Here is a 63,195-nt window from a genome sequence, read left to right on the forward strand (position 1 = left end):
GCTTGCTGCCTGCTTTACAGAAGCTGCCCCAGGAAGGTTCTCTGATGGGGTTTTCCAACTGCGCATCCTGATGCTCAGTTGGGGAGGAGGTCCTATTCAAAAAGGACTTTGCATAGTTTCCCACAATTATCTAGGTAACTATAGATTGAGAAAATAAGGACAATTGTAGCTAGCATATGCAGGTTTTGTTTCCATTTAAAATTTTCAAGAATTATTAGTTCAGAATCAAATGAAAATCCACATTTTCCCTCTAAAACTTAAAAATCTGTTTCACAAAAACTGGCACAGAAATCCCCACAAACTACTGCCACAGGAACTGTTCCCAGGAGCTGGGGGGAAGAAAGGGAGGGGGAGTAGGTACAAGCTGGCTGACAGTTTTCTTGTTACCACATGCAAGTCCAGGGATCCAGCTCCAGCTTGCTCCATGGCCACCTCAGGAACAGCCTCTCCAGAGAGCTTACTGCATGCCTTTGAGCAGTGGCACAAGAAGGCTGTCCCATCACTACCACCACGACCACCAAAAAAAAAAGAGCATCCAAAAGCCAGCAGCTGCCATCTGGTAATTTCATCTCAGCCTTAGAATGGTTCCTTACCTATTCTGGAAATATTTTGGAAAGCGAGAGAAGCAGAATAATTGCCTTCATGGCCAGCAGTGCTCTCCAGACCACCACAACACCAACCTCCTACACGAGCTAATATTTTGAAGCAGTGATAGGGAAAATGGCATCAAGGGAACACTGAGTTTGCAGGGCTAGAGAATGTTCAACACATCTAATATTCTGGAGGGGTTGGCTGAACTCTGCTGGAGAGGGGCAGTCTCAGTGCTGGATCTCAATTTTGTTAAAAAGGTACAAGCTTTTATTTGAAGTCTCTTTACCACTTGTATCATAGACTTTAAAGCAGCTGGAAAGAAGTTGGCAGGCAAAAATAAATACTCTTATGTACTTAGAATGTTAGTGGCCAGTGTACCTCAATACTTGAAAACACAAAGTTTGCCATGGATCACATATAGACTCAGCCACAATTATAATGCTGAATTGAGCAGGTCATTACTAACTCCCTTTAACAGTTCAGTGTTATTAATAGCTACAAAATATATAATGTGCTCCCTCAGCAGAAATGTGGCTATTTTATTCACGCTTTATAATACTTCCTTTTCACTAACCTGGGAAGATGGCATTAATAGGATCTGCTTAGCTCTTTTGGAAATTTGGATATTTATAGAACTATTCTATTTGACAGCATTTTTTTTTTTTTATTGCACACTTGCCTGAAAAGCAGCTTGGTAGAAAAGGCCGTGAAGGTCCTGATGGATACCCAGTTAAACATGGGCTAGCAAAGTGGCCTAGCTGCAAAGAAGGCAAGTGTTAGGCAAAGTATTTCCAGCAGGTTGAGGGATGTGATCCTTCACTGGGGAGGCTACACTTGGAGTGCTGTGTCCAGTTCTGGGCTCCCCACTGCAAGAGTGATATTGAGCTATTTGAGAGAGTCCAGCTAAGGACCACACAGATGACGAAGGGACTGGAACACCTCACACAGGAGGCAAGGCCAAGGGATCTAGAACTGTCCAGCAGGGAAAAGAGGAAGCTCAGGGGGATCTCATCAGTGTGTACAAACACCAGCAGGGAAGGTGTAAAGAGGATGGAGCCAGGCTCTTTTCAATGGTGCCCAGAGACAGATCCATTACAATAGACACAACCTGAAACACAGCTGGTTCCCTCTGGATATTAGGGCACAGATTGCCCATGGAGGCTGTGGTCTCCATCTCTGGAATATTCAAAAGCCTTCTAGACATGGTCCTGGACAACCGGCTTTAAGTAGCCCTTCCTGAGCAAGGTGAGGTTGGACCAGATGACCTCTATAGGCCCCTCCCAACCACAAGAACGCTGTGATTCCATGAATTCTGTCTGATAAACAAATGGATACATAACCATACTGTGTAGGCATATCACAAGGATATATCCAATGTAAAAAGAAGACACAGACAACAAAGGACAACATCTCACTAAGGAGTTGTGGGCAACGAGAGCATTTACCTGCAGTCACTCCACCTAAACAGGTCTACAGTAGCAGCAAGGTGCGAGGGGAAGAACATAATTAAGATGCTCTTTCCTTCAACAGCTGGCTAATTGGGTTTGATGGCTCAAATCCCTTCTGATTTCTGACATTATATGATAGTTACAACCCAGTCCCTGTTTTTATCCACTGGGTCTATTGAAGAGATTATAGGTTTTCCTTTCATACACCGTTCCAAATTTTCTCTTCCACTTCTGTGTCCCATTAGCCTTGCTTGGGTGATGGGTTCATACCATGGCAACCTCACTGTTCTGCCATGCAGAGCTGAGAGCAGCAGGGACAGGGACCCACAGCATGCAGTATGCCACACAGCTCTGGCACCAAAGACTGCAGCAGAGGGGGTATCAGAAGGTGCTCAAGTCACGGAATTATTTTTGGGAAGGTTACTTTCCTATTTTTAGTTAGTATTTACAGGTGTGAAAGTACTTACAGTTTTGGCTAATTTTTTCTTTCAGCATTTTAAATACAAAGGACAAGCAAACTTTAGATGGAAAAAGCTTCACTGCAAAAAATAGTGGCCTAAGTGACAAGAATATAGAACAAAATAAATCAAAACAGCCTAGAAAAACCCCAGAGCATGGGATGATGGACCTAAGAAATAATCATATTTCTCCTTAATTTTATACCCTGTGGGTTATCTCAGGAATTCAGAGCATAAAACTAACACCTCCTGTAATCCAGCCTTGATGGTGGCTGCATGAATATGAGCACCATAACATTAACAACTCCTCCACCTAGCTGCCTTCTTCCATAATGTCATCCTGAGCAGCTGCAGACAAGCAGAGGCTTGTTAAAGTGTTATTTTGGGGTAAATGTCAGAAATTAATTTCAACACAATTTTGAACATACTGTTCTCAGAGTGTATTAAGTGGTGTATACTTTTAGGTAGAGTGGAGCCTCAGTTCTTCTTTTGAGTAAAAAGATAGTTTAGTATGCACTAAAAATACTCCAGTGGTATTATACATGATTAAGGGATGTTCTTTTTAGTGGTGTCCTTATTAGCAAGTGTGCTATGAACAAATGTGTTTATTAGATAGCAAACAGCACTTCAGTTTGCATTGGACCATTAGCTAGCAACCTCTCAGCTGACTTCACTGCTTGATCAGCTGGGGATTACTGTCTAGGGACTGTAATAACATAGCCCAGTTTGGGTACAGTAAATCACTAATTATGCTGTCAAGATAAAGTATTTGATAACAACACAAAACTAAACAATTGTTTGGAAAAGCTGATGGTGGTGGTGTTGGCAACTGATGTAATTCATATGAGCTATATAGCAAATAATCTGAAGCCTGAAATTATTTTTTTTTTAAGTTATGGTGAAGTTTTGTTCTTATTTTAGTCACTTGGATTATTGCCTGTTATGCTTAGGACGTGACATTTTCTGAATGCATTTAAAGAAACACACACAACTCTAAAAGTAGTTAATAGAAAAAACGGCCTGAAAGTCTTCCAAGAAGCTTCCCAGCCTCTGAGAGCTGCTGCCTCAGAGCAATTCCTTTTTCCACCTGTGAGACACTGAATTACATTTCTGTTTTCTGCCTTCTGTGAAGAAGAGCCATGCAATCATCACAGGGAATCAACTTGGCTGACTCAGACTTGCTGAAAAGATGAAATTAACTATCTCAAAATCAAAACAATTAAGTAAAATCATTTTTTCTCATCACTGCCTCACCAAAGCATTACCAAAAGTGAACATGGGCTATATTGTGTCCTCTCTGGGTACTTTGTGACAAGCTTGACTGACTCATGTGGAGCAATCAAAGAGGATATTTCCATCTCTGGTTATCTGCTTTTCTAGTTTGCTCATGGTTACCACCTCACAACAGTGAGCAGAAACAATGTTTCAAACTGCCTGGCAGATTATTGTAAAGAACCATCAGTTTGTGATTTATTTGTATTGTGTGTGGTTGTTTTCTTCCAAAATGCAAACCTTTGGGAAAGGGACAGATTAGGCAGGAGGGGAAAGTAATGTCTCTTGGTATGAAAAGACAGACATTTTTCTGGAGACACTGTTCTGCATCATGTTCTTTAACTTCTCTTGCACCACAACTTGATGGCATGGTAGGTTGGATTTCAGAGACTGCTGTTCATCCTGCTACTGCCACTGCTAAACCACAAAGTTATGGATACAGATTTCCTGAACAGGAGGAGTGGCAAGTGCAGGAAACTTTGAGAAGTCTGGTGTATTCAAAATCTCAAGGAAGGGCAAAGGACACTGCAGGATTCAACATGCTGGACAACTAAGGAAGATGAAGATTTCAAAACACCTTTGAACTGTAGTAGTTAATCAACACTTTAGAGAAAGTAAATCTGTGCTAAAGATTCAACATTTTAAATTAAATATAAGGAGCTCTTCTATAGTAGAACCAGAAAAGGCCAAAGAATATTCTTAATCTCTCAAGGTTAAATAAGGAATTTCAGAAAAATCAATCTATCCATATCTGTCATGTAAAAAAATCAACTAATGAACATTTTTCATCTGTTTAAAAAATAAAATCTTTTAGATATTCGTGTGAGTACAAAAATATTGATTCACATGAAACAAGGCTATTAGATTGCAGCATTATAATGTTCTCCGGTATGGTTCAGATTGCATAAACTCTTGATAGATGTTTTCATCCCTTAAGGTAAACAAACAAACAAAAATACAGGGAAGGAACACTGTTTTCTAAGTTTGTTGATGTCCATGAGTGTTGGGACACAATAAAAAGGAGTTCCTCGGTCTATGGAGTGTAGCTGCTTGGGGCTTGGCTGCTGGCTGGGGTTAAACCATGACACCAGTTAATTTCATTCCCTCTCATCCTCCTCTCTTGCTCTAGAGCAAGTCCCAGAGCAAAACCTTTTCATCCAACGAGTTCAAGCTCATGTGTGCCTTTAATTTGAGTTTAACTTTGCTTTTATTTAGCTATCTCCTACAATTCTTCTAAGATGAAGAACAAGTACTTACACCCAACACTTTAATCAATATTTATGTCAACCTGTTGTTACACCAAGTTTGAGTAAAACCAGTAAGCCTGTTCAGGGTGGTGAAGAGAAACATTATGTAATATGGTTCAGCTTAAGTTCAATGGACTAAATTGGTTAGACAGGTCATCATCCCAAAAATTAGAACAAATAATTTGGAACAAGAAAAGAATGGTGGCTATTTTTGCTAAGGAGTGCATTGTTGGATTTTTGTTAGATATTGTTAGGTATGTACATACTAGTATTAAAAGCTCGGAGGATTTTTTGTCTTAAAACTGTGAATAAATGCGGTTGGTCACAGCACAATACTAGGATGCAAAATTCTCTTGGGAACTCTTGGAATAATTAAAGAATGGTGACAGGAAAACACCCATCCCATATCTTGCTGAGGAAACAATATCACCATATTTTATAAATTATGGCTAATTATCTCACATCCTCTTTCCTCAGAGACCTAAAAAGGAAACCTTTTTTCTTCCAGATATTCAATATTGCTGTTAATAGCATCTTTCATTTCTACAGTGGGATGTATTCCAAAGAATTCCAGTCTATCTCCATGGAGCACAGTCAAAGTATGACCAACAACCTGGCATAACAAGAGAAAAATTCCAGCCAAGACCATTACAAAATTCCTCTGATCCTATACAAAAGGGTTGCTGCTACCCACAAAGAACTGAGAAAGTCTGATATCCCAAGGTTTTGTCCAAGATCTTCAGCTTCAGAACTAGAACATACTTTATTTGAACAGGAAACTCCTAGGAAATGATGTGTGGATACTGAACGTAGAAATACTGTGAATCTGAAATGTGTGCTGCCAAATTTTATCTGAGCTAATCCCATCCATCTTTTGAAACTCAGTTTTGCCAAAGATTAGGCCAACAGGGACAATTGTATATACTTCACTAAATGGCAAATGTGGCTGGTTCTAATATATATAGTAGAACAAGTAGCAACTGACCAGTATCTTTGAATGAATTAGAAGACAAAAAAAAAAAAAAACAACCACCAAAACCAACCCAACCAACCAACCAAAAATCCAAAGGAGAGGCTTGATAACTTTGTTTCCAACATGGCGGCTAGCATTTATGACTCTTGGGTTTGTCCTGTGTAGGGCCAGGACTTGGACTTTGATGATACTTGTGGATCTCTTCCAACTCAGAATATTCTGTGATTCTGTAATTTATTAAAACAAATAGAATAAAAAAGGAAACAGAACAGTTGTCTATACTGTGACTGACTATACTCTCAAAAAAGATTTTTTTAGGTGTTAGACCATACTTCTATATTCCCTTTGGCCAAAAAGAAGTCTGAAATTCCTCACCAGTCTGCGTTAACTCATCCCACTCTACTTGTATTTCTAAACAATGAAATTTGCAAGCAAAGACATACTGCATGTAAATAAAAAAACTAGTCTCTCATCCAAGTTTTTAAAACAAGAAAAAAATTAAAAGCTGTATCACTGAAATAATGTTCTCTGTGCAGCCAAGTATTTGAGGCATCTTGACAAAGAAAACATACAATCTACTTACTTGGAGATATAGATAGATAGATGATAGATAGATAGATAGATAGATAGATAGATAGATAGATAGATAGCACAATTTCAAAATTAAAAAATCCCTAAAAAGAAATAAGAATGACAGTACCAAAGACAGAGACTTCAGAACACCACATTATTGGAACAATGAGCTAATCCACTTAGTTTATTTTCAGTTAATTGGGTTTTTTTGCCTAATATATAAACATAAGACAAAGTTGGATTTCAAATTTAAAACAATAACAAAAATTTATTGCTGGAAAGAGGGAGAGACAGCCCCAAAAAACCTCCCTGAAAAAATTATCAAGCTAAGAATTTTTAATTACTTCAAAGTTATGTAGAAGACAATGTCCAACACTAATTTTTCAAGAACAACTGCTGCCAAATCACTGTGATTTCCTTTTAGAGGAAAATATCAAGCCCCTTGGATAGGGCAGACAAAGAACTTACCATATATTTGATTTTAGTTGATCTTTCAATGTTGTTTAACCTAAAAGAAAATTAATTAAGAATGGTAAAAGCAAGTAAAAATCTGCTCCAAAGAGAAAAGGGACAATCTGCTATCAGTGCTTATGGTGGACAGGGATAAATGAATGGGCTTCTGATGCAGTAGGAAGGATCGTAGATACATAGAATCAGTACAGCTTTTCAAAAGTATAAATTTTAAACTAGAGAAATGGCCTGCTTGAGGAAGGAGACTTTGGAAGGAGAGTCCACCACCAGAGATCTTGAAGAATAGACTGAGCATCAGATACATGACTGACCCTGCATGGGGCAGAGAGGGTGAATGAGCTCTGAATAAATTCTGAGAGTCCACCTTTTTTTATGCCATTTGCATATATCTACATTCTTTAAAAGCTCAGAATCCAAGAACCCAATAGATGAATCATTTATTACTTAAATGAGCATCTGAAATTGGACAGCAAAAGTATTATATCATCAATAGTTCTTCTGTTCCCTGGGTATAGCATATTTCAGTGGTTTAACTGATGAGTACCAACAGTGTCACAGCAGGAAGAACAATCCACTATTCTAAAGTTTTTTCACCTCCTCTCTTCCAGAGACAATGTAGTACTGGCAGCTTCAAGACACCAGAAATACCATTTCAGGCTCATTACATTGAAAAAAGTAGTAATAACAATAAAGTCACTTACCTGCGCCTTCATCGCAATGTTTTGTTAATGGCAAATGGCGTGGGATGGCACAGAATACTTCCAAGTTAAGAATTTAAATTCACAGCACAAATATGCAGTTGTCTCCATCTTCCCCTCTGTGCTCTATGACAATTCTAGTTTCTGCTCTCATGGATAACCACCATTTTGTCCTCCAGATGTCCCATGCTTGACTCATCCCTACTTTCAATAAGCATCACCTCCCCTCTTTTGCTCTACCATATTGTGATCAAAATCTCTCTGTCAGTTCTGCCATTATCTCCCCCTCTCCCTCACTCTAATACCTCTCTTATTTCTAGTATCACACTCCCTGTTGCTCCCCTCTCCAAATTACCATACCCTCACTCACACTGTTCTCCCTGCATGTGTTCCAGTTTTTCTCTGGCACATCTGGCTTCTGATCATACTCAGAGCTGTGCCATGAATATGGCTTTGCTTGTGCTTCCACACCATGCTGGCATCTTGAGAGAAACATAAGTTGGTGAGAGGCTTCACTTCAGGGAAGTTTCCAGCTCTCACAGACACTGGGAGACTCTGAAAATGTGGGCAGAGTAAATCTCCCAAACAAAACACAGGGCACACACATTCAGCCTCCAAAGAACCGCTAAAAATGGTGTGTCTCCTACAGCCTGAGGTTTACTTATGGTCTTTCAGCAGAACATTCTGGATCTAGCTGCAAAATGAAGAAACAGCCCTACTTATACCTACCTAGTCCACCTGCAAAGGATTTATTGGCGTGGTGTCCACCTTGACTAAGGATAACCTCTGCCATCAGTCACTTGAAGAAGCTGAAGATTTTAGAACACATTAAGACTAAAGACATTATGTTTTTACCACTGTAAAGCATGAAAACAAAATTATCAACAAATGTCAAAAATCACAAGATTGGCTCCCAGATGTTTAGATTTTGAATTTGAGATTCTTCCTTCCAGCAAAACTGGCTGGTCCTGACAAATCATCCACTAATACAGAAATGTTAACAATTTCTGTATCCATTCCTATCAACTTTGCCCCAGCTCATACTTCTTTTCCTGCCACTTCATCTCAGTTCCTAACGATATTTCAGTTATCTCTTCAGGTCAAATCATCCTCCTGTTTTGACTTTTGAGAAAAATACTAATGGTTGCATGAATGACCAATAAATTTATGAAAGTGCCTGTATCAAAGAGTTTGCTGAGATTAGTAGAAAATCAGAGTTCATGACTCTCTTTTTCTAAACCCCTGTACAAAACCTAAGCTCCTCACTCCCCCTTTCAGCAGGCACAGAGCTCACAGAAAGAATGACATGTCAGGCTCACCTTTGCCAGATCTGACCAACTGCTCATCCTTAACAGACTGGTTCTGGGAGCAGACATCCAACTGGACAGGACTTCCTTCAGCCCTGATTGGACTGGAAACCTCTGCAGGCTGGAACTTCACGTACACATAGGAAAACTAAAGACATATTTGCCAGAACTGACAGGAGGGAAGTCACAGATGTTTGTCACACCTCTCCCCCCCATCATAAACAGTGTACAGAACACATCCATCTCAAAAGGTGAGTGCAAGAGGGCCAGAGCCACTTGACTGTTACTACATATCTTGAAGTTGTGTGAGTAGCCATAAAGGTCAGTGCTGGGATGGATGTGAGACAGAGGATCAAATGAAAGTACAGACAGCACATCAGAGGAGAGGAGTGTTTCTCTTTGCATTCCTCTCTCACACAGGTATTTCTCTTCAGCCTGCCTGGCTCTTCTGTGCAACATGATCTGTGCAGCATGAGTGGGTGACAGCAACATCTTCATGACTTGTGGCAGAAACAGTGAATTCCAACCTCTCTCTGCATCTGTGAGCTCCAAGTGACTTAGTAAACATTTTAATTAAAAGATTCAACAGTAAAAAAGAGTAGCATACAGTGGCTATGTATAGTATGCCCTCCTTGCAACAAAACCTGACCCCCTGTGATTGGCTAGGTAAACACACTGCTGATTTGCTGCTGTGGTTCTCCCTTACTAATTGCTTCAGTGTCTAGTTCTAGGGTCATTCAAGATCTCAGTGTAGTCAAAACACAGCACTTGTGTTTATAACAAAGCTTTCTTTAATGCCAATTTTCCTAACACCTTATTCCTTTATTTATATAATCCCGTTGAAGAAATTGAGGGATTTATTAACCTTAATCACTTTAAAGTCAGACTTACCTTAAATATTTAATCTCCATTCCTACATCTATGTTTTCCAAACTATGGGAGTAGTCTTACTTCTTATTACATTTCCCTGCAGCCTTCCAATGAACACAGTCTTTTCCTTCCTTCCTGTCACTCTTCTTACATTTTGATCCACTGCTTGCTCTTACTTTATTCAAGTTCTTCCGAGATGATCCTAAATTTACTCTTTCAATAATCATGACAACTAATAAGGTATCATAATTCTTGATAAACTGACGCTGACACGTTTTACTCTGTTCAGACTGCGACTTCATTCTGAACACAAGGAGACACTCAACCAAGCCTACGTATTTGGGGGAGCTGCTTCCCCTTCCTGTCGTTTGTTGCTATAGCAGGTGCGCTGCCCCGGGGGTTCAGCTGAGGGCTCTCCACGGCGCTTCCCAGCTCTCCGCTGCCTCTGAGCCTGAGCTCTGCTGTCTCTGGAGCCTCCAGCACTCGCAGAGCCTGGTGCTGCTGTGGTGCAGATGTAACGGGGCCAGCGCGCAGAAGCGGCAGCTGCACTGAACTGCTTTCCTGTCTGCCATAATCAGGACGTACGCCACCACGGCCAGCTGCTTTTAAAATACCTGTGTGCGGAACTGTACGAGGATTAGACGTCATTGTGTCAGTGCGCCCACAGGCCGCAGCCAGCACGGACCACTGCCGACCCGCGGCGCCCTGGGGCCCCGCAGGAACTGCTCCCTGCAGGGCCGGACCCACGCTGCCCCGTCACACACTCTTGTGGTCACAGGGCTTCGTCCAGTGTGCCTGACTGGATTGAAATGCTACCATTACTACTAATAATAAAATAAATTAAATAAAAAAAGATTTGGCACTCGGGGCTCCCCGCGGCGCGGAAAGATGACGTCACCAACCCGCCCCCCCCCATGCCTCGGCCGTGCTGGGCTGCCGTGCCGCCACCAGAGGGCGCCCCCGCCCGCGGCCCCGCCCCGCCTCGGCCCCGCCCCTGCCTCATTGGCGCGCGGCCGGGGCGGGGCCGCCGGGTCACGTGCCCTCCCGCTCCCGCCCTCCCCGCCAGGCGGTGCTGGAGGACCTATCCCATAATGCTCCCTGGGGGCGGCGCGGGGCGGTCTGGGGGCGTCTCTCTCTGCCGCCAGGGCTCCGCCTCTGCCGGAGCGGAGCAGCGCCCCCGCCCGGCCCCCGCCGGCGCTGCCGCCACGCTCCCCCGGCCACGCGCGGACATGTGGCGGCGCGGCGGGCGCTGAGCGCGCGGGGCCCCGCGAGCCCCGGCAGCCCCGAGGCGGCGGAGGGGGCGCCGGCACCGGGACTCGCCGCTCCCTGCGGGGCAGAGACCGCGCCAGGGAACGTCGCGGCGCCAGGTGAGCGCCGGCGGTTGGTGCCCGCCGCCTCCCTCGGGAATTTCCGCGCGGCGAGGGGAAGTGCTCGGGGCCGCGGGCCGGGGCCGGGCGCTGGCGGGCCAGCAGGGCAGGGCAGGCGGGAGGCGTTGCAGTCCCGCTTCGGCCGGGGCCTTCCCCCCGCGCGGAGCCCGCCGGGCTGGGGCGCTCCCGCCGCTCCGTCGGGCTGGGGCGGAGTTTGCTGCCGGCTCCGGCCGCGTTTTCCCCCTTTCCCTTCCCTCCCCTCCCTACCCCTCCTCGTCGCCCGCGTCGTGGCGCCGACCGGGAGCCCGGCCCGGCCCGGTGCTGACGCTCGGTCGCCGCGGCGGGACGCGCGTCCGGCCCCCGTGCCCGCCGGCCCCCCTGGGGCGAGAGGGGAAACAAAGCGGGGCGGCCGGGGCGATCCGGCGGCCCCTTCCGTGCCGAAAGCTTTTGAGAAGCCGCGCCGGGAGGAGCAGCAGCCCTGCCCGCTGACCCATGAGCTGGGCTGAACAAAGATACGGCCCGCGGAGCACCGCCGTCCCTCTGCTCCCGGTGGGGTGGGCGTACGACCGGGCGCCTGGAGCTGTGAACACCGGCGGCTTTTGCTGGCGGAGCGGCTTCTGGGACCTTAGAGTTGTGGAGGAAGTTGCACGGAGAGGCTCAGCTCAAAGCTTAGCTCTGCTTTTGTGCTGCTGTGGGATCACGACTTAGACATCAGCGAAGTTGCGCAGGGGGAGCGCTGGAGCCTGGAAGCAATTTACCGAACCAGTGAGATAATCTTCAGTTCTTGTGTTTTATAGTACATGGTGTCCTAGTTTCTTCTTTTTTTTCCCCTTTAGTGAGTATTAAAGAATATTATTAGCCTGAGCCGAAAATGTAATTCATCTCTGACAGTCCATCTCCACTCCACTTCAAAACAAAGCAGTGTTGTTAGGACTAAAATTTGTCCCCGCCCTCTCACGATGTTTTGCTCTTAGACTACTAATTAATTTTAAATTCTTAGGGAGAGCGAGGTAATAGAGAGAAAGGCTGGGTAGTTACCGTGTGTTTAGTATCAGTAACTAGGTGCTGTTGGCAAAGAGTCATTTATTTCAAATGTCAAGAGACAGTTAGGGCTGTGCCCATCTAAATAATTATTATGTGATGGATTGGAATGTTCGTGATTATTGAACAGTAATTTTAAGTTTGGAATTTTATAGCTTCGGTAACCTTAAAGGGAAATTTAGCTGAGTGTCCAGTGTTAAGTTTGTTCATCACTGATGTGTTGGGGGCTTTTGATTTTCTTTGCAGTGGATCATAGTTTTAAGTATAATCTGACTTAAATTTTACTAGGTAGGTATTCAGACTCTTACACATGGGAGAGTCATTTTGTCATGATTTAATTTGATCTTAGCAGAAATGAGTAGTAGGCTTCTTAAATTAAGTGACAGAGTGACAAAAAATGTGCTGTTATTTGGTTGATTATATGTGATAATCCACGTCTCTTCTTTTTTAACTGGAAAAGCTGTATTTAGAAACTCACACAATTAAAAGAAAATGGATAGCATCCTCTTCAGTGGCATGGAAAATGCTTGGAAATGATCCCAAGTACTTTTTCAAGTGTTTCCTTTAACATTTCTAGGAATACAGTGTTTGATTTTGTGATTTCCAGAGATAAGATATATTGGAGGTGGGGAGGCTGTTTAGGCTTTTAGTCAGAATACTACATCTTTTTAAGCTTTCTTTTCAGCAGTTTACATTTGCTGATGTGTCAACTTTCAGAGTGACAAATTACACCAAAAAAAATTTATCATTTTTTTTCATGTTTCATTGACCTTAAAGTCTGCATTGGAATGAGCAGAGCAGGCAACAGCTTTGTGTCTGTGTGAGGAAATCTCTGTCTCCCAAAGGGTCATGGAAGAGAATGTTTTTTCTGACCTTCTTGAATAGCAGTAATCCTGGGTTGACTGGTTTTTACCTCATATTTGGGTTGCATTTGGAAACAACTTTCCAAAGTTGCATGGTATATGGTGAGTGTTTTGGTCATGATTTTATGGTTCTCCGTCACATGTGAAGGTTGAGTTTGTTGCGTATGTGAAGATTGTTGAGTTTGACCCAACGGGCAGTTGTAAGTTTATCTTATTCTCTAGTTAGTCAGCTATTGCCTTGGAACCATCTAGATGATAAAGAGTTTCTCTGTGCTCTCAACTGGCTTGTTTGATGCAGTTGTTGCATGGCTTCTAGCCCCCGGTTTTATAAAACTTGCAGGCTGTTCTGCTCATTGTACATGATTGTTCTTCTCAGGTTACATACGTCTATTGCTTTTTGGTTTTATCCTGTTACAGGGTTTCTTTGCAGAATCTTCTCAGTCTTCCGCTGTCCTGAGTACTAAAAAGACCTGTGCAAAAACTTTAAATTACTTAAGTTTGCTTTATGTAGTAATTAAAGGGTAATTTGTCTTTCAAATAATGTTGTATTTAAATGTACTTTATATTAATAGGGATTAAAAAAAACTGCTGGTAAAAGTTTGAAGGGCTGACTTGCCATACCTACAGCAAAATTCTTGAAGCCTGGCTTTCTGTCAGTCCACTGTTTAGTGTTCAGATTTTCTTTGCCAACGGTGTAAGGTAAGGGACAAAAATTGTCTTTCCAGTTAATACCTATAAAAAACATGCAGAAGAATTCCTCATGATGGCTAAACTGACTATTCAGTGCTGCCAAGCATTGTTATCAGTTTTTCTGAATGAATTTTTAAATGGTTATGGTTAATCTGCTAAACCCTTTAAGGCTGAAGTAGATTTTATAAATCTTGACATTGTCCAGTTTTTCTGCCTTTTTTTAAATTACAGGTTGGTGATGCAGTGTTAAGCATCCTCTGTACTCTATCAGTGCCAGAGATCTCTAAGTGCACATGCTTTTTTGAGCGCTTCGAAACAAGGGCTTCTCATCGCTTTTCAGCAGTGTAGACACATTTTGTTTCATGTGTATGTACTAGTCCACCTTGCCCTGAAAGGCACTGAGCTTGATTGGAGACAGTCTGTGTGCAGTGATATTGTATCTTCCCTACTTGTTTAATATCTTTTCACCCAGCTGGTGAGGACATGGACACAATTTGCTAGAAAGTTGCTTAATTTTGATACCCTGAACCAATTGATTCTCTGTGTAGCAACATAGCTGTAGTCATGAAGTAGCAAAGGGAGGGCTCTGGCTGGAAGATAGAAGGTGAATGTGCCTCTACCTTTCTGTTTGCTAAAGCTGCAGCTCTGCTGTCTCAAACAGCTCTGTGTGAGAGGTTTGTCACCTCTGCATCTGGCTCCGGTGAAGCACCAAAGGCATGATGAAGGTGATGTCTTGGAAGGGCTCGCAAAGGTTGAATGTGCACAATCTGTAAGTGCCCTACACCACATCCATCAAGTAGTTTTTCTCTGTTGGGAGCTTTTAAAAAACTAACCAACCGTGTTAGTTTAGTGCAGCCTGGCTGTTAGTGGGGGCAGAGGAAGCCACAGGAGCTGCTTCTGAGAGAGAAACTCCTTGAAACTTCTACTGTGTCCACCAGAGCCAATCACTGAAGGCTCTGATGATGGACACACTGGCTGGCCCAATGAAAGAAGTTGGTAATGCTTCTGTGATGACATATTTAAGAAAAGGAAAAGCCATGCAAGGCAGCCACTGGGGCCATGCTGCCGGGGGCCATCCCAGCACCACAAGTGACCAAGCGGCCAGGACCATGCAGGTGGGGCTGTCTTGGCATGGTCTGCGGTGAACTGTGCAGAAGGGCAGGGGTGGCAGCAACAGCAGCTTCTCCTTTTTGGTGCCCTGCATGAAAAGAGGCGTTGAATGGAGCTGGTGGCCAGTGCTGCCTGTGCAATGCTGGAGGGGGACCACTGCCGACAGCAAGGGGCATGATGAGCAATTCCCTGATGCAGAGCCCAGATGGGATCAACCTTTCAGCACTACAAAACCCTATAAGAACTTTTCAATTGATAGAAGTCGAGAGCAAATGAACCTACAAATAACGGTTCTCTCCCGAATCAGAGGAAAGGAAAAGGTGAAAACACGAGGAGAGCACAATGGAGACACTAAGGTCTGTGAAAGGAGAGAGTGGGAGGAGGAGATGCTCCGGACATTGGAGCTGAGATTTTTCTACAAGCTGTGGTGAGGACTATAATACAACAAACTGTTTCCCTGTAATTCCTTAAATGCATGGAGGGATGTAGAGGTCCACTTGCAGCCCATGGGAAAAAGTGCTCATGCTGGAGCAAGTAGATACTGAAAAGCTGTAATCTAGTGGGAAACCTAAACAGAGAGAGAAGACCCTTGCTTCCAGAAATAGAGAAAGGACCCTTGCTTCCAAAGTAGAGCAGTTCATCCTCAAAAGATTACTCACCATGAACTAATGACCCACAAAAAACAGTTGTGGGAGAACTATTTGCCTGTGGGAGGAACTCACATTGCAGGAGGTCAGGCAGGACTACTACTCATGAAAATTAAAACCACACTAGAAAAGTTCACAGAGAACTGTCTCCCGTGAGGAAGACCCCATGGCACAGCAGAAAAAAACCAAACTCCTTTCCCTAATCAAACTGAAGATTTTTTTTTTTTTAATAACAAACTGACTAAAGACTCCCATGTTTTGTCTCTCTGCTGTTGGTGGGACAGAAGGAGGGGCTGGAGGGAGGAAGAAGGTGTTCTAGAGGTTTATCTTAGTTCTCATTATCCTCTTTTAATTCTGTTAATAAATTTTCTTTAAACTGTTTGAGCCCATTTTGCCCTTTAGTGTTTTCTCCTAATCCTTCTCAACCCATGAGCTCTTCAGTTTCTCTTTCCCCTTCCTCTTCTCAACTATAGCAGAAGAGAATGAATGTATAGTTTTCTATGGGTGCTTGACGTTCAGCCAGTGTCAAATCATGACACTAAAAAAAAAAAAATAGAAAAGAGAAAGCTGCCTCTTCTTGAAAGATTTAGCTTCCCTATGTCCTTTTATTGCAGTGCATCAAGTTTTCTAAAGACTTGCAGTTGGAGAAACAAATCCAATATATCTAAATGTGGAAGTTGTCACTTCTAAACGTGGGAAATTGTTAACTGACTTCACAAAGGACAATCAAAATACTGCATTTAATTTATTCAGGAAACAAATACACACACACACCTGTGTAGGCTGTAGGCATTGTACATCTATGTCTTATATTTGTGTATGTTGTGCTGAGTATTTTCACCTATTTATTTTTTATTAGCAAGTTATGCTGTCTCACAAATTTATTTTGATGAAACAGTAGTATTGTTCTTTCTTTTTTTTCCTCCATCAAAACACAGAATTGGAATTTGAACTCAAAAATACTCTGTCATAGCAAAAATGAAAAAGTAATACTTTAATTTTATGGTTCTGTGATTGGTGGTATTTCTTCTTGACTTTCAAAGATTTTCAGATTTTGCGTGTGCATATATATATATATATATAAATTTATTTATTTATATGTGTGTGTATAAAAGAATATGTAGAGAGAATTGGGAAGTAGAAATGTTTTCCAGTAGCTGTTTTCTAAAGCCTGATAGTGTGGTAAATTGCAGTATCTGATCACTTTTTCTAAAAGACACTAATAATGTCTCTTAATGCATTTTTTAGTTTAAGGATTGGTGAGCTCACATTAAAATGCAATGGTTAGGGGTGAAAGTACTGCTTAACTGATCTGCCTTTGCAGGTACTATTTATGAGTAAACCTGAGTTGATGCATTTAGTGGTATTTGAAACTTTTTCAAGCTAGTACAAAATTGCTTGTAAATATCAATTGAGTTAACCCTTGTTGTCTCTGGCTTGCTACCTGGCTTTTGTTAGACTGCTAGCAGTAATAGAGAATGTGAAATTCCATATGATCAGTGTCTGATAGAAGTGTTCATCTCTGTCCATATTTTTAGATAGCAACACAGGCCAAAACTGGAGGAATGAAAATTTGTGCTTTTCTTGCTATGTCACAGGAGAGATGGAGACACTTACATGAAAATGAGTTGAACTGATATGAAAAATCTGGATGTTAAGGTAGAATCTGAAGGTAGGCATGTGGTCTTAGTTGGCCTGCTCGCTATTCGGAGTGAATAACTTCAGCAGTTCTGGACATAGGAGGGACAATGAAATTCTCCTATGCTTTCCATACAGCTACTGAATAAGCACTTTCTAGATGCAGTTTTGCTTTTTTAAAACGTTCTTATTTTATCAGTTGTTAGGTAAGAGGTAGTGACCATTGTGGATAAATGGATGTAACAAAAAGTAATTGGATGTCTTATGAAACAGCTGGAGAAAAATCAATCTGTTAGGGCTACTTTGAACTCGTTGGAGTTTTGGTTTAGAGATGTTACAAAATAAAGATACCTATAACAATGAAAGTAAAATATATTCTTCTCTCTAAACCTATGCAATTGTGATTTTTAAGATGCAATTTCATCAGCCTAAGCAAGAAAGGTGCCTTATGCAAGTCTTGGATAAGTTAGTGGGTTCCAGTGGTTATTTTGTGTTTCTTATTCTGGCAGGAAACTTTGAATGACATTGGAGTTCCTCATTGTGGGGAGCTTCTAGTGATATGGAAAGCTTAAGTTCTTATGTTGATATGGAAAGCTCAGGTTCTTTTTGCAATGGCATAGAATAATCAATTATAACAAAGCCTATGTTGGTCACTTAAGAATTCACAGTAAAGTACTGTTGTGTTGTAGATCATTTCTTGATGCCATATCTATGGTGAAGCCAAAAAGGTGATTGGCATAACTATCTATTAGACTCACTTCACAAATTGGAAGGAAAGGTGATGGAGTTCAAGTTGTATTTTCAGACTCAGACCTGAGGTTACCATCTTGCATTAGTAGTTTGTGTTACCTTTCTTTGCATTGCTGTTCATGTTAAGAAGGACCTTTTCTCACAATTCTGTCTTCTGTTCCCGGCTGGGGTTTTCTAACTTTATTTTAGCTGTCTTGAAAGTTATTGCTGAGTAAGGGCTGTGAAAACAAGATCAACAGTAATTGAAACTGCTTACTCCCCATCTATCTACTACTTCTGAAATGACATTCAGTGCATTGGTATTCTACAGATATTGTAGGAGATTTTGTACAAAATACAATTATGCTTAAAATTATTATAGTAGTCATAAATCCTTCACAAACTCTCTTTTTCCACAAATACAGCATTTCTTTTTGTTCAGGTTTTGTAAGAGGTTAGTGTAGGTCTTTGACCTGAGCTTATGAAATTATATTATTCAAAGCAAGAAGGAGCTTGAGGACTATATTTTTGATACAGTAGCTTTCATCTAGTGTGTTTTTTTTTTAAGTGTATGCCTCAGAGAGGCAACATGTGCTTTTAAATGAGTATGTTATTTCCTCTCTTTTGTTTGTTTTTGACTCACTGTCTGTATATTTTACTTGTAATCTGAATTTTTTTTCAGAAATGCATTTTTTTTTAATCATGAACATGTCGTAAACATGACACAAGTCTAAACCCTTGATTTGATGTTTCAAATGAAAGAACAGCGTACTTTTAATAGAGTACTCAAGTTCAGGGTATTTTTATCAAGACTGTGTCTATTGTTCTATGTAATCTTCTGTAGTCCTTTATTTTCCCATGTAAGTTAAACTGTAAAGTTATAGGGAAGCCTGTGTATTACATAAATTTTGTTGAGAATGTCCTTCATTTTGCAGGGGTTCAACATGCAGAAGCTAAAAAATAGGAGTACTGTGGTTTAGGTAAAAGAAAAAATAGTATGTAGTTGGACAATTGCATTCTTTTTCTTCCTTTGCTGCATTTTTCCTTTTTGTCTACAGTTCAAGATGCTTCTCTAATCACCTACCACTCTTATTCTGTTGCCCCATTACTTTTTGCATCTTAAATATGCTTCTTGCTACTGCCCCTAAGCTTTTCATTTGAGCTCAGTCTTACTCCATCGGTTTTGCCCATCATTTTTCCTTCCCCTGTTAAAAAGTCATATTCTCTGCTTCTGTCTTTGCAAGGTCTCGTGATTCAGCTCCTGCATCCCTGATATTTGAGTCTGGCTATTTGGATATGATTAGGATGGTATTAAGAAAAATAAAGATGGTCTTTCTAGTTTATTTAGCATCAGAAAGATAACTGCCACAAGTCCTGCTGTGTTGCCATAGCAGTGGCTGAAGTATGCTCATTCATCTTGTGAGAATGTTGTATGTGCCATGTAGCAGTGGGATAGGAACTTAAAATTATTTGTGTATGCTAAGCACAGATCAAGTTTATTGGGGGGGGGGGGAATTAAATGCAATGACTAGCAAAGATTTATTGACTAAATGCAAACTTTTTTTTTCCCCCAGATCTGTGACATGGCTGTATTTGGAAGGGTTACTTGTATGGAAAGCATGTTCTTACTCTCTGTGACCCACTGCCAAATATCTTTGATGGAAAGCATGAAAATACTAGTGCTTCCAAGTGGCTAGAAAAAAGTACTTTAAAAAAACCAGCCCTGTTCTTGGAAATGGCTGAGCCATTTTTGCTGACTTTGGTATGTAATGCTATCCCTTCCAGCTGCAAAAGTATGTATGTGACTAAGGAGCCTGAGCAGCAGAAGGCAAGGTCCTGAGTTTAAGCTGATTCGATTTAGTTGCTTGAACCATGTGCACTTTGAAAATAGTACCTAATGCCTAATGAGTTCCTGTTATTTATAAATCTCAATTTCACCCAGTTTAGTCACAGACTACTTAGAAGAAACACCAAAGTGCTGAATTCTACATTTTGTGAGAGCATGTTATGTACGCTATTTTCTCTTTCATATTTTTTAGTATTATGGTAATTACTTCAGTATTTCAATGTTTTGTTGTCAGGATATGAAATGATGTGATTTAGCCAGTGGCAAACACATGTTCTTCCTACAGGGGTGGTTGTGGTGTAGTGTTTCTTCTGTTGAGAGTCTTATCATACACGTGCATGCACTGGAGAAACAGCAGCACAGTGCACGTTGCCTTCTGTTCAAAATACTGGCTTGGAAAGAAAAATAAGGTGAACTTTTAATGTATGTGAATACACATTTCATCACCTTGTATCAGTCTTTAGAATGTTTTATTCATCCTGTCTTCTGTATAAATGAAGCTGTTTTTTCCCAAGGGACTTAACTACAGCTCCAATGAATGTTTCCTCCTTATGGCTATTATAAGCCCAGCTGTGCATGTCTGTAAAGATTATGTCTGGAATTGACTTATATAATTCAGAACATATTTGGAAAGCAGTGTTATCAGTGCAGACTTACTGAGGAGCTACCCTGCAAAATTGCCTTAGTTTAGCATGTAGGGAAGCTGCACAGCTTTGCCCTCGGTGCTTTTGCATTGTCAAGAGCTGACAGAGGCTTGAGTAACATAATTTGTCCTCTAGCAGAGTAGGAAAGGGTTTTCTCACAGACTTGAGAAGTGTCACTAAAGAGCTAGCTGGGACACAAGCATAATTTTATATTACAGGTTAGATTGATCAACTGGGAGCATATACTTTGAATCAAATGAAGCTGCACTATGACAACTATGTCCCTTAAGTGCCTTTTTTTGTTTTTATTCTGTTCCTTGCTAACTGGCAAGTTTAGCTTTATCTCATTTTTTGTCTGCAAATTGAATTTACCTAAACACAGGACCATCTTGGTTGTCAGTGGTCACCCTGAAACACTGATAGTATAGAGGTGCCACTTAGCTATGATTTGACATGTAATGTCATGTGGTCTTATGAACTAACCTCACAGCTGCTGCCAGATACTGAAAATCTTGTGGGATAATTGATGTACATTGACTTGTGTACTTCAGCAAATTTCTCCACAATTTATTATCACCTTTAAAACGAGTTCAGGAGAGATCTTAAACTTCTGCTCTCCGTTCTACCTTTTTACTGTCCAGTAAACAGAAGTGTTTTGCTTGCAGAACTCTGGCGTTCAATCTGATTTGTAGCAGCGCTTCAACACCCAACATTCTGTAAAAGACATGTTCCCCACAGTTTATAGAATATTCTCAAATATGTTAGGTCTTATTAAATGGCATCTTTCTTACTACTCTTATTTTTTGCTTAAGTCTTGCAGGTACTCTTTTGTTAAACTTCAGTGAGGAACACTGCCTATTCCACTGATTTCACAAAATCTGTCCTGCAGGTTTTGAGAGAGTTTATAAGCATTATATATAGGAAGGAGATTACCTTGTGTGCATGTGTGTGTGTGTCCACTGTAAGGATCTAAGTTTTTCTTAAAACTCTTCATTTTCTGGATGGTCAGACAGGTTACTGAGGGGTGGTCGCTGCATCTGAGTCACTGCAGCAGTTCTCAAGCACATTTTGATGGGGTTGTGCCTGCCTTCCCTGTTTAGGAGGCAGTTATGGTGTTGTCCTGTCCACTGCTGACTGGACATGAGTGAGTGTTTGCAGCTGCTATTCATGTTGTTATTGTTGAGTGGGCCACAAAAATGAAAGCATTGATTCTAGCAGGGATGTAGCTGTAGCCACTGCATCTGTAATTGAACTTTACATGTCAGTATCTTGCTGCTAGATTGTGGAAAATCTGAGGATAATATCCACTGTGTTGCTTTGGGTGGGGTGGCTTATTTTGGGTTTTTTGTGTAGGGAAGGAGAAGAGCAACAGACAGCAGTGTACTGTTTGGTATGGTATAGTTCTAGCCATTGACTTTGGTAGTTTTCTTCTGTGACTTTACCTTGCATTTTCATGGGCCTGGCAGCTGATCTATCTAGGTACTGCTGTGTCCTTGAAGGGGGTGCAGTTTGACAGCAAAGTCTGAGCTTTTTTTGCACCTTTCCACTGCCAAAAGGTGTCTTTTTATGCCTTTTTATGTCTTCCCTCCCTCATTCTTTTACTTGCAATGTCTTTGGACACCTATGGCTCTTAGCGAGTCTGCTCACCATCACTAGTGGTGAGGAACACAGCTGCTTCTTTGGGTGGCAGCAAGCTGTTAGATTAGCTCAGCTCTCTTGGGTAAATGCATCCTTCAAGGGTCTGGAAAGAGTCTTAAAATCAGAAGTATCTCCTTGCCTGAATAGCAGTGATTCTTTCCAAGACACTGGATCTACATGAATAGGCTTAAATCACCTATAGAAAAAGATTTCTCTCTTTATTCCCAAGGCGTAGCACTGGTCTTTCTTTCTCCTCATCTTTGTTGGTTCTATTGGATTTGATTTGGGAATGCAGACAAGGTGCAATTTGAGCTTACAAAGAGTAAAGATCCTCTTTAAAAGCCTGCTTTTGAGTGCCACTGTTGGTTCTATTCTCACTAATGTGCTGGACCAAGAGATTTTACTGCACAAAGGAGAAAATCCAGGGTAAGTGCTTCCACATTCTCAGTGTAGCCCTCATTTATTGAAGGGCAAACATTACTCAATTGTCACTTGAAGCAAGTCTACCTTTCAGGCTCTTCTGACAAATCAGATGTTTTTCCAAATAAATAAAACAACTGTGAAGGTTTTTGATGTACTTTGACAAATACCCAGTAATGTGAGGTTTTTTCTATTTTTTATTTTTGGTGTATGTGTTGTGTTAAACATAGTGATGAAAGTAGGTAAAAAGCTTCTCAAATTTTCGACTGACATTGGAAAATATAAGTGTTTTCTCAGCCCATCTCGTAGACAGCACAAAAGTTCTGGCAAAATGTTTAAGATTTTTCATCAGCAGCTGGACATGTTCCCAGTAATGGTCCAGAGATTAGGATGAGCCCTAATGAAGTTCCTCTGAGGAACTTCAGAGGATACATGTTCTGTTATTAAATACTAAAACTACAATAACAAAAACCACCAACAACAAAAATCTGGTTTTGTGAATGTGACTAGTTGTTGAGGTCTGTTTTCTTTAAAAACATACTTGCTGAGGGAGTGGCTTAAACGTCTTTCCCAGGTTTCATAATGACCATGAAAATGCATAGGGAAAAATAGAGTCCTACCTATTGCTGCCCAAAATTTTGATGGGACTAAAGGGTGTTATTTTTGTTTGTTAAGCAAATAAATTCTGTGTACTAAATATATGTCTGACTGTTGTTTCATAATTGAAACTGATTATTTCTTGAGTTATTAAAAAATCATAACACAACTAAGAGTTCCCCAAATCCTTTTTATAATAAAATATTTTTAATAGCAACAGAACAGTCAAAGTAAATACTGCTCTGGGTATTAATGCAACATGTATCTAAGAAGCTGAAAGTTGGATTACAAATGTTTCCTGAGTTTAAACTGTTGCAGAAATGAGTAAGGTATCTTGGACATAATTTTGCACTTTCTCACTGGAGACCTTGTTGCATGTGTTCTTGATTTCCATCCCTCTTTCCAGCTGAACTGGGGTACTTCTGTGTAGATGAGTCTCTAGACTGTTAGTGTGTTAGAGGAAGAGTGTATTTAGTTGTTGCATTATATTTACAGGGTATAAAGAATGCTTTTAAAAACTTTATCTTGTAGTTAGGCAAAAAGGAGGCATGTGCTAATTAACTAGGCTTCTGTAATTTTTTAAATCCAATGCTTTTTCTATGTCTATTTAAGATTTTAATATAATAGATTCATTAAGAAATTAAGAGGCATGACGTTGAACAGACCAAGTATTTTCTTTCCACGTGCACAATGAATTAGTGTTGAAATACATCTGTATTTTTAGGTTGTGAGTTGTATGAAGTAGTTTGTGTGAATCACACTTGTACTTTTGTGATATAGAAAATAGTTTAATATGTGCATGGCACTTAATCTGCTTTATGGAGTTAAGTTCTTCATGAAGCTATCTTCCTCAGATGGACAGGGACAAACCTATTACCACAATCTACAGTCAACTCTCTTTAAGCACTTTTGTTGGCAGATGCATTCCATGAAAACAAGGACAGGAATTTCATTTCCTTAGAAGAATAGCCTGGAAGCTTAAACATTTAATTATTTTAAGAGAGCAGGGAACTGAGGTAGTGTTGTGTACCTGTGTCTCTGATCTCTGTTCTTAGTTTAATATGCTAAAATACCCTTGTCTTTATGTCAAATATGAAATAAAGTAAGATATTTCTCTTAGAAAGTAATACCATTGAGAATGTACAAGCACCAGAAAAATACCATCTTGGCTGTAATGTTATGCTGTCTTTAGGCGTTCTTAGGATGGATTATCTAGAGTTTGGAGAGGGGTGTGGTTTGTTGGTGGGTGGTTTTGTTGTTGTTTTTGTTGGTTTTTTTTTTATGGTTTTTTTTTTTTTTTTTTTTTTTTTTTTTTTTTTTTTTTTTGTCAGCACAGGATTCACAGAATCACTAGGTTGGAAGAGACATTCAAGATCATCAAGTCCAACCCAGCCCTAACACCTCAACTAAACCATGGCACCAAGTGCCACATCCAGTCTTTGTTTAAACACATTCAGGGATGGTGACTCCACCACCTCCCTGGGCAGACCATTCCAGTATTTTATCACTCTTTCCATAAAAAACTTTTTCCTGATATCCAACCTATCTTTCCCTTGGCACAGCTTCAGACTGTGTCCTCTCGTACTGTCAGTTGCTGCCTGGAGAAAGAGACCAACCCCCACCTGACTACAGCCACCTTTCAGGGAGTTGTAGAGAGTGATAAGGTCACCCCTTAATCTCCTTTTCTCCAGGCTAAACAACCCCAGCTCCCTCAGCCATTCCTCACAGGGTTTGTGTTCCCAGCCCCTCACCAGCCTCGTTGCCTCCTCTGGATGCGCTCAAGCGTCTCAACATCCTTCCTAAACTGAGGGGGCAGAACTGGACACAGCACTCAAGGTGTGGCCTCACCAGTGCCAGGTAGAGGGGAAGAATGACCTCCCTGCTCCTGCTGGCTACACTATTCCTGATGCAGGCCAGGATGCCATTGCCTTCTTGGCCACCAGGGCACACTGCTGGCTCATGTTCAGCCAGCTGGTGACCAGCATCCCCGGGTCCCTTTCTGCCTGGGCACTGTCCAGCCACACTGTCCCCAGCCTATAACGCTGCAGGGGGCTATTGTGGCCAAAATGCAGGACTCAGCACTTGGACTTATTAAACTCCATCCCACTGGACTCTGCCCATCCATCCAACCATTCCAGGTCTCTCTGCAGAGCCCTTCTCCCTTCCAATAGATTGACGCAGAATCCCAGCTTAGTGTCATCTGCAAATTTACTAATGAAAGACTCAATCCTCTCATCCATGTCATCAATAAAGATATTGAACAGAACTGGTCCCAGCACAGACCCCTGAGGGACACCACTGGCAACTGGCCCCAGCTGGATGCAGCACCGTTCACCACCACTCTCTAGGCCTGGCCACCCAGCCAGTTCTGAACCTAGCAAAGAGTGCTCCTGTCCAAGCCATGGGCTGCAGCTTTACCAGGAGTGAGCTGTGGGAGACAGTGTCAAAGGCATAAACATATGCCACGTTTGTTGCTATCTTATCACATTTTGGGAAAAATAAGTATTCTATTTTCTGTGCTGTTTGCTCTTTCTAAACCACCAGGTTCTCTTTTCCCAACTCTGCTTTTAATCATAGAAATGTAATAACAGTCCAGTGTTAACTCTTCTGCTATTCTAATGCCTGTGATGCCCCTTTAAAAGTAGTGGAGAAAACAGTCTTTTCAAAGTGAATTTGTTAAATAGTGTGTAAATTTTAATGATATCTTTTACTTTATTTATACAAATTTCAGTAGTATTAAATTCCTCTGCTGTGTTGTGCGAAATGCAGTGTTAAACTGATGAAGTTGTTCTGTGCAAAGTGATCTGTGAAATGCATTAACAGCACTCAGTATATGTTTAAATAATAGGCTTGTGAGAAGAATGGGGTAACACCACATAAATGTTTTCAGTTGCTGCATGTCTTGGATTTACTGATATTCTATAAGAATTTTAGGATCTCTGTTCTTCTAGTTATAAGTGTGTCAGAATTTTTGGGATGTCTGTGTCTAGAAAAAGTACAATGGAGTAAAAATTTTCTGGGGAAAACAAATTTGAGGAGCTTTTGTGTTCTGTTTCTGCAATCTGTTTTAGTGAACTTGCAACCTCTGTTATAGTAAGTGTGAACTCAAAAGCTACTCCTTAATTCAGTATCTAGGTTGTGTCTATTTAAATAATTTTCTGTGGATGTATGCAGAGAACAGAATTCTTGATCTTGTCTTGAAACTGACTCAGCTATAAGGTGTCCTGCGACTTGTAGGGTTGAAACATGCTTGAGTACAGCTCGTGGAATTTTTGGCTTCTGTAAAGCATTGCTGAGGTTTTAAGACGTAGGGCAGAAGGGATGTTCTTATATTTTGTGTATAAGAGCATCTATACTGCACACTACTGCATGATTTACACTTTCTGGGGCCAAAGCCACTTGTGCAAATCAGAGTGAAAGCAGCAGACCACAATCGCCTAAATTCAAATGTGGTTTTGGTGGTCTTACCTGTCCTAATTTCATGCAGATGTTGCTTGTTGAAGGCATTAAATTTTAAAGGAGCAGCTTGACTTGGGTTGTGTTTCCTTTTGCTTAGCTTGCAAAAGGTGAAGGTCTGGACAGTGGTTGTTCTGCAAACAGAACTTGCCTGTAGCTTACAGCATTGGCTGCAATTCAGTCAGTGCTAGTGCTAGTAACCAGCCTACAGTTGATGCCATGCATTAATGCTATCTTTTGAAATAATTTTAGATATAAAAATGTGATAGCAGTGTAGGAGGGAAATCCCTTAAAGCTAGGCTTTTCTTTCCTTGTCCGTTCACTTTCCCCTACCCTCAGCTGGATTGATTGCCATGTTCCCTTTGGGGAATCAAGTAATTTCTAATAGGACTATTGAAGCCATTTTGAATTCTAATTGCAGATTTCCAATTAGTTTCACAGTTTTGACCATTTCTTTTACAAACTGCCTGTATTTTAAGACTTGCAGATCTGAGTCCTGATTTCTTGGGTTGCCTAAGAAAATGAGAAGTATATGTGATGGGAATGTGCAGTGGAGTTGCTTTTCTAGTATAAAAAAATGATCATTAGAACACTTCTGTTGCCAAGATCAAGCAATAAAGACGATTAGAAGAAAAGCTTGGGGAAGGAAATTCTGTGTCTCCCTCTTCTGGATGTGTTGGTGGTAAAGTATTGCAGTTTCTGAGTGAAATTGGAGGAAGTTTAGTTGAGGAGCATGATTGTGGCAGTTTCAGCTCTTTCCCACTGCTTTGTCTAGCAAAAGTGTCAAAGTGTGAGAGTAAACCTCAGTTGGTTTGCTTCAGTTTTGAATGCTTAAATAGCAGATCTTGGTAATCTCTGATTTCTTCAATGTCTTCTGAAGTTTTAGTTTGTCTTTTTAAATACTAGTCATTTTTAAAGCTTCATATAGTTTTGAAGAAACCTGTTGTTCCCTCTGGGGCTTGGGTTGGAGCTCTAGGTATATATACTATCTCTGCTGTGACTACAGGAGTTTTGAAATGTAGGAGATTCAGTCCTTGGTATAGATATTCTTTTTTCAAGTGTGTTTCATTCTGAATGTATTAAGTAAGCTTCCAAAGAGCATATACTTGCTATTTCTTATGTAGGGTCAAATTCTTTCAACTTTTGTGATGTGGATCATGGGATGTACTTCATCCGTGCTATCTCCTTCACAGAGCAGTTAAAAAGTGCATCCCCATTCATGATACTGCACTGCACCTGGGCTTGTGACCTGTCCCTTGTTTGATACAAATTTCTCTACATGTTTTACTGAGTGCGAATAGTTTGAATTATTTCCTTCTTTCTTTTGTCATACAAATATAAGCTGCTTTCATTTTTCTGACTTGCCACTACTACGCTGACTCTAGGTTTGTAAAACAACCAACTCTTCTGGTGCTAGAGTGTTTAAAGTTTGTTGCTTCAACTATTTGCATAAGGCAGTTTGCAGGTGTTAGTTACTGCAGTGTTGCATGGGGTTGTTTGCATGGAAACTTAGCAATATGTTACATTTTTAAAAAGAAAAGCACCAGTGGTAGTCTTAAAACACTGCAAAAAATTCGCATCTGTTGAACAAAAGCAAATTTTGAAGTTGGAAACATCAGTTGCTAGACAGCAATAATGATACTTATAAATGGTAAACGATCTCTTAATTTCTAATATCATGTATTTCTACTCTACAATGGAGAATACTCATTATTTTTTTTATTTTCAAGCTGCAATCTAAATGAACTGCTTCTATGTTTTCCAGACTACATTTTGCAAGATGAAGAACAGAAAGCAATGTATTCAAGATACTGAGGATCAGATGCATGAAGGCATGGAAGGTAAAGTTTGTGTGTGTGAAAATATTGAAGCATATTATTCAGGTTCAAGCTGTGAAGGTCTGCTTTTTTTCATTTGCTCTCTCAATTAGTATGCTGCTTGTTTTGAGAGAAGTTGTGTAAATATAACCAGTCTCTCATAATATTTGGTGTTGGCCTGTGAGGTCCCCATATAATTTCCTGTCTCTTCTCTTGTTATTACTTGTTAACTTCTAGTAGCAAAACAAAAATGTTGGTAGCAATTGCTATTCAGAGAAAATGATTATTCAGTGTAAAATTCCTTGAAGAAGAGTTCATACATTTTTTGTATTCTGAAAACATTTTCTAACTCTAACAAAATCCGGAGCATTTTTTATTCAATGTACATGATTAGGTAAATATTTGAAGATATTCAGATTAAGATAATTCTAAGACAGAAATGCTAAAGTAAAAGTAGACCATATATATATATAAGATAATTAATATAGAATATGCTGGTGTAATTTAAGTCATGGAGAGAGTGCAAGCACACAAGGAGAAAGAATGTAGAAGAATTATGTCTAAATGACTACATGACCAAGAGGAAACACTGTGATTCCTGCTTTATTGAAATATCCCTGTAATTAACTTTCCTTTGTTTTGATGGCAAAGACTGGTACAGTAGTCTGTGAAATAAGTTGCTTAGCTTTCTTCATCTGAAATATAGTTTTCTGTAGTTACAAGCAAGCTGAATTCAAGTTTTCAGGTCTAATGCAGCCAAGAATTATGTAATTCAGAGGAGTACTTGAAAGAATTCTTACTTCTTTATTATTCAAATCTAGAAGGACTTTGTTTCAAAAACGGTCAAAACTTCTAAGTGTCAGTGTTAATAATACCAGGTGAAGAAAATGAGGAAAGCTGTTCCTGTTCTACGTTATTGTGTGATGGCAACACATGCCCCATCTGTCTGAACTGCCTTCTAGAACAAGAGATTGGGTTTCCTGAGAACTGCAGTCATACCTTCTGCATGAGTTGTATTCTTAAATGGGCTGAGGTAAGAGTGAGCACCAAGGTGTGTTTTTATTTTTCAGTGAAATCTATTGCATCAATACCTACAGATATATTTTTTTTAAAAGTTACAGATTTTGGCTTTGCACAGAAGTGTTCAGTGACCAATTTGTAAATAGTTCTTAATGCAATAAAGTATTTTGAGTTTTCTTTCACTAGACAATCTCACTTACTCTAGTAACTTAATGGTTGCTAGAGATTAGGGATAAGTAAACAGAGTGGTGTTGGCTGTTTGGAAGATCAGACAGTACTATGTACATGCTATAATATTGCATTGTTATTAGCTTAATCTTACTTTGTGATAACCCTTAGGCTGTTTGTCATAGTGTCAACTCAGGGCTGGGACCAATATGTATTCATGCAATTCAGCTAAAAGCTTTACTGCTGTTCTGAAAAAAAAATAATTTTAATGATGGCTGGTTTTTGTTCTATGTCAATAACTTAGTAGATAGTTCTGGAACGTTAAAAAAAATGACTTGTTGAACAAATCCTTGATGACCTTGTTCTGTTTAGTCCCTTTTCCCTCACCTATGTTATGCAATCAGTGCATTTAGTCTGGACTCTTTACCTTTCCTGTAACTTTTTCAATTATCAGTATAAAATGCTAAATTAATATTGCTTTGTACTAGGACAAGCAGGGGTTTGCTGTCTTTTGCCCTGCTTCTCTGGACTTGAATTAGTTTGTCACTTTAGTGAGACCACTGTTTGGTTTCTTTGCAATATCATTCTTTTGAAGCAAATGATGATTTTGGTTGCAGTATTCCCTTTAGAACGTTGGTAGCACTTGATTGGTATGTATATATGCGATATGCTTATTCTTGCTATGTTTTAACCTTAATTTTTGTGCTATTTATTAGTGAAAGCCAGTGGTAACACAATTTTCTGAAGAATTTATATGAACTATAGAGTATTAAAAAAAAAGGTTATTACACTGAAATTGCTTTAGATTTACAAACCAGATAATAAACAAAGTTTCCTATTGCCAGATTTTCTGTTTTGCATTCGATTCATTGGAGCAATTTGATTTGTAAGGGAAGAGGAAATTCTCACCTGTAATTTTACCCTGAGTGCCTTAGCTGGTTGCTATGACAGCTGAAAAGCATTAAACAGTGACATGCACAGGGATGCAGTACAGTATATTGGCTTGCTGCTGGATTTGAGTTTTTCACATTGTCTAACAGATGCTTTTAAGCCCAATGAGGAAGAGAAATTTTCTTGTTCTAAAGGGGCAGGTGAATGATATGGCATTTTTCTTGTCACGTAAATTTTATTTTTTGTGGTCTGAGGTGCTATTCAAATAGAATAAAAGCAACTTCTCTTAAAAGTTGACAGGTAAAGTAGATGTGATGCCATAAAAAAAGATGTGGGGGTGTTTCTAAAGCTACATAAGACTGCTGCTACTGCTTTTCATTAGCGACATCAGATAGGTAAAACCAGCAAGGCTTCCTTTTCTGAGGTTACTTGTCAGCCAGGCCTGTTGAGTTCATGGAACTCCATTGCCTAATCTAATAGTTTTAATTAAAAGTAAAGTGACAAAATAAGTGTTGAAACCTGGGTGACAGTTCAGAGGCTTCAGCTGTGAGAAGCAGATGAGGTTCTATAGATTTGAACAATAGAAAAATATTGTAAGCATGTCACCATTTAAAACATGCTGATGCTGTGTGGGTTTTGCCTGTTACTAATATTTAGTAACTGAATGTGTTCTTTTTTGAGAAGTATTGCATAAGGGTTAATTTTTTCTGGTTCTTAGTTCATCATAACCATAATTTAAGTCATTCTGAGTAATGAAGATGTAAAAAAGATACAAAAATTACCTGCTGTTTAAAAAATATGCTGGCTGATTCTGGGTAAAGATTAAGTATTTTTTTGAGTATAAACAAATTGCTTTTAGAAATGGTATTTTCTTCTTTAAGTGCTGGAGAAAAACAAAATTGAGAATAAAATTATTGAATTAAATCTTAAAAAAAAATAGTACTATTCACATTATTTGACATGTTCTTTTGTGTATCTTCAGTTCTGCTCCATACACTTAGAGGCTTTGCCAGCAGTCTGTGTTCAAGTTGGGTATTTATTTTATTTTTCTGTGTTGCATCTGGACTACAAAATATAACAGGATAAGCTACTTCTTTAAACTGTTGTTTTCAAATTGTATGTAATCATTGTTCTCCAGAGAGTTTATGGCTTTTTTATATAATTGTGTAGACTCTAATCAAAATCAGGGGAGTTTAGGCAAAATATAAGAGTTTTACTGTTCTGCTCCCTCTTCAATCTACAGGAGATTTTCAACATTGCAACTGCAGTAAAGTGTCCTGTACCAGCAGATCTTCTGTCTGAAAGCAGCAGCCATTACAATTTGAGCATCTTACTTTTTAAGAAGTGAGAGAATATAGATTTAAAAAAAAGCACTTAAAAGCAATATATAAAAATCACCCTTATTCCAAAGGCTAAAGAGGAGTAGGAAACTTGCCATGGAACAGGTCTAATACATTACTTCCTGTTGGCTAAATCTGAACATTTAGTTTCAGAATTAAATAGCTTTACAGTTGAGTCAGTACTGTATTTTCTTTCCCTTTGAAGAAAGATGTCTAAAGCAGAAAAAAAAAGTGAGGGGCAGACCAGGAATCCCCACAAAGGAGTTAATCTTCAGAGTAACTTTTTAATATGTCCCTTGAATTGTTCTGCTCTCTTTGGTTGTGTTAATTGTGGCATTTGAGAGCATTGCTATGGACAGAATCAGTTGCCTATACTATTAAACTCTTCTATACTATTAGACTGTCAACTTGTGTGCCTTTGACCGTGCTAACTAGTGCTCTCCCAGTCACTGCTGGGGGCCGTTCTCAGTAGGCACATGAAGATTAACATAAATGTTTGTCATCCTATCGCAGCTGTCAACAACTTCTGTAAACCAATATGGTATAATTTACTAATGAAGACTTTCAAGCTTGAGGCTTTGTATTTCAGTGAGGCTGTGCTGGAAGATCATTAAAAGTAGAAGGTGCTAAATCAGGAGCTGAGGTTACTGGACACACCCTTCAGTGGGAATGTTGGACAGTGTAAGCAAAGGGTTGCTTTCAGTGTAAAGAGCATATATGTGGTAACATTACTCTGGCCACATAATAAAAGGGGGAGGGTGTAGCCAGCAACAAAAATCCCCTATCTAGAGTATTTAAACACCACCAGTAATGTCGTGTTACACCAAAGGAAGCAATTACATTTACGTGTTTCTGTAATCTGTAATACTATTAGTATATTAAAACTACTTGGGTCAAAACTAATTTTTTTTCTGATAAACTTGTATTTTGTGTTTTCATTGGTAAGCACATGTTTTCATTTATAATTATTGGTTCTGAAAGGATTTAAGTGAAACTGATACAAAGAAAAGGTAACTAGGCATCTGTAGCAAACATGCACAAAGTAGTTAACACCACCTCAGCTAAGACAACTGCTTTAGCAGCTGCTTTAGCAGCTGTGGTGTCTTGCCTGTATGCATTAGAGAAAAATCTTTAACTTTGTTTTTCTATTCTATTCAAAGAAAACAGTCTTAGAAAAAATAAATATTTATTTTACTGTAGGCTTTTTAACTTCCTTTCTATTCTTCAGAGTGCTAAGAAATGTACCGGAGATTTCTATCTCTGTTCTTCTATTAATTCCTCTTATGAGCTGTCATGAGAGATGAGAGTTGAAGAAAAGATTCAGTGTGTTGTCTGCACTATTACAATGTTTGTGTAACAGACATTGATTTCAGTGACCCTCACCTATCAAGCTTATTTATCTCATGCTCTGGTCTTGGTTTCCCACATTATTTTTTCCCCATCTGGAGAATTTGAAAGTGGAGTATGTACAGTCATAAATTCTCCAAAGCATTGGGGCATAGTCAGGTAGGCCGTGTACAGGATCTGTGATTGACTAAACAAAACTAAGCAGTTGGCACAAAGAACTGTCTTGCTGTATATTTCTAGTGGATGTTCTTAGGTGTTTTATTCATAGATTTTGATGTTCAGTTCTTAGAGTAGTCATTGTCTTTGTGCTCATACAAAGTTTGGATCATTGAGTATGTGGAGTATACTACTGCACATGTATATGCTTCTGAGGTTAAGGAGAGTTACCTGTATGATAACTGGGATTCTTAATGGGATTCTTAATGCTTTCTGATCTGGATTCTTTTTTTCTGAAGGATATAGGAAAGAATCAGCTTAAGTGGCAACAATCTCCACAGTGACCTGCAGTACAGAGCACTGTGGGCAAGATTTAAGATGACACTAATGAACGAAATGTGGATTGTGTTCAAAGAAACACAGCCTAAAACTCCAAAAATGACAGTGGAAAAAACCTTACTGTTCAAGTATACCCAAAGTGTATACGTAGACAGTTCATCTGAGAACTGATGTTCAGAAAAACTGTATTAATCAAATTGTTTTGGAAAGTGTGTATTTTAGATACCTTTTTGCAAATTACATGTTTGCTTTGTAGTATACAGTTGTTCTTGACTATTTCCCTGCTTAAGCAGGGGGGCTGGGCAAGATGATTTCCAGAGATCTCTTCCAACCTCATCCATTTGGTGATTTTTCAAGAATATTTGTGTAGCAACTTATGAATGTTAATGCTGTTGAATTGCAGTGCAAAAGTCTGAGTGGTTTTCATTTTACTCCAGTTCTTCCAATAGTGTCAATACAATCAAACTTAATTTGTCAACACTATATGGCAATTTTGAATTGGAACTTAAGAACTAGCCAGCTGTGTCATGTAGGTAGAGAGAAGAGAGTTGTTTGGATTTGTAACTAAGTAGTCTACCGATTAGCTCTTAAAACTGTAATCTGTTCTTTTGTACTCTATAGCATTACTATCAGTGATTTTTTCCTTCCAAAAAAGACTTGTCAGAAATAGTGCTTTCTTAAAGTATAACTATAAAACTTTAAAATGTACTTGCTTTTTAAAAGTAGACTGAAAAAAAGTAATTATAAGTTTTTACATGCTTCTAGAAAGTAGCGCATTTTCTGATGTCTTCCTTCTTTCATTAAAATGTGGAGAGGGTGTTTCTCACTACATGTGGTGTAATGGTCTCCCTGTTCACTGAAGCTGGAGGTGTTACTGTGGGCTTTTTGCTGTACTGTTATTACAAGGTGAAGTGAAATATACAGACATTGCTTTAACAGTCTAAATCTCACTTAAAGTCTGAATTTAGTTAGGAGAATCTGGTAATATTTGTGTTTAACAGATTATTTAAGAGTGCAGGATAATGTTTCTCTTTGTATCAGCTTTTCAATGCAATATTTGGAGAACAGACTTTATTATGAGCCACTTGAAGAAAAAAAATTGGGGGAGGGATTTACTGCAGCAACTTGAATTCTGTACTTGCATCTTGTTACTACTTGTTATGAAACTTCATTAACATGGAACTTGATGAGATGGGGATATCTGTCAAAGTTATTTTATCAGCCAAATATGTTTCGGGGTTAGCTTGCACCTGTTTGTATAGCTTTCTGAAAATTCCTAGCTGGAATATAATAACTGCTTCAGCCTTCTGCTTACCTCACTTTGTTCAAATGCTGTTTAAAGTGACGCTGTTAAAATAGGGGACAATTGCTCCTTGAGTTTAGACACCACAGTTCTGTGTTGCTCTAGCAGTTACAGGAATATAGAAATTAAGTTATGCCTGTAGAGCTAAAGTAAGATTTTTCTAGAGGGTCATAAAAAACAAATAAAATACTTTTTTTTTTTTAATCTGAAAACCAAACATATTGCTTGTGGATAACTTTCTAGGGCTTGCAGATTTTTGTGAATGCTTATGTATTTTATGAAGTGAATTCTTCAGATATCACAGGATGGGTGAAAGAATGAATTACTGTGGAGTTATCAGGTTTAACAGGAAAACTCTCAATAGTTTCATGTGGAGAATAAAACATTCAAAGACATTTTGAAGTGTGCTGAGCTACTAGTGTGTGCTTTTCCAAGGAAATAACTGTTTGGAAGCAAAGCAAGCAGGCCACTAATACCAGCACTGAGGTTCTAATGGTATTGATGATTACATTAAGTACTACATGTTTTGATTTTTAAAGCTATAGTAAAGAAAGATATTGTAAAAATCTGTGGTTCTTCTAAGATTGTGATACATTTCACAAACCTTCTCCCTTGTGCACAGTAAAAGTGGTAGCTGCTCCTCGGACTTGTTCCATCTCAGCATCTTCTTTCTTGTTTTAAACATTCTTTATCAAAAAGTACAGTGTACATTCACTATTTCTTACAATGCTCCCTGAACGGAAACCTCAGAAGAGTGGAATTGCTAACCTGCCTTTGATGAAAGAAGGCTCAACACCTTTGTTACCTGAACCATGTTCTCAAAAAACATGAGAGATGAGTTAAAGGTCACCACTCCTCATAATTGCTTCTTGTAGTGAATGTTGACTTTTTTTACCTTTATTCCTTTCTGTAGCAGTATAAATCCTGTCTTGCTGTTGGGAAAAGGGACAGAGGAAGAACTTTGGGGTTTTTCTTAAATTTTTTCCAATATTTTAAAGGTTTGATTTTATTTGTTAGCAGACAGGTGAGAGCTGATGCATGTTTAGACAGAAATAATCTCTAGTTTCCCTCGGGGTACCCAACAACTGTACTCCACCTGGGGACTGGGGGTGTGCAACTAAATGTCCTGAATCTACTGGAATTTCTCTTGTGATAATGTTGTCAGCATTACAAAAAATGCTAAGGCTACAAAAAGCAACAGAGTAGGAGTGGAAAGAGCATCTGCTGTTTCTGAACATATTGGAACCTAATGGTAGTTTTTGACTCTTCCAGAATGTTTTCCTCCCTTTTTTACCGCTGTGTAAAACTGTATTTAGTTGTTAAACATTTGTTCAGAAGATCTGAGCATTGAACATCTTTCTAGTGGAGCAAAACCAGTTGTTATTTGGATTGCTGCTAGTAACACTTAGTATTCTATGATACTTTATTACAGTGAATAAACGTAACTTTCAGTGATTTAAACTTGAGAAGATAACTTGACATTCATGTGTAAATTTAATATAGGAAGAGATTGTATTGGGTAAACATTTCAGCTAAGGTAGATCCTGAAACAAGAATAAAAATTACTAAGAAAAATAACTTCCTCCTACCTATCTTTTACAATCTGGTATATCTAAGAATGAAAGTATGTATCTTGATGTTTGCAGTGGATTCAGAAGCTACAGTGCATTGCATGCTATGAAATATCCCGATGGAACATTGCACTACTATGTTACTGTGGGTTAGCTGTGCCTTGACTACAGGGCAAGAACGGTCTTCATGATCTGAGTCCTTAGGGAACTGGCTTAATTACCCAATATGCTTTTCTTGTCTGGGGCCACAACACTGCAGAGAGCAATGGTATCCCCAAAACAGGAAGTTTTTAGTTAGAACAAAATACCAGAGCATCAAAGGGTAGGTGATGGCTTTAACTTACATTCTTGTTCAAGAGCTTGTTCCTGAAACTACCCCCGGGGGATTGTTTTGTTTGATTGATGGGTTTGGGGTTTTTTAAAATCAGTCTTACTTGGTTCTATCTACTTCAGTTGAATTCAGAAGCTCAGAAACTTCCTGAATGCTCCGTGTTTTGGGGGCTGGTATGTGAAAAAGAAGTTGAGCACTCCTTGAAATTGTGAAAAGACCAGAATAATCTGGAAAATTAGAAGGCCCGATGGAAAGACAGGAATGAAGTTCACGACTGGATTTTGGGGCAGAGTTCAAATGCAGGTTTTTCCTACTTGCTTATGTAATTCTAGTATGGCATCTTGCTTGCATAGACATCCTGTAGCTCTCTAAATTGCAGACATTATATGCCTCTTCAGGGCATGCAGTTCCTCTACTGGATCTTGTTCAGTGAATGAATTAGGGCTAGAGACTGGGTGTGTGTTTTGGGTTTATATTTTGTTTCACAAGTGTTGAACTGAGCCTCGGAAGGCCAGTGGAATTAAGGTGGGTGTGGAGGGTGTAATGATGACAAAACCCCTAAACCAAACAAAGAACCACACCCTCACAGCAAACATGTCTGGAATTAAAAGGAATAAAGAGTTCTCTCACAGCAATAGCTAATATCCAATGTGGATTTTTCTTAAAGCTGATTTACTGCATGATCCACTTATATGGTGCTTTGGTTGAAATTTCCCATTTCCATGGTTAATAATGTGTTATTGTTCTGTGTGTGTTTTATCTGAGGTAGTGCAGCCTCAATAAGAGAGCATTTAGGTGATCGGGGGAAAGCAATAAATGGCTATTTCCATCAAACAGTAGGGTAAAATACCCTTCAGTTCCCTTTTCTAGAAAATTGATTTGTAAAACTTTAGATGTGTTACATGTGGGAATCTGTTGTCTGCTGACTGCAACAAAAGAGATGTATTATAACCTCTGTTTGCTTTTTGCATTACCAGTTTTATGTTTTGGGGGAGACACAATGCAACACGCTTCCTGTTGAAAATAGAATTAAGAAATAAAATTTTAGTACAATATGAAATGTAGAGGATGTTTGCATATTGTTATGCTTTTCAGTGTCTTATCAACATTAATCTTACACAGAATCCAAAGCAGTGTACCGGCTACTAAGAAAAATTAGCTTTATCCCAGCCAAAATCAGGACGCATTGGTATAAAATCAGTTACCTAAAATGAATTAAAAGACCAGAAAATGAAGGTAACTTGATGTAAAATGCATTAAATACTTTTCCTTTTTTGAACACAACTTCTGAGTTATATTCTTGTTTTCTTTAGATTTTTCCTGAAAGAGCAATCTGCTTGTATAAAACAAAATGCTGAGTGTATGGATAATGTGTCCAAATGCATTCTTACTGTGAACAAGTTGGGATTTTGTGTGCTTCTGTAAGCTACTATAATAGTGAATAAAACTTTAGAAAATTAGGGCTTCTCTTAGCTTATTACCAAGTTTGTAATAAGAAAAATAATTTTTCAGACACAGGCTTCATGTCCTATTGATCGCAGACCATTTCAAGCAGTGTGCAGACTGGATGCATTGGATAAGCAGATAAAGGTATGTTCCAGACTTATTTTCTTAAATAACTTCCCTTGTAGGAACGTCCAAGTTATGCTGCTGCCTTTTATTCATGTAAAATGAAATGTGTTGTGTTAAATAAGCTTTCCTAACAAAGTAATTACTGTTTCTATTACATATTTGAAGCAAGGAATTATTTTTTCAGAGCAAGTATTTACCATAGTAATAATAACCACAAAGCTTCTGTTGCTATTTTTTAATATCCTTGAGCATTCATGATATATCCAAGAATAGAAGTATAGTAATTGGTCTCAAAGTGTTTTTTAAACTAGGTTTTGTAAACAGCTGCTATACTAATAATCCTACAAGGTTGCCTTTTTTTTTTTTTTAAGTTGAGGTGAATCTTCTGTGTTCACAGCCTCCAATTCCCAGACAAAAATACATAAAGGCAGTAGGAATCAGTTAATGTTAAACGTTGTTCAACCAAAATCTGAATATTTTTCAGTTCTGAATTCTTCTTAAAAATACTGATCTGGAGACTAGTTTATCAAGTAGATTTATCAGAATGTTCAGGGCTTTTTTCAGCCTGTGAACTTAGTAAGCATCTCGGGCATTGTCAAGAGCATATCAAGGTGTAGGTTTTTTCTATTTTATGAAAAACAAATGAAAAAAAATAGCCAAACTGTTAAGTCAAAGTCATATCTACTTCAAAAGAAGTAAGATTTGAAGTGTTTTCTAGTCCTTCTGTTTGAGTTTAATTTCTGTACAGACCTAAAGAGACTTTGTATGAATTTAAAGCCCAAGTGTCATGACATTCTAGATTGGATTGATTCTATTTTACAACACAGGTTCAGGTTACAAAACAGCTAAGGAGGAAGGAAGAAGAGGAAAACTGTGCCTGCAGTAAGGAAACTTACAGCCATGTGAAGATGAGAAGTTTTGTGAGGTTGGTCAGCCTTGTAATTTCAAGCATTTGAATTGGAATACTGAAAAGAAATAAAATCAATTCATTTAACATGTACAGCCTGAAAATTTTGTAAATTATTTTTATTTTAAAATATGTTAGTTTTCACAAGTGGTAGTTTAATTTTACTTTTATCATTGCTGTGATTCCCACTTAAATAGTTAAAATAGCAAGGAAGAAGTAAAGGGCAATGTATTTCTTGCATTGAGCTCTGTGAAAGTTGCATTTTTCAAGTAATTCTGACAAATTTTACATTCATTTGAAGTATGGCTACATCAAATTCTAACAATATAAATGTTTTTCTTTGTTTCTCTAAACAAACATCCACTTTTCTTGCATGTTATCATAAGCACTGGTGATGTTCCTCTTCTGTAAAACATAGTTGTAGTCCAGAACTGATTTTATTCTAATAAGCTGGAGAGGGAACATGTCTGTTGTTATATGGAAATAATGTTTCTGTTTTGGTTAACTTTATCTTGTAACATTTGCTGCGTTGTATAAGGGGAAACTCAGGATTTTACAGATGAATTTTGCTAAATAGTGCTTATCTAAAGTCAGTGTTTAATGGAATGTATGAAAAATACAGAGTTCTTGAAGTTTGATGTGAAGCAGACTTCATTACAGCAAAGATAACTGGAGGTAAATTACCTTTTTTAACTCATAAGAAAGTAAGATTCACCATTCTGAATCAACACTGACTGATTCTTAAAAGGAAGCAGGTTATAACATCTTTCACATGTTGCCATCAAATGTTGAAATCAAACAAAACAGAGCATTCTGATTTAATACAGGATATTAACTTTTGTAATTTGTTTTTTTTTCTATCTAAGCTATTAGAAGCACTATGGCTTTTGCTATACAAAAGATGATATTCATGATGCAAGTTCAGGTTTTAATAGCAGTTAGAACTTGGGTTATGTGCACAAAATAAAAATACCTTCAAATAGGAGAGGATTTTGTTTGGGTGCCTACAAACTGCTTTTTTAATGTATTTTTTTGATCTTGCAGAAGAGCTGTATGTCCAGACAGAGGGCCAGAAACAATAAAATTAAGCAGAATTGTGAAGAAAAAATACAGTAAGTTGGTATTTGCCAGAATTGCTGTGTTTTATTAAGGAATTCTAGAATATCTTTTCTTGATGAGCCAATTTAATTTTTTAAAATTGCTTACATTGTATATGAAACTCAAATTCCAAGTAGTAGAAATGTGGAACTTCTAGAGCAGAATTGCTGTACATGAAACTCCTGTTTTTATATTACCGGAAAACTGCCTCTTCAATTTCAGTCACAACTCAAATGGATGTGGTTTCAGCCTCAAGTAATTTTCTGCATCAGGCAGATGGAGAACAGCTAATGACTAGCTTTTATTCACAGAAGTTTTTTTTTTTTGAGAGTTCAAACACAAGCAACACTTAGCTGTGTTTTGGGGTTGTGGTTCTGAGGGGCTTATTCAATAAAAGTTGTTTGATAAGTCTATTCATAACTTAGGAAATGAAGAAATTATCTGAAGAGGTAAAAACTGCTTGGTATCTAAAAAGCTATTGTGAAGGTGTGTGCATTTTCATTTTACTCAGTTTGCATGTAAACATTGTAAATGCACACAAAATACACATTTTGTTAATTTCCCATTGCATTAATGATTTTGTTGAACAATCAAGAACTAATATGCTAAAGTTAAGATCAAAATTTTGTTCCTTGTTCCACAGGTAATATTTTGCATGACAAACAAAACAAGAAAGCTTTCTCTGTGAAGATAAACAAGGTTGGTTCTGATACGGAAACATTGTAAATGCTTTCTTTTATTAGAGCATTTTTAAGACTACCTTCCTGCTTATTTTTAGGGTTAACTTCTATTTGTTAATTTTGGTATGATTCAAACTTTTTTATTTTGTCTCTTTGTCTTGAAGTAATTAGAATATAGTGTCTTGAAGTAATTAGAATATAGTGTCAGGTTATATGAGCTTCTTTCTCAGATTACATTTAGTTTTGTGGTGGTAAATATTTTCATTTAGATTAGGCTATTATGTTATAAGATCCTGAACCCTGTTTTCATCCATCTCCTTTCATCCAAAGGAAGATGGTTTTATGTACAAGCTGTCAGCCAAGCTCCATTATATGAAGGTTTTCATTATTTTCAATAAAATATATAGACGTAGTCAACTAAGTAACTTATGTGGGTCTGACATAGACATTATGGTTTGCGTCAGGTTGGGTTTTTTTTAAATGTGAGATTTCTGTCAAGAAGGGTTTCTGTTTCGAGGTTTCTCATTCATAAATATTAGCCTATAAACACAGGATCACCAGATGCCAGATTTATAAGGAGCTGTAAAGGCTCTCATTTGGTTTCTACCATCCCTCCTTTCAAAAATACTTTGTGTCTCTGAGACACAAGTTTTTGATCAGTGCTTTCTTACTCATAGTTAGTTGTACCTGTAAATGCACATGCATGATAAATTTAATTCTGCAGTGCAAATGCCATCATTTGCCATCATTCTGTCTTACTTGAAGTTTGAATATTTGGAGGAAAAGCTTTGTTCAAGTCCCTGTTCTGGCTACTGCTTTGTTTCATGTAGTATGGGGCACATCCTGCATATTTTCAGCAGCTGATGGCCTGAACTGTAACTTCTGTTTGGTGCTCATTACACCATAGTTGTCAGGGATATTGTTAGCTCCAGTTTGCCCCTTCTAAGTCAGGTATTTGGAAATTTGGGTTCTGTTGCCCTGTAAACTTCAAGTACCTTTCACTGCATTAAGGGGGTTTTGAACTGGAAAGATATGGCTTAGATCAGCCACTAATGTGATTTCATGGCTGGGGAATGCTTTCATTTTTAGTTTTACTGATTTGGTGAAGTGTTTAGTAGCATTAATGTCTCAAATAGTACCTGTAGCAAAAAAAAAAGGCGCATAAACAAAAGTAGAACCATTAAAAACCTTCAGGAGGAAGCACAGGACTTAATTATGCAAGAAATGTTCAAAGTTTAAAAGAAAGCCATGATGTGCTAGCAACTACTTCATAAGGATAATTGTGGAACATCTGGATACTTCTTTTAATTGGAGGGAGAAAGGTTAATATTAAAAATTTATATTATTCTTAGAATAAAACTTAAACCCAACAGTTTTTAGGCAAAACTTAAAATTTGTACACTGATAAAATAGGGCATTTTCCCCGCAGAAGCAGCTCTGTGTGCCAAAGTTTGATGGAACATACAGATAATAACTGCATATTGAGACATGTATTCTTGTACATCCCACTGCAAAGTTTATTTCTCATTTTTCTGAATTAAAATTACGGGAGTATTCTAAACTCTTGTTCTAAAATACCAGTACTAGGGAATGAACAGGAAAGTTTTAGTCAGATTTGAGGTGGTATGAGCCCTTTAGGTGCTATGACAAAAATGGATCAATGTAGGTATATATTATTGTGGGAAGAGTATCTGGAGGACTATTGATGGTTTGTTGTTGCAGTTCGCTTTTTCCCCTGCAGGCAATGCAGTGCCCAGCAGCAGAGCTCCCTGCATGCCTGCAAATGGCAATGGGCCAGCACACAGAGCATGGCTGGGCCTTGTTAGCAGCATAAAGTGGTGTTGGTGGTGGTATCGTTTGAAGTACAAAGTGGGTTCTGAGTGTTGTGCCTCTGTAGGGCCCAGTAACTAGACACACCAGACAAATTTCATATTCTCTAATCCTACCTGAGGGCAAAGGTGAACCCCAGCTACCCTCATTAGGTTTTCTTGTTACTTAAAACAAAACATTTGGTGAATTGCTGTGCAGGGGTGTGAAAGTGCTTGAACTGTATTTACTGTGATGCATTAGGTAGCAGAATTGTGCAATAGTGAAGATCAGGCTTACTTATTCATAATGTCTGTGTGAAGTATTAAAGATTTTGCTTTATATAAAATATGAAGTTTATCTGCAAAGATCAGTTGTTGAAAACTTAGACACTGAATAGAGAAAATTTGTTCACTGTAACTGCAAATATCTACATATACCTATGGAGCTATTATGGTGTCTGCTTTTTATGAACTAAAGTCTTGCTGACCTAATTTAATTTCAATGCATCTTCATGTATTTAGTGTTAATTATTTTATTTTGGGTGTCTTTAATTCATAATTTATTTTTTGTGTAGCCCAGAAGACAGACCTGCTGGAATGAGCGCATCAGAACTAATTTCTTCAGCACACTTCTGGCTGGTGATAGCAGTGAAGAATCCTTTTTTAGCTGTAGAAATGACTGGTTAGTGTGTACTAGTGCTTCATATAAATTGATGGGTAACTGTATTGTAGATTCTGAAGTTCCTTCTGCTCTTACCTGTATATATACTTCCTTGAAATATTTTGAAGATTGGCAGAATATTTATTCATTGATGAAGAGCAGTTAAAGGATAAACACAAACATTTTAATATGAGTACTGTTAAGGGCACACCCCAATTTCTGTCATGTGTTCAGCATGAGAAGCACACACTTGAGTATTTTAATCTCATTGATTTAACAAGAGTTTTACATTTAGTTCATTTTTAATTCTTTGCTGAATTGAAGCCTTGGATAGGAAAGGCTTAGCCCTGTTACTACAACAGCAGTTACCAAGAAAGTTAATGGTAAATACCCTGGTTTGTATCAGAAACAATCTTTGTTGTTGTTCTTTGATTCCAAGAGGAATACTTTAAACATCCATGAAGCAATTTTGTGTTAAGCAAAATACTTAATTAAGTCTAATACTTAAGAATGGATGTATAAATAAATTGTTCATTGAATAGATGGAAGAAAAAGAACAGTCTAAAATAATTATTAGGATTATATGGCCTAATTAAAAAAAAATAAGTACTATGTCTGTATGTTTTTGACAGTCTCTAAAAATGAACTTTTTGCCATGCATACAACAGAATTTATTTGTCAAGGATGTGAAGTTTCTCCATCCTTCAACTCTCCAGCAGACACATTTTATCTCCTGTTTTCTATTCCATCTGCTTTATTTATTTAGGACTTCTTTTATGTTTGCTGAGACTATGTTTTTCCTCTAAGCAATAATCAATGCATAGTTTAATCATGACTGTTGAAAGTTCTAATACAGTTAAACTAGAGTCCTTGGTAGGAGCAGTTACTGGAATGCAAAATTATCATAGTACAAAGTTACTTTTTATAACTTCTTGTATGAAATTTGTCTTTCAGTACAGAATTCACAGAAGTCAATTCAGGGATCAGACAGAAGAGACAAGAACTGGAATTGTCCTGTTCATCTCTGATTGCTAGAGTTGAAAGGTCTGTGTTTTGGATTCATACTTCATACTTCCAGTTCGGAGTTTGATTCATTCAAATTGGTCTTTAGATAGAATATAATTTTCATGAGACTACATAGTGTTTGCATTTAACTTGTTCATTTTTTGTGTATTTGCTGCTTGGCGTTTTTATGTCAATAGATTCTTTTCTGCATGTCTTACTTTTCTGGTACTTGTGACAAGCATAGTAACTCCACTGACTTGTGCGTCTTAATATGTCACCTTTTCACAGAAGTGTGAGTTTGAATGTATTTTCTATTTGGAAGGTAATATTCAATGAGCTTTTAAAATTATTTTTGTCTCTAGATATCAGACTATGCTTGCTTTAACATCAGTCTGATTCTGATTCCCCACACTACCCTATTTTCATGGCTTGGTTCTATCACTTTTTCTGCAACCATTTATAAAAAAATCCTGTTTGCATCTAAAAAGAGCTAACAGGAGTTGTATCAAGTGAAACAGAGAACATAAAATAATTCTATGGATTTTTTTGTCAGAGAGCAGATGTGTGTTAAAGCATGCCCTAAGGATATTTTTGTGAGTATAAAGCAGAACCATAAAAAGAACTGATTTTAAAATAACACAATAAGAAATTAGTTCTATGATCTTAATTTCATTTCATATCTCTTTGCTCTTTTTGATACAAAAAAAAAAGATTAAGTTAAAATTGCAAGTGAAGAATTTTAAAATTATAATAAAAAATTGCATCTAGGATTAAAATAATAAATCCATTTCATGTGCATTTTGTTAGGAGAAGTTTCATTCCAACTCAGCGATAATGCAAAAATTGTATCTCTAACTAAACTCTGTTTTTGCCCAAGGTTTTCTGAGGGAGTCTGAATAAATATATATATTTTTTGTTTGTATGAAGAAAAAAATAAAAGGAGTATTTTCTAAATTCTCATGTAGACTATTTCTCATTTTTCTGCAGAAAAGGTTGTTGTTCTACTGAAGTTCTAAATCAACACTCAGACCCTTATTTCCAATGCTATAACCTACTACTTTGGACTGGGCTATTACTGTTCTATATTTGACTTTAAAGAAAGCCAGATGTACATTGCTTTAACATAACATATCTTGTTCTAACAGTTTTAATAGATTAGGCAGTAAAATTAATCTGAAATTAAATATGACAAGGAAAATTTTGTTCACTGTCAGCTTTGTGTTTCTGTCCAGCTCTGTTGAAGTTGAAAGGATTGTAGTTGCCTAATGTTGTTTTGGTTTTGTGCATTGTTTCCAAGACTTGCTGCAAACAGCTAAAACAACTAATGTTACTGCTTTTGCTTTTACTTTGCAGTGTTCCTTTAATATCTTACGGAGCTGAAGCTGAGACCTTTCTTCTCACTTCTTCTGCAGTGGCTGGAAGAGTTCTTCCAACAAATATCAGGCCTTTGGAAAACTTTGGTAAACTTTTTTTTTGTAAGTTTTCTTTATAGCTCATGTGGAGTATTGTTAAAATATGATTATCAGAAATCAAACAGAGTTAGTTACACTTAATGAGGAAAAAAAACTGTTTCGATGCACTTTGGTACTATTTCAAAGTCAGCTACGTAATTTCTGAAATTGGAATACAGAATATGAATTATCCACCCCAAAGCTGGTATAACTTATTCTTTTGAAGATTAAATTAATGTGTATTTATGTAACTTAATTCAATTTCTAATTGCAACATTTCTTCCATTCATGATCTTCTTTCTTCATTTCCTATTGTTCGAGGATAAGTCTTATTTTGATGCATCATGAATGGCATATTTCAGAGGCATACTGTGCAGTGTGAGGAACAAACCTTTCTAGCAGAGAAGAACATGAAGCAGTGAAGTGTATGAATCTCTTTCAGTTTGCTTAGAAACTCTACAGGGCAAAACCTTGCAAAAGAACTGGAGCTCCATGGTCTGTCATGAAAGCAGCAGAAGACAAGACATGGAAGGAACTGTCTTCCTCCAGTTACTTTAACAGCCTCTCTCGCCATACTCAGCAAGAATGTAGTTTTGCTTCCAAAAAGCTGCACAAGTTCAAAGAAGTGGAAACAAAGGAGTCCTATTTTATAAGGCTTGAGTTAATACCTTCTTTGAATTGGGAATCACACCACTTTCACTTGTCTAGTAGGCAAAGAGAACAGATTTGGGTCTCCTGGCTTATGAAAATTGTGTAGAAATAAATTGCTGGAAGGAATTAAGTAGTAGAAGGATCATGAAAAAGTTGCATTCGTATTCTTTATTCTTTTTAAAGGTATGTATTTCACCTCCACATTTCCCAGTGAAAAATCGATAGGTTGCTTCCTCAGGTCTTTGATGTTTGGCAGTGCAATGTAACTGAGCCTTAACCATTTTGCTTCTAGAAATATACTTGTTAGCTTGTACCTCTTGAATTCCCTGTCTACTTTGCCACTTCTATTGTCAAGCTTTTTTGTTAAGGATGCACTAGAAGCATTAAAAATTATGTTAAGAAAAGAATCTTGTCAGTTGTCTTGATTAGAATTTTGATACTTGTACTGTGGACAAAGATTGAATTTTAAGATTAGTGCCAACATACTACAGTGTTTTAAGATTCAGAGTTTTAAATCATCTTCACATTTTATTTAAATATGTTCTATTGATAAGGAGCATGCAGGAAGTAAGAGTCTTAATATTTCCTAGTAAAACAAGGGGATGGTGGATATGAAGATGTCCCTTGAGGATTTTAGTCACATTTATTCACATTGAGTGAGTGTTCCTAGCCCATTTAGTTTTTATATAACATCTGAGTAAAAGGACGACATACATAAGAAAAGATAAAGTCAAAGATAAAGAGAAACCTATTCTGGATATTATATTGTTAGAGATGCACAGCAAAAAAAAAAAAAATATATATATATAAAAGGACACAGACTTTTTAAAAAGGTGGGGAAAAGGAGAATGAAGAAAATAAATGCATTTCTAAAAAGACGCAAATTGGCTCTTTCATTTCTTACTAAATTGTGCCTGAAACACAGTGCATAAGCATTTTTTATTTTCTTTTTATGCTTCTCTCAACTTTTGGTCTCACCTAAAGTGTAGTTTTGCATCAGAGTAACAGCTGACACTGGCTTCCAGGGTTACAAGGAGGCATACAAATATCAATGATGACCATATAACTGTAGTTCTGAATCATCCCTGTAGGTGCTGCAGTTTTAGTAGTCTGTTACCATTAAATAGGCTGTTTTACTAACTTGACCTGAAAATGCTTTAGTGAATCTACAAATACCACTAGGATTTATGCTGGCATTATGAAGTTTTTGTGTGATTAAAATATTTTTCAATAAAGAGTCAGTGAGCTAAAATGCCTTTTATTTGGTCCAAGTCCAAAGCTTCTGAAGGTTTTCTGTTAAAATTTTACAAGTAGTAGGGCATGCTAAAAAAGGGTTTGTGCTTCACATGTAGATTTTGAATGAACTAGAAAAATAGCTCACCTTTTAATTCTGTCCAAATTCCCACATTCCACTTGTGTTCTGCTGGGATTTTCTTTATTATTGCAAGATGATTTCTTCTCCCTTGAAGACAATTATCACAGATATTAAAATTTGAAATATCATATAACATCTGACTTGATTTCCTGACTATTGTAATAGCCAGGAAAGGCTATTGAAGACATATTTAGTCTGAGACAGCCACCTGTTGCTGAGTAAGTGCTGCTTAACCACTGTAAAGTCACTTCCGTAACAAAATGATTGGTGAGACTGTTATAGTAGATACCTGAAATAGTGTCAGTCACCTGAAATTCCTCTGGAAGTTCTTTACCATCATGTTATTTTCTTTTAAATACATGGTACCTTCTATACAGTTGATGTTGGTTTTCATTTTCTCAAGTGATTATTTGATCGTTGGACATGCAAAATCCAGAACCAGTACATTTTTTTTTAACGGGCAAATTATTGTGTGTTTGCAAGGAAGGTCAGAAGATGTGATTGTAGTCCTGTGCTCTTTTAAAAGCTAGCAAGATGGTTATGAAATTCATTCTCTTGAGATTATCGTTTGCATTTAATACAGTGATAGGTTTTTTTGTTCTGCTGATAAAGTAGTAAGTGGTAGAAAGAGGCTTTTTTGCAGTTACTTAGTTTTCTTATTCCAATCTTACTTTTCTAAAATATGTTTGTGAATACATTAGCCAAATATTTTACTGTAGCAAAAGCATGGGAAATAATGTACAGAGTTAAAATCACATGTTTGTGATGTGAGAGATTTATTGCAAAATCCATAGCAATTAATCTTTCTTAGTTTGCACTGTTCGTGTATGAAATTGAAGCTGTGAAAGAATTCATTTTAACACCACATCCTTGATGCTTCCTGAAATCTACACAAAGTATGAAACAAATGAACAGACATCCCCAGAAATTAATTTAGTTCTGAGGTATTACATTCAAGTATATTTACTTAATTATCATTAATCTTTAATTCCTGAGCTGTCCACCAGAAGCTTTCATAGCTGACAGTGCAGTCTTCCCTGTGCAGTGAATATAACCCTTAGCTTCCCTACCAAGACTTTTGTTGAATGGTAGATGGCATAAAATAAATTAGTGCGGTATCAACACAAGAGCTGAGCTGCTTGCTAGGTGTGCCTTAGTCATTCCTTGTTTTGATGCACTGTAGGCTGCACACTGTAGGTGCTGCTGGCACCTCAGGTATCTTGTGGCAGAGTTTAAGTTCAATTTGCCCTATAACTGGTGAACAGGTGTGCACTGTCATTGCTGTGTCTGATCAACTGCTGTGCATGTGATCATCCACTGATGGCCACTGGAAAATGTCCCTTTCTCTAGTACTGCACTTCACTATAAACAAGCCTGTGTTATAGTGTGACAGGAACTGATACATGCTAACACTGCTGTATGGTTAATTCATTACTTTTCTAACAGCTGAAGCTTTGAGCTTTGAGCAGCCATTTCAAAATAACAAAAAACAGTTTCATTGTGCATGCTATCACTGTCCATGTAGCCATGCCAGCACTGCTTCTAAACTGTGTGTTCATATGTCTGATGTGTCACTTTACCTTGTTTCTGTTCTTTAAAACAACCAGTTTTCATTTAAAAAAGAAAAAAAGCTGAGGCAATATTACATACTAAATCTTAAATTGTATTATTTGAGGATATCTGTTATGCCGCAGAAGGCCCTTTTATGTTCTTAAATATGTTCAGATAAATGGTTATTATCAAATCTTAATGTCTTCTGTTTTTATTAGAATCTTTAGGCAAAGGATATGCTGTTGCATGTACTCAAGAAGGAGAAGAGAAAAAGGAAGCTTCTGGTTCATCTGGTACTAGAGGAAGTAGGAGGAAATCAGTTGCTACTACTCCTACAAGAAGGTCTGCACGAAACAGCAAAAACGAGGCTCTGACTCAGTCTCGCAGCTCCCCTCGATCAAGCAGTTCTGCTTGCAGTGCCCCTGAAAGCAATAACCCATCTCTGAATAAAACTCATTCAGAAGCAGAGAATGCTCCTCCAAAACGCAAGTCTAAAAGAGGAGTTAAACAACAAACACCTGCAGTTAAAAAGAAACTGAGAAGTTCTACACGTTCTGAAAAATCACCCTGTGGCTCAGTGGAAGATGATGACATTGCTGAGCCTGAAGCAGTCTTAACTTTAGATAAAGACCACCAGTCAGATAATGAAAGCAATGATGCAGGCCTCCCACAGAAGAATAATGTAGAAACAGAATCTGCTAATGGATTGGAAAGCTGTAGTGAGCATGCAGAAATTGAGGAAACTATAGGAGAATGTGACAGAGATGAAGACACTTCAGGCAATGCAGATGTTAGTTTTTCTCGTCAAGAACCCCCAATACTAACTTTAGGAAGTGAAAGTCAGGAATTTAAAGTAAAAGATGTTACTGAAAAAAATGCAGATCTTGCCAGTCAGGACAATTGTGAAAATACTCTTGAACAACTGGAAACAGTCGCTAGTCCCAAAGATGATGTATGTGACCATACAACTTCTGAAAAAGTAGATCAGACATCATGTAGCCCTCCAAAAGAATTAATGGAGAACATAGAAACTTTGACAAAAGTAGATCAACCCATAGCTAGTCCAGAAAATGAATTGTTGGAACATTTGGAACCTCTGGGAAAAGATCAGCCATTGGAGAGCCCCAGAAGGGAATTGCCTGAGCATCCTGAAGCCATGGAAACAGATAATTCTGAGACTGAACTAAAAACAGCAGTAGACTGTGCAAATATGAAACCTGTTCAAGATGAAGAACCAGATGCATTAATACACAGTATTTCTATGGACAGTACATCAGAACAGCCCTTAAAAGAGAACATTTCAGAAAGTGAAGAGGGTGGAACTTCAGAGTCACCCCCAGTAAATGCTGAACATAAACATTTTGGTGAAGATAACAATGAAATGATACCAATGGACTGTGACTCATTTTGCAGTGACCAGAATGAACCTAAGATTGAGCAGTTGCTACCACCTGAAAGTACAGTGCAAGGAGAAGTGAACTCCTTACAGTGTGACATGGGAAACTCTGTATCTGCTTCTGATGAAAAAGATGAAACTGTTCCTCAAGCAAGAGAGTTCCAGCCAGAGCTCAAAAAAGAGAAAAAGGCTCGAACTAGAAGATCTAGATTTCACTCTCCATCGACAACTTGGTCTCCTTCTGGGAGAGAGGGCAGGAAATCTCAATCACCATCCCCTAAAAGGGAGACAACTGGAGACAGGAGCTCACGATCACCCAAGAAGGTAATTGTGAAGGAGGGAAGAAGATCCTTATCTTGTTCTCCAAAGAGGGACACACTCAGAGATGAGAAAAAAACACCATCTCGATCTCCCAAAAGGGAAGCTGTCAGGGAAAGCAGGAGATCATCTTCTCGATCACGAACTAAGGATTCATCTCCAAGGCGAAAATCTAGGTCTCGAAGCAGTGATAGAGATAATCAAAGAAGAGATCGTGACAGAGAAAGAAGAAACAGGAGGTGGTCTAGGTCACAGTCACGCTCTAGATCAAGATCACGATCTAGGACTAGAAATAAAGGTTCTTCATTCACTAGAAATGAGAGGGAAAGTCATTCACCTCGATGGAAAGAGAGATGGGCAAATGACAGCTGGAGAAGTCCCAGAGGAAATGAACGACACAGGAGAAGTGATCAAGAGAAACAGAATGAAAATCTTAAAAAAGAGAAGGACAATAATACAGAAAAAAGCAGCGATGATCAGTGTTCTTCAGATAAGCAGAGGAATGATTGTCCAGACTGGGTAATGGAGAGGATAAACTCTGTTCCTGAAGTCAGGAACAGAGAGAGAGAGAAACCACATTGGGAAGAGGGCAGGCATGATAATGCAGGACAGCCTTGGAATAAAAACTTTGGTTTGGGTTGGATTCCGAATCGAGGGAGGGGTCAGCGTGGCCGAGGTGGCCGTGGCCGAAGTGGTTTCATGTGTGGAGACCAGAGTGAAGGTCACTGGCAAAACAGAAAACCTCTCTCAGGGAACTCAGATTGTTCTGCAAATGAAGCTTCAAGGTTCTCAGAACAACAGTCATGCAGGCGAAAGAATGAACAAGAGTATTCGTTCGATACACCTGCTGACAGGTCTGGGTGGACATCTGCATCCAGCTGGGCTGTGAGGAAGACTTTACCTGCTGATGTGCAGAATTATTATTCGAGAAGGGGACGCAATTCATCAAGCCCACAGTCTGGATGGGGAATGAGACAAGAAGAGGAAACACCTGAACAAGGTATTAGTGGTTTTGAAGTATAATAGTTTAGTCACAGATGCAGTAGCTGAGCAAAATCCTGTCACATTGTCCTGTGATCTGATCTGCTGATAAGTTCTTTAAAAAATTATTTGAGGTGAATCAAATAATCAAATAATCAAATAACCCCTTTTTGCAATATGGAGGGGTAAAGGTGGAGTTTGGTGATTTCTTGTATTTTGATGGCTTCTTGGTTCAGGTTTAAGGACTCTGCATCTGAACAGTCATGCTGTTATTCACTATTAGAAGCTGAGAATAGTACAACAGTCTCTGATAGCTGAATAAAACAGGCTAGGTTGCCATCATGACATGGTCCTCCGGGGCAGTCTGCTTTTGCTGACCCTGCTTGAGCAGGGAGGCTGGACCAGGGAGTCTCAATAGGTCCCTTCCAACCTCAGTGATTCTGTTATCCCATTATCTTTAAAAATGAGGATTTGGCTGACATGCAAGGCCTTAGATTGCGATCCCTGTGAATTAGATGACAGGGTTCCTCAAGGAAGGGATTCTAAGGAAGGACATCTAAATTGCAGCCTATCAATCATTTCTCCAAACTAATTTATTGACTTCTGGAAGGCTTGCTGCTTGTGTCTAGGTTTTAACTTTTTGGCTTCTGTTGAAGACAAGATGGGATATGAAAGTAATTTATTTAAGAAGTACTACCTGCTACCCCAAGAGGTTATTTTTACTTCTAGGTTTTGCCTGTTGTATCATTATGGGGTTTTTGAACAACTCTTTCCGAATATGAATATCTCTTAAATCGTTTGAGGATGACTTAGTGCTCAGTGTGAACAATCCCAGCAGAGTATTTCTGTAATTACCAGAACTTTACAGTGAGCGTGTGTGAATCAGGAGCAGAGACTTGCTGATGTAGTAATGTGTGACTAACCTTCTGCAATTGCAGAAGGTAAATTTACTGGGTAAATTATGTTGTCTTCCTGCTCTTTGGTGAAAAATTTCAGTGTCATTGTGATGAAATAATTTATTGGATTTGGTATGGGAACAAGTAGAGGAAACAAAAATGCAGGCTTTCTTAGTAACCTGAACTTTTTAAACTTGGAAACTAGCATTTGGTTTCATGGCATACGTGGTGGTGAGTGCTGTGCAGTATCTTGAAAATACTCAGAGTATAGAAAGCTTTTTGATAATCCATCCTTAATTAAGAGTTTAGACACCTGGCTCCCATTTTGCTTTATGAAGTACAGAATTTCTTTTTGATATACTGTCTGGTTTTTGTTTTGGCAGATCCAAACCTCAAAGACCAAGGCAACCAGCAAAATGATGGTTCTCAGTTACCAATAAATATGATGCAGCAACAAATGAATGTAATGCCACAAGTGAATGCACAGCACCAACCTGTGAATATCTTCCCATATCCAGTGGGTGTCCATCCTCCCTTGATGAATATGCAACAAAATCCTTTCAACATGCACCCTCCAATGCCTATGCATCTCCCTGCTGGAGTGCCTCTCATACAGGTAGCTGCTCCCACGAATATTTCTCAGGGATTACCTCCGCCTCCACCTCCACCCCCACCATCTCAACAAGTCAACTACATTGCTTCACAGCAAGATGGAAAACAATTGCAGGTATGCTTTATCAGAAGCCATGGCAAGAACAGTTGTGAAATAATACCAGTTAAGGATTCTTTATCTTGAATACCATAAATTTATACTTGCAGTTTGTTTCTCTCTTGCCTGTTTTCTTCCACCCTGCACCAAATTTGAAGTGGAAGCATCCATGAGCATATGGGTTGTAGCTTTTGAAAAATAACAGCATACAACATCATAACCAGGTTTCTGTGGTAATGGAATACTGAAAAATTTCATCAGTGTTGTCCATTATCTTTTTTGTCTTAGAAGTGACCTGCTTCCAAAACTAAATTTTCCCCTTTCAAACCTGATTTTTAAGCATTTTAGGAAATGCTTGAATACCATTTCAGCAGCATGTAGGACGTGATCTAACTTCTGTGTTGCAGTTCTCATCCCATGGGGGTCTATCAGCAGAGGAAATTTGCCAAGTAGTGCATGGCACCCATTGTTCCACACTTCCATTCTCCAGCTGTCACCATCTCAGTGGCTTCCCCCCACACGCATTTTTTATTCTGTTTAATCTTTTGAGCCTTTTTGTTAACAATTTCTGAGGCCTCTTTGGTTTTTTACCTGCTTATCTGATTCTCCTGGTTTGCATGCCCTGTTTGAGACCTAACTCCCACTTTATTTCTCCAGTTTCAAAAAGACTCTGCCATGCTTAGGGCAGGTCACACCATCTTTTTATGACTCTCAAGATATCTTTAAAACAACTCTTATGTATGTGAGCTCCTCCTGTAGCTGGCTGTTTATATTAGGAGCTTTTGTATCAAGGAAAAGAATATGAACAAGTTGGAGGAGAACCCATGGCCCTGCAAGAAGATGTAGTGCTGCATTTATGATAAGTAGAGGGCTCTTCAGGAGTTGACTGGGGTTTGTGCTTTTCTTTTGCTGCTGCCTGTTCTAACCTAAACCATTTTCCCCTACATTCCAGGTTGAAAAAGTGAGCAAACGATTTCTAACCCTCTGTTTTGATGTATCATCTCTAAAGATCTGAAGTGAACTGATAAATGGCCTACATTGTTCTTACTTTTCACTTTTGTCATCTGTTTATAGTCATTAACTTAGAACAAGGAGAGTTGAGTGCTGTGGGAAACACTGAGTGGGGTTACAGGCCATATGAAATAACTTAATACACTTCAAAGTAAACCAGCAAGGTACTGCTGGAACTAAAATGCTGGTAGATTTCTTGTTGATTTAATTAATGCCTTCTGTCTTAATTAAAATATTTTCACAGTTGGAAATCCAGATGATTTAACCTACAAAAATGTAAGAAGTCAGAACATAGGCTTCAAACCTCTGAAATGAGTATTTAGTGCAGCAATAAGTATGTTTCTGTAAAGACAGTGTATTGCTGCAAAACACAGTTACCTGTTGAAAAGCCCATGTTACACTTTCTGCTCTTACCTGCTTTTGTGGACTGGTGTCCATGAACCTGAATGCTCTTGCAGCTGCTGCTGCTTTTTCTTTGAGCTTTCATTCAACAACCCCTCAGTGGTAGCACAACAGAAATGACTGAATACTGCAGGACACCATCTGTCCTTCCTGTTGAAAGGAAAATGAAGACAGCACACTGGTGAGCGTTAGCATGCTGATTATAATAGCTCTATTTCTATGTCCTTTCCAAAGAGCTCAGATTCCTGTTTCATTATTTTCCATCTAGATAAATGCAGATGTGTAAGGAGTAATGGTGGTGACCTGCAAAAAAGCAGTGTTTAGTGTAGCCTGCCAGAAACATGTCAGGAGGATGTTCTGGGCTTTTGCTAAAAATGGCCTCTATCTGAAATCTGAGAGCTACTTAATATCTCAGTTCCAAAGTATGTACAGTGCCTTTTGGTGATGTTTGGAAATGGCCAGAAAATGGCTTTTCCTGAAAAACAGATCCTGGTACTTCAGCCAGCATTTCATCTCTGCAAGTTCAAGCTGATAACAAACATGAAAATATATGTTTTCTAAGCAGCATCATTATGATGCAGGAATGCAAGTGTGGCTTTGGGTGATACCTTTTGCATGCGTGTTTAGGTGCTGATTTTTTTTTAGGAAATGGTTACTTATCACAACCCTGTTTTGTAAATCAGATTGATTCTGCAGCCATCAACTTCCTTTCCCCTGTACTAACACACTCTGTGCCTGTTTGCAGGGTATTCTATTACTGGGATCAGAGCTAGAAAATGGCAGCCATTGTGGTGACATGGAAGTTGCTTTACTTTCAAGATTTTCTTTATGTTTTTTTCTTTGAATAGATTTAATGTAATGTATGTACCTTCCATAATAATGGGCAGTGTGGAAATTAGGTAATGAATCAAAGCATAAAGTATTTGTGCTTGTTCTAGAGCAGCTGAGACTTCTAGAAAGGCACACTGCCATATAGAAGAATAATGTATTAACTACTGATAACTTTTTAAAACAGGGTATTCCAAATGCTTCTCATGTAAGTAACAGCATGAGTGCTACAGCTTTGCCTGCTCCAGCAGCAGTCCTGGGAAACATGGGAACAGTTCAGGGACCAAATTCGGGTAATGCAACGTCATCAGGTCACATGAAGAGCTCTAATGCAGCTGTAAAACTGGGAGAAAACAAAGCAAGTGTAACAGTGGAAGCCAGTGCAGATAGCTCGAAGAAGGACCAGGCAAGTTCAAAGTTCAGCATATATTTTATATACACTGTTTATATATTTACATTAAAACATATAAAATTTAATTTTTTATATAAATGCATTCTGGTGTACTAAAGAAATAGCAAATTATGACAATAACCCCTCAGTGTAATATACTCGATACCACCATGTATGTAATATTTTTGTGGCAGCCATAGGGCACAGATTAGCTTCTGACTCTTTTTAATGGAGTCTTCTTTAAAGCAGCACTATTATAAATATTACTTGAATTGCTGTGGGAAAATGTTCTGTGCTTAGCAGAGCACAGGCAGCTCCCATGAGAGCTAAAATGTTGTTGGGGGGGGTGGTTTTCTAATCTTCTGTAGCAACCTTTTTCCTATTAAGTTTTATCTTGTGACTGATAAAGATACATAGGCAGTGAAATAAAACACTCAAGTTTGTTTTCTCTTCAGAAATTGTTAATTCAAGAAAAAGCAGCACAAGAGGTCAAGCTTGCGATTAAACCTTTCTACCAAAACAAAGATATCACTAAGGAGGAATACAAAGAAATTGTGCGGAAAGCTGTAGATAAAGTAAGTTGGTCCAGTAATCCAAGCTGCACACATTTCACCTTGGGGCAAGCTTTGGGGTGGGTTTCTCGTTTTTGTGGGACCAGCTCATAGCTGCTGGAAAGGGCTAAGAGGGAGAAGCAAAAATACCTTTCTTCTTTCTCCATCCACAAGAGCTTTCTTTGGCTTCTCAGAACAGAACCTGGTTATTGTGTGGAAGACTTGAATGGGAATTCAGAAGTATTTGGGAAGCAATTGGAAAGTATTAGGAGTTTTAAAATATGTTTTGCCTGGGATGGAAGAATCAAAAGGGTCGGGAAATAAATGAATAATGTGGGACTGCGGCAAATCAGTGGAAATATTTCTAACATTTTTGTTCTTTAAACTGTTGCAGGTTTGTCATAGCAAGAGCGGAGAAGTTAATTCTGCAAAAGTGGCAAATCTAGTGAAAGCATATGTAGACAAATACAAGCATTCACGGAAGAAAAATCCTGAAGAGGCAGTCTCCTGTGAAAGGAAATAGAATATGTTTTCATTTTGTAGTTTCATTCTATCTGCAAAGTGCAATTTCAATGAGAACTGTTAACTGAAAATTGTACATGACAGTGATTTGAATTTGGTTTTGATAAAACTATTTTTCAAGGTAGTGTATAATGTTTTGTTCTAAAGAAATATAGATCTGCAGGGCAACTTCTTTATTCCTTTTTAAAAACAGATTTCTAAAAAGAATAAAGGTGTAAAGAAGAATCATTAGGAATATACGGTTGTGTGGATACTTAGATGTACAGCATTTTGACTTGAATAAGAGAGTGCATTAACTTAGAAACGTCGAGTATGTTGGGTTTGGAACAGGTATGTACAGTACATGTGATCAGTCAGATTAAAGTAAAATTTTTCTTTTGATTGCTCCCTAATTATAGCAAAGATGAAACCATTAATTGCCTTGACAAATATTTCTAGTGTTAACTGGACAGGCTGAATGCAGGGGTTAAAATGTGTATATTAAAAAAGCACATAGAGTTGTCTGAACACAACTGTTTAGATTTCAAAAAGAAAAGTCAACAGTAAAATGTGGTGCCCAAAAGCATGGGTGCTGCACAGCTGTTGTAACACCAAATAAAAATTATGCTGCTTGGTATTGTTTGTGATGTTTTTCAATTTGTTTCAAGATAGTGGGATAACTTGAATAATTTTTATGTGTTGAAAGCCCTCAATCACCACACACTGATAACCTCAGTTTAGGTTATGCCCTTAGGCTAGCAGGAAATTAGTGTACCAAAGTTAGATGTTCAGAAACAGTAAAGTTTCTTCTTCAAGTAAAATCAAGAAAGCTGGAATTTACTGTTAGGTTCTCAGTTGACCAGAGACTGCCAGTTGTGCCAATCTCAGCTGCATAATACTTTTCTCCATTAATTAGGGATTGTGGCATGAATTCCAGACTGGAATTGGTGAGCCCATGCCACTGGAAGCCGAGTGTCTTCCTGCTTCCCTGAGCACAGGAGAGAGGATGAGGTACCGCAAGCATTCTAAAAACAGCTGTCGGGTCACTGAACGTGCCTGGGGAAAGCTTACACCTCAGGTAAAACCAGTTTTACTGAGGCAGCAGCAGGGAGGGTTGCTGGAATACTGAGATCACCATGTGCTCCTTAGCAAAAGAACAGCTTGAGATCCTTCCCAAAGGAGCCTTACTCTGATTTGTTCCCTTACTCTTACACAGTGCTATTAAAATCTTGTCACTAACCCTCCAGTCCTGTTGTGCCGTAACAGCCTTTGGTGTTGCATCAGCCTGGCTTCCGCTCCAGCCCAAAGCCTCCTGGCCCACAAGCAGGAATAAAACATTTTAACAGAAGGTATCAGTTGAGTTTTCTGAGGAATTATCTCTTTGTTGCCAGTAGTTACCTGTTTTTGGCAGAAAACAGTCTCACCTTTCAAGTAACTTTTGCAGAAGCCTGAGAGATGATATAAGGGATATCCATCCTGTGTACACACTTGTGGTGTAGAGAGAGGTGTGAAAACATGTTTGTAACAACAGTTGATTGCTTGGTTTTAACTATAACTTTCTGCAGACTTAATGAAGCATTTGACTGTCTGTCTATATTTATTTTTGTGTGCCTAAATACAAATGCTATGTAAATTAGAAACAGATATAATACATTTTCTACAGTCAAGTCAGGTTTTAGGCTTTTCATTATACTCAGTTTTACATTATGATAGCAATTTGTAAGATCTCTTGAATTATTTTAATCTAAAATTGGTTAGCACTTTTTGAAAAATGTAGCAAATTGCTATATGTATCCTGGTTTATCACGCCATGCATACTTTATTACATTTTTCTTCTCTGAATTTTGGATTTTAATCACTTTTTATATCTTTTTCTAGTCTATACAGTTGAGCCTTGCTATAAAGCTCCTTTCAGGAGTCACCTAAGTGTTTCAAGGTTTTTTTTTTTCCTCTTTTGGAAGAGAGGTGGAAATTGGGGGAGGTGGGAAGAAACAAGGGAGGATTTGAACTGGGAGAAGGGAGGGGGTCATTATTTTTTTGTTTTGCAGCTCCTGGATGGAAGAGAAGCTGTCACTGGCTGCCACGTTGTTGGGCCAGTGACTATAGTGATGCTCCACTGTATTTCAAAACCTAATGAAGAATACCAAATAGAGTAGCATGTGATCAGTAACTTTATTTTTTACAATTAAATACTTCAGAGTTTATCAGAAAATATGCAGTTTGTTACAATTTCTATGATGAATTAAAGAAATGCATTGCCTTAATCTGTAGACTCTGCTCCTGTTTCTCCTGAAAAGCAGCGAGGTCTCTGCTGGTGCAGCTACATAAGGAGGGGAGTATGGCAACCTCGGAGTCCTGGTTGTGTTCCAGTAGGATGAAAGGTGTATTTACTGAAACACCCTCTACTGAAACATCCCAACATGCACCAGCACTGAGGGCAGAGGTGGGGAGCTGAGCCCCCTTGCTGCCTCCAGGGTAGTGGTATTCCTTCAATCCAAACTACCCTGTGGGAAACAATTACAAAAGTGTACCTTCTGTGAACTTATGCAAATGAAAAGTGTTTTCCTTGCACCTCTTCCCCTTTCTCACTGTGCATGCTGCTTGAATGTCTCATCCTAAAGATATACCTTTACCAGCACGGTGGCTGTCCAAAGTCCACAGTACTGTGTATGTAGGCTGGAGTGCTGTCTACTGAAAAAATACTCTAAAATTTAGTTTTGTGTAGTGTTTAACAGTTTCTAATAAATTCTTTTCTCTCAGCTGGCAGTGTTTGGTTTTAAATGACTCTGGCTCAAGTGGTGTGGTTTGGAAAGCAAGGTAGCTCCTGTTCCTTCTGTGCACATGCATTTATCTTGTCCAGTGTTGTCTGGCCACCCCCTCCTTTACATCTCATTTAAGTTAGTCTTCACCCTGCCTTGCCAGTCTGCAGGTGCTCCAAGCTAGAAAAAGCAAATGCAGGTGGCAAAGAGTCCATTCACCCTGGGACTTGCAAAACATCGAGGGGTTGAATGTTGCTGTGGGAAGCAAACAGGGCAGGCAGGATGCAAACCCTGGGCATGCCCTACACACAAGTGCCACCTAAGCAGGGAGCAGCTTCACTGAAATACCCTCGGGGGATTTTAGTGCAGGAGAGCTGGCCTGCCTTGGGATCAAAATTCCAGGCATCCCTTTGTTTCCAAGAGTTACTTCCACTGTACCCTCATGAGGTAGCTCCATAGGTAAGGTTTGCACAGGTTTGAGAGTTATAGTTAAGGAGCTATGTTGGCAACATTTTTCATTATTACTATACCTTACAATAGTCACATTGATCAATAATTGATAAACAGTAGAGATGACAGTAAGGACAATAAAGTGTATCACCGATTTAAGTAATTGAAGAGTACTAATTATGTACTAATCACTAGGTTAATAAGAAAACCACCAAGAGCACAAGTAACTACTTGTATAGAAGGAGATGAAGCTCTGGAAAAGAACAGGCTGGGATCTGGAACTTGACTTTAACTTGACTCTTCCAGTATCACTCACAACTCCCAGACTCATCCACCAACAATAAAGCTCAACCTGATCCTCATTGTCTTGCACTGTGCAGTAAGCACAAGGGCTGACAGCAAAAAAGTCAATGCCCATTACACATGATAAATATTCAAAGCCAGAGAGTAATCCAACACAAACTACTGCAGGAACCAAACATGAAATTTTGGCAGCAGGTTGTCACATAATTAGTCCTAAAGTTTTGAAGAAATTTAAAACCCACTGAGTATTATAAGGAGCATCATTCAAAAATAGCCAGGCATTTCTTGATCCTTTGGTGCTGTAGCAAGCATTATGACAGAAAATAACTCATGGAAGTCAGAGTTCACTGTAAATTCCAGAGCCTTTTACAAAAATTCAGGAGTTTGAGGACTAGGAATGTAGCTTACACATGGACTTGTGTCAAGGCCTGAAGCTGGAATCGCAGGGCTTTTCCTAGAGGACTATTTAAACAAATATTTCTAATAACAATAGAGCCATACTTGGTACTGGAGAAATACAGCCCACACCCCATACAGTGCAGGCACTGCGGTTATGTGGGTTGGGGTGAGGGATTCCATCTTTGATGTGCTGTGGGTCAACTACGAGTTTAGTAGCAGGTCAGTTGCCTCAAATTTCACAGGAGCCCACTAAGGCCAGCAGGAAAACGAATGAGGGTGTAAGCCCCTGTCCTAGAGAATGTGTTTTGTACCTTGTGATTCACCACATAACTGTTGTAAACAATAAAAACACAGAATGTCCTGTCCAAAGGTCAGGACAACCAGACATTGGTGTAAAAGAGAAGTTTGCTGTTGGCCAGGACAACAACTTTCTTGTGGACATGCAGGCTCAAAAGCCCCTAAGAACAAAACCTACCTACTCAAGATTGCAGTTTGCAGACAAATCCACCTTAGAACAGCTGTCCAAGAGCCACCCAACGTGAGAGCACAAGACAGCCTTTATGAGATGATTCACCTTTATGAGATTTTTGTTACTCTAATATTGCATTTCGATTCGCCTGCAGTAAATCAGTTTTTTTCAAAGGTATGGTTATCTTACCACAGACAGGGAGAAGCCAAGACCCAAGGGATGATTCTGATACAAACAGGTGAAAAACAGCAGGCTTCTAAAACCAAGATGGCTTTGAATTAGTGGTAACTTAAGAAGATATTGCCATCCCATCACAAACTGGTGATAACTTTACTCATTAGAGTCAACCTTGAATTGTCTGCCACTTGAAAATGATTCATGAATTCAAGCCCCTCTGTGAAATCCCCCACATTCATTCCCTTAGGGGAACCACTGTGCTAATTTTGCATTAATTGATATTTGGTGAGGAGGGAAGAAATTAATGAACCAAAACCAGCTCCAGGCAGCTACTCTGCCCCTGCAGAGCTGCAGCCCCACCTGCTGCAGGTACAGCCTCTGCCACACAGGACACTGAGCAACCTTTTGGCTCCCTCAGCTCGCTGCCTCTGCAGCCTGCACACACATCCCCTGATCCAGCAAGCCAAGGGACATCAGCCATGGAGCTCTCTGCACCCACTCATGCAAGGAATGTCCAACAGCCCAGTAACTACCTGGTAGAAAAGGCAGAGGAGGGAGGAAGCGCAATGGGATGAGTACGCGTGTCCACAGCTGTTGCGTGTCAGCAGATCTTGGGCTGTAACAGGAATTGAACTCACACCTCTGGGGCTTCTCCCTCCAGGTCACCCCCCCCTTTGAAGTTTGAAACTAGCAAGAAAAAATGAGAAGAGTGTGTTTTTAGTAGTAATAAAATGATTCAAATCCAGAATGAGCTTTGCCCCAAACTGTAGGTAGGCAGGCAGTAATTAACACCAATGGCTGTGCAGTTCTGCCCTGCCATCACACTCTATGCAGGGAACACCAGGAACTGCATCATCAAGCACAGCTGAGCATAAAGTAATGGAAAAAAGAGCTCATCTAGAGGTGATCAACTGCAGCACATTTCCTCCTTCCAGGCAAGTGTGCTGCAATAGCTTTCAGTGCAGTTAGACCACAGGCCAACAAAGTGTTGTGTTACTGTGCTGACAGCTTCACATCC

At 38.7% G+C, this 63,195-nt stretch overlaps 1 protein-coding gene and 1 long non-coding RNA gene across 8 annotated transcripts; one reads left to right on the forward strand and one right to left on the reverse strand.

Annotated features, from left to right (window-relative positions):
* Nucleotides 1-6,091: 6,091 nt before the first annotated feature.
* Nucleotides 6,092-9,471, reverse strand: LOC128788932 (uncharacterized). The gene is made up of 3 exons (XR_008431268.1): nt 9,051-9,471; nt 7,031-8,540; nt 6,092-6,216 (listed from the first exon to the last, which is right to left on the reverse strand). It is a non-coding gene; the product is annotated as an uncharacterized LOC128788932 (long non-coding RNA).
* Nucleotides 9,472-11,187: 1,716 nt separating this feature from the next.
* On the forward strand, nt 11,188-60,379 carry SCAF11 (SR-related CTD associated factor 11). 7 transcript variants are annotated; one of them, XR_008430928.1, is made up of 16 exons: nt 19,713-19,755; nt 28,360-28,435; nt 29,290-29,444; nt 38,390-38,467; nt 39,277-39,374; nt 40,401-40,468; nt 41,098-41,153; nt 43,518-43,624; nt 44,558-44,647; nt 45,962-46,068; nt 49,855-52,350; nt 53,611-53,954; nt 56,365-56,583; nt 57,024-57,143; nt 57,514-58,969; nt 59,892-60,379. XR_008430928.1 is itself a non-coding variant. In XM_053942698.1 (15 exons), the coding sequence occupies exons 2-15, from the start codon at nt 28,375-28,377 to the stop codon at nt 57,640-57,642; spliced, it is 4,128 nt and encodes a 1,375-aa protein (XP_053798673.1). In that variant the 5' UTR covers nt 11,194-11,275; nt 28,360-28,374; the 3' UTR covers nt 57,643-60,379. The 7 variants fall into 7 exon arrangements, 6 of the variants coding, with proteins under 6 accessions (XP_053798677.1, XP_053798673.1, XP_053798674.1 ...); XM_053942698.1 differs by lacking the exon at nt 19,713-19,755 and adding an exon at nt 11,194-11,275 and having other exon boundaries at nt 57,514-60,379; XM_053942699.1 differs by lacking the exon at nt 19,713-19,755 and adding an exon at nt 11,733-12,110 and having other exon boundaries at nt 57,514-60,379.
* The last annotated feature ends 2,816 nt before the right edge of the window (nt 60,380-63,195 follow it).

This window comes from Vidua chalybeata, chromosome 5 (genome assembly GCF_026979565.1).
Source record: "Vidua chalybeata isolate OUT-0048 chromosome 5, bVidCha1 merged haplotype, whole genome shotgun sequence".
NCBI classification, from domain to species: Eukaryota; Metazoa; Chordata; class Aves; order Passeriformes; family Viduidae; genus Vidua; species Vidua chalybeata.

Bases quoted from the DNA above. Each gene is read 5' to 3' on its own strand.
- SCAF11 (XM_053942696.1), top strand. From the start codon at position 19,729: ATGGCTGAGCCATTTTTGCTGACTTTG. The intron at 28,436-29,289 runs GTAAAGTTTGTG...TAATAATACCAG, and splicing joins GATGCATGAAGGCATGGAAG to GTGAAGAAAATGAGGAAAGC. The intron at 29,445-38,389 runs GTAAGAGTGAGC...ATAATTTTTCAG, and splicing joins GTATTCTTAAATGGGCTGAG to ACACAGGCTTCATGTCCTAT.